The following is a 72,089-nucleotide window of genomic DNA, read 5'->3' on the forward strand; positions in this document are numbered from 1 at the left end:
AAATTATAAAACAACATAACTATTTGGAAGTGTTTAAACATTGTTTTAGGGGCACCTGGGGGGCTCAGTGTGTTAAAGCCTCTGCCTTCAGCTCAGATCATGATCTCAGGGTCCTGGGATCGAGCCTGCATCGGGCACTCTGCTCAGCGGGGAGGCTGCTTCCTCCTCTCTCTATCTCTCTCTGACTGCCTCTCTGCCTACTTGTGATCTGTCTTTCAAATAAATAAATAAAAATTCTTAAAAAAAAACCCACGTTGTTTTACATATAAGGACTAATGAGGAGATAGATATGAAATTACATATGCCTTGGAAAGAAAAGATCACTTGAAAATTACCTGTGAACATATTTCAAATTTTCTCTGAAATTTTAATAGTGGCAAATGTATAGCTTTGAAACATACTACTAGTGTTTCCATATCTACCTCTACATGCACACAAATATACACATGACATTGAATAAATGAATAAAACATACAACTCAAAAAGTTTGGGAGAAACTGAAATAAAATTAAGAAAGTAGTTTGAAGAGCATAAATATAATTGTGAGCATAGTTAAAATTTTTGAAGATTTAGTGGAGATGGGGGTAGAGGGAAATTCTACAAATCTAATCAGGTAAAAGATAAAGTAGTTTAAAAACAACAAATGAGATATGACTACATATATACAAACAGAAAATGTATGAGACGAAAGTCGGTTGCACAAATTGAAATATATCAATGAAATGGAAAAGTTTATGAGTTAACATCTAATTAATCTAAGAAAGAGGAACTATATACACACAAATAAATATGTAACAAAAAATAAGTGTTATTAAAGAAATGCTTCCACAAAAGCCATTGCATGCCAATGAATTTAAAGTCTTTTTTTTTTTTAAATTCCCCAATAATAGATAATTCCTCTTCCAGGGAAATATTCTAAGGAAAGGAGACATATCTGAGAAATGCAGATGAATATTCAAAAGACATCCATTGAGGTACTATTTATTATAGATAATTTGGAAATCTTAGCATATATTATATATATATATATTATATACATATATTGTAAATCTAATTCAAACAAAAGCTGTAGATCAGCCTTAATTCTTTCTCTTATACTTAACATGCAATCTGTCAGAAAGTCATATTGGCTCTACCTTCAAAATAAATCCCAAATAACCAAACCATTTATATTTATCACTTAAACCACTACCATTCTGCCCTGAGCCACCATCTTCTCCTGCCTGAATTCTGAAGTAGCCTCTACCTGTTTTCCCGGATTGCAGTTTTGACCCTCTACCCCAGAAGGTGCTTTCCACAGGGCAACTAGAGAAATCCTGTCAAAATATGTATCTAAGCATTTCATTTTTATGATCAAAATAATTCAATTACTTTCCTATAAACTAAAATAAAATTCAAGAACCACCATGGGTTATAAGATCTTGGTCCCCCCTGGTTCTTTATTTAATCACTATCAGACCTCCTTATCCATTGGGTTTCTCCAGCACTCTTAACTCCTTGATGCTTCCTGAGCCAGCCAAACAAGTGCCTCAGGACTTTACTTTGCATTTGCTTTCCCATCTGCCTGGAACTACTTGCCGTCAAAAGCCAAGTGATGGAGGAGGAGTCAAGATGGCGGAGAAGTAGCAGCCTGAGACTACATCAGGTAGCAGGAGATCAGCTCGATAGCTTATCTAAACATTGCAAACACCTACAAATCCAACGGGAGAGCGAAGAGAAGAAGAACAGCAACTCTAGAAACAGAAAATCAACCACTTTCTGAAAGGTAGGACTGGCGGAGAAGTGAATCTAAACCGACGGGAAGATAGACCGCGGGGGGAGGGGCCGGCTCCCGGCAAGCGGCGGAGGAACGGAGCACAAAATCAGGACTTTTAAAAGTCTGTTCCACTGAGGGACATTGCTCCAGGGGCTAAACCGGGGTGAAGCCCACGCGGGGCCAGCGTGGCTCCAGGCCCCGCAGGGTCACAGAAGGATCGGGGGTGTCGGAGTGTCGGAGAGCTCGCAGCTATTAGAACGGAGAAGCCGGCTGCCAAGACAGAGCCGAGGACTGAACTCTCAGCTCGGGGTTACCTTGAACTGGTCGCGGGCTGGGTGAGCTCCGAGCGCGGCTAGAGGCTGGGGATACGGGAGTGATTGGGTGCTGTCCTCTGGGGGCGCACTGAGGAGTGGGGCCCCAGGCTCTCGGCTCCTCCGGGCCGGAGACTGGGAGGCCGCCATTTTCATTCCCGTCCTCCGGAACTCTACGGAAAGCGTTCAGGGAACAGAAGCTCCCAAAAGCGAACCCGAGCCGATTACTTAGTCCGGCCGCCGGTAAGGGCGGTGCAATCCGGCCTCGGGCAAAGACACTTGAGAGTCACTACAACAGGCCCCTCCCCCAGAAGATCAACAAAATATCCAGCCAGGACTAAGTTCATCTATCAAGGAGAAAGCAGATTCAATTCCTAAGACAGCAGAGCAATTCCAGAGGAGGAGAAAGCAAAGCACGGAACTCATGGATTTCTCCCCATGATTCTTCAGTCTTGCGGCTACTTCAATTTTTTTTTCTTTTTTCAATTTTTTATTTTTTTTTCTTTTTTCAAGTTTTTTTTCTTTTTTCTTTTTTCTTCTTTGCTAAATTTTTTAAAAGTTTTACCCTTTTCTTTTTTAACGTTTTTTGACTAGTTCATCTAAATATATATATTTTTTCATTCTTTTTTATATTTTTTTATTTGTTTTATTTTTTAAATTTTTTTCTTTTTCTTTTTTTTTTTCTTTTTTTTCAGAACCTGTTTTTTATCCCCTCCCCCCCCCCCACAATTTGGGGTCTCTTCTGATTTGGTTACAGCGCATTTTTCTGGGGTCTTTGCCACCCTATTAGTAGTTTATTTGCTCCTTCATATCCTCTTATCTGGACAAAATGACAAGGCGGAAAAAATCACCACAAACAAAAGAACAAGAGACAGTACCGAAGGCTAGGGACCTAATCAACACAGACATTGGTACTATGTCAGATCAAGAGTTCAGAATGACGATTCTGAACATTCTAGCCGGGCTCGAAAAAGGCATGGAAGATATTAGAGAAACCCTCTCTGGAGATATTAAAGCCCTTTCTGGAGAAATTAAAGAACTAAAGTCTAACCAAGTTGAAATCAAAAAAGCTATTAATGAGGTGCAATCAAAAATGGAGGCTCTCACTGCTAGGATCAATGAGGCAGAAGAAAGAATTAGTGATATAGAAGACCAAATGACAGAGAATAAAGAAGCCGAGCAAAAGAGGGACAAACAGCTACTGGACCATGAGGGGAGAATTCGAGAGATAAGTGACACCATAAGACGAAACAACATTAGAATAATTGGGATTCCAGAAGAAGAAGAAACAGAGAGGGGAGCAGAGGGTCTATTGGAGAGAATCATTGGAGAGAATTTCCCTAATATGGCAAAGGGAACAAGCATTAAAATCCAGGAGATGCAGAGAACCCCCCTCAAAGTCAACAAGAATAGGTCCACACCCCGTCACCTAATAGTAAAATTTACAAGTCTTAGTGACAAAGAGAAAATCCTGAAAGCAGCCCGAGAAAAGAAATCAGTAACATACAATGGTAAAAATATTAGATTGGCGGCAGACTTATCCACAGAGACCTGGCAGGCCAGAAAGAGCTGGCATGATATATTCAGAGCTCTCAACGAGAAAAACATGCAGCCAAGAATACTCTATCCAGCTAGGCTATCATTGAAAATAGAAGGAGAGATCAAAAGCTTCCAGGACAAACAAAAACTGAAAGAATTTGCAAACACCAAACCAGCTCTCCAGGAAATATTGAAAGGGGTCCTCTAAGCAAAGAGAGAGCCTAAAAGTAGTAGATCAGAAAGGTACAGAGACAATATACAGTAACAGTCACCTTACAGGCTACTAATGGCACTAAATTCATATCTCTCAATAGTTACCCTGAATGTTAATGGGCTAAATGCCCCAATCAAAAGAAACAGGGTATCAGAATGGATAAAAAACCAAAACCCGTATGTTGCCTACAAGAAACTCATTTTAGACGCGAAGACACCTCCAGATTTAAAGTGAGGGGGTGGAAAACAATTTACCATGCTAATGGGCATCAGAAGAAAGCTGGGGTGGCAATCCTTATATCAGATCAATTAGATTTTAAGCCAAAGACTATAATAAGAGATGAGGAAGGACACTATATCCTACTCAAAGGGTCTGTCCAACAAGAAGATCTAACAATTTTAAATATCTATGCCCCTAACGTGGGAGCAGCCAACTATATCAACCAATTAATAACAAAATCAAAGAAACACATCAATAATAATACAATAATAGTAGGGGACTTTAACACGCCCCTCACTGAAATGGACAGATCATCCAAGCAAAAGATCAACAAGGAAATAAAGGCCTTAAATGACACACTGGACCAGATGGACATCACAGATATATTCAGAACATTTCATCCCAAAGCAACAGAATACACATTCTTCTCTAGTGCACATGGAACCTTCTCCAGAATAGATCACATCCTGGGTCACAAATCAGGTCTCAACCGGTATCAAAAGATTAGGATTATTCCCTGCATATTTTCAGACCACAATGCTCTGAAGCTAGAACTCAATCACAAGAGGAAAGCTGGAAAGAACCCAAATACATGGAGACTAAACAGCATCCTTCTAAAGAATGAATGGGTCAACCAGGAAATTAAAGAAGAATTGAAAAAATTCATGGAAACAAATGATAATGAAAACACAACAGTTCAAAATCTGTGGGACACAGCAAAGGCAGTCCTGAGAGGAAAATATATAGCGGTACAAGCCTTTCTCAAGAAACAAGAAAGGTCTCAAGTACACAACCTAACCCTACGTGTAAAGGAGCTGGAGAAAGAACAAGAAAGAAACCCTAAACCCAGCAGGAGAAGAGAAATCATAAAGATCAGAGCAGAAATCAATGAAATAGAAACCAAAAAAACAATAGAAAAAATCAATGAAACTAGGAGCTGGTTCTTTGAAAGAATCAATAGGATTGATAAACCCCTGGCCAGACTCATCAAAAAGAAAAGAGAAAGGACCCAAATCAATAAAATCATGAATGAAAGAGGAGAGATCACAACTAACACCAAAGAAATACAGACAATTATAAGAACATACTATGAGCAACTCTACGCCAACAAATTGGCCAATCTGGAAGAAATGGATGCATTCCTAGAGACATATAAACTACCACAACTGAACCAGGAAGAAATAGAAAACCTGAACAGGCCCATAACCAGTAAGGAGATTGAAACAGTCATCAAAAATCTCCAAACAAACAAAAGCCCAGGGCCAGACGGCTTCCCAGGGGAATTCTACCAAACATTTAAAGAAGAACTCATTCCTATTCTCCTGAAACTGTTCCAAAAAATAGAAATGGAAGGAAAACTTCCAAACTCATTCTATGAGGCCAGCATCACCTTGATCCCAAAACCAGACAAGGATCCCACCAAAAAAGAGAACTACAGACCAATATCCTTGATGAACACAGACGCAAAAATTCTCGCCAAAATACTAGCCAATAGGATTCAACAGTACATTAAAAGGATTATTCACCACGATCAAGTGGGATTTATTCCAGGGCTGCAGGGTTGGTTCAACATCCGCAAATCAATCAATGTGATAGAACACATTAATAAAAGAAAGAACAAGAACCATATGATACTCTCAATAGATGCTGAAAAAGCATTTGACAAAGTACAGCATCCCTTCCTGATCAAAACTCTTCAAAGTGTAGGGATAGAGGGCACATACCTCAATATTATCAAAGCCATCTATGAAAAACCCACCGCAAATATCATTCTCAATGGAGAAAAACTGAAAGCTTTTCCATTAAGGTCAGGAACACGGCAGGGATGTCCATTATCACCACTGCTATTCAACATAGTACTAGAAGTCCTAGCCTCAGCAATCAGACAACAAAAAGAAATTAAAGGCATCCAAATTGGTAAAGAAGAAGTCAAACTATCACTCTTCGCAGATGATACGATACTATATGTGGAAAACCCAAAAGATTCCACTCCAAAACTGCTAGAACTTGTACAGGAATTCAGTAAAGTGTCAGGATATAAAATCAATGCACAGAAATCAGTTGCATTTCTGTACACCAACAACAAGACTGAAGAAAGAGAAATTAAGGAGTCAATCCCATTCACAATTGTACCCAAAACTATAAGATACCTAGGAATAAACCTAACCAAAGAGACTAAGAATCTATACACAGAAAATTATAAAGTACTCATGAAAGAAATTGAGGAAGACACAAAAAAATGGAAAAATGTTCCATGCTCCTGGATTGGAAGAATAAATATTGTGAAAATGTCTATGCTACCTAAAGCAATCTACACATTTAATGCAATCCCTATCAAAATACCATCCATTTTTTTTCAAAGAAATGGAACAAATAATCCTAAAATTTATATGGAACCAGAAAAGACCTCGAATAGCCAAAGGAATATTGAAGAACAAAGTCAAAGTTGGTGGCATCACAATTCCGGACTTCAAGCTCTATTACAAAGCTGTCATCATCAAGACAGCATGGTACTGGCACAAAAACAGACACATAGACCAGTGGAACAGAATAGAGAGCCCAGAAATCGACCCTCAACTCTATGGTCAACTAATCTTCGACAAAGCAGGAAAGAATGTCCAATGGAAAAAAGACAGCCTCTTCAATAAATGGTGCTGGGAAAATTGGACAGCCACATGCAGAAAAATGAAATTGGACTACTTCCTTACACCACACACGAAAATAGACTCCAAATGGATGAAGGACCTCAATGTGAGAAAGGAATCCATCAAAATCCTTGAGGAGAATGCAGGCAGCAACCTCTTCGACCTCAGCCGCAGCAACATCTTCCTAGGAACAACGGCAAAGGCAAGGGAAGCAAGGGCGAAAATGAACTATTGGGATTTCATCAAGATCAAAAGCTTTTGCACAGCAAAGGAAACAGTTAACAAAACCAAAAGACAGCTGACAGAATGGGAGAAGATATTTGCAAACGACATATCAGATAAAGGGCTAGTATCCAAAATCTATAAGGAACTTAGCAAACTCAACACCCAAAGAACAAACAATCCAATCAAGAAATGGGCAGAGGACATGAACAGACATTTCTGCAAAGAAGACATCCAGATGGCCAACAGACACATGAAAAAGTGCTCCACGTCACTCGGCATCAGGGAAATACAAATCAAAACCACAATGAGATATCACCTCACACCAGTCAGAATGGCTAAAATTAACAAGTCAGGAAATGACAGATGCTGGAGAGGATGTGGAGAAAGGGGAACCCTCCTCCACTGTTGGTGGGAATGCAAGCTGGTGCAACCACTCTGGAAAACAGCATGGAGGTTCCTCAAAATGTTGAAAATAGAACTACCCTATGACCCAGCAATTGCACTACTGGGTATTTACCCTAAAGATACAAACATAGTGATCCGAAGGGGCACGTGTACCCGAATGTTTATAGCAGCAATGTCTACAATAGCCAGACTATGGAAAGAACCTAGATGTCCATCAACAGATGAATGGATCAAGAAGATGTGGTATATATACACAATGGAATACTATGCAGCCATCAAAAGAAATGAAATCTTGCCATTTGCGACGACGTGGATGGAACTAGAGCGTATCATGCTTAGTGAAATAAGTCAATCGGAGAAAGACAACTATCATATGATCTCCCTGATATGAGGACATGGAGAAGCAACATGGGGGGGTAGGGGGATAGGAGAAGAATAAATGAAACAAGATGGGATTGGGAGGGAGACAAACCATAAATGACTCTTAATCTCACAAAACAAACTGGGGGTTGCTGGGGGGAGGTGGGATTGGGAGAGGGGGTGCGGGCTATGGACATTGGGGAGGGGAGGCGAACCATAAGAGACTATGGACTCTGAAAAACAACCTGAGGGTTTTGAAGGGTCAGGGGTGGGAGGTTGGGGGAACAGGTGGTGGGTGATGGGGAGGGCACGTTTTGCATGGAGCACTGGGTGTTGTGCAAAAAGAATGAATACTGTTACGATGAAAAAAAAATAAATAAATAAAAAGGAAAAAAAAAAAAAAAAAAAAAAAAAAAAAAAGCCAAGTGATTTTACTTCTCACTTCATTCAACCCTTTCCTCAAACATTATCACCCCAACAAAAAATCATCCTTGGCAAACCTGTTGAAAATACCAAAAAAAAAAAAAAAAAAAAAAAGCCATTATTTTCTATCACTTTATCTGACTTTACCTCTTCATAATGCTTACATTAAATTATACATTTATTAACTTAATTATCTCTCCCCTCCCACTAGAAAATAAATTCTATTAGAGCAGGTGTTTGTTTGTTTGTTTGCTTTGCCCTTGTATCCACTATTTAGAAGAATCCATGGGAATATAAGAAGAGCTCAATAAATACTTCTAAAGGAAAGAATGGATAAAATTAATAACATTCAGGAAATGTAAATGTGAAATGTGAAAATTATGGTTTTACCCATATGATTGCATTTTATTTATTTATAAAATAGATGCTAAGATAATGAATACTTGCTTTCCCTGGTGTGATTCTGTTCTGCTTGGCTCTTCTCTGGCATAGTAGTAGTTTATCTATATTTGCCTTCTTCAACTTCCTATGCGTGTGCCACCACCCCATGGAAGATTTGATGGACATGAACATGAGCCCTCTGAGGACCGAGATCTAACTTTTCAGTTGTGAACTAAAGGCTGACAAAGATTACCATTTTAAAGTGGATAATGATGAAAATGAGCACCAGTTATCTTAAAGAACAGTCATTTCAGGGGTTGGGGCAAAGGATGAATTACACATTGTTGAAACAAAGGCAATGAAGTACAAAGGCAGTCCGATGCAAGTCACAACAGAAAATTTGAAAATGTCTGTATAGCCAAGGTTTCCCTTGGGGACTCGGAAATAACACCACCTGTGGTCTTACCATTGACATGTTGTTCAGGGTCTGTGCATAGCGGTGGAAAGCACTTAGTAGCTGTGGGGGAAGATGCTGAGTCAGAAGATGAAGGGGAAGAGGATGTGAAATTCCTTAGTCATCCGTAAAGTGCTCTAACTTTGGAACTTTAAGAACATTTCCAGAGAAAAGCAAAACTTGGTGCTGTGGAAATGATGATAAAGATGATGGGGAAGAAGAAGAAGGAAGGAGAAGAAGAAGGAAGAAGAAGAAGAAGAAGAAGAAGAAGAAGAAGAAGAAGAAGAAGAAGAAGAAGAAGAAGAAGAAGAAGAAGAAGAAGAAGAAGAAGAAGAAGAAGAAGAAGAAGAAGAAGAAGAAGAAGAAGAAGAAGAAGAAGAAGAAGAAGAAGAAGAAAGAAGAAGAAGAAGAAGAAGAAGAAGAAGAAGAAGAAGAAGAAGAAGAAGAAGAAGATGATGATGATGAAGATGAAGAAATAGGAGGAGGAGGAAGGGGCAGTGGCGGCAGCGAGGGGGAGGGTTGAGGAGGGAGGAGGGGGAGTAGATGATGATGAACATAATGATGAGGAAGAAGCTGAAGAAAAAGCTCCAGTAAAAAACCTATATGAGATACTCTAGCCAAAATTGCAAACCAGAATGAAAGAAACTCAAAACTATCCACATGAAGATCAAAAGGTACAGGATCAATAGAACAGGAAAAAACTCTTCTTAAGACACCCAAAGGACCTAGTTCTGTAGGCAAAAATGCAAGTAAGTGTAGAAAAAGGTGGTTTTCTTTCCAGAGTGGAAGCCAAGTTCATCATTTATGTGAAGAATTGCTTCCAGATGACTGACCAGGAGTTTATTCAAGATCTCCAGCTTTGGAGCAATCTCTTTAAGAAAATAATTCAAAAGTTTGTTAAAATTTTCCATCATTTCATTTCTGTAACAGTTAATATCTGGATATCCTTTTTATAACACAGAGTGAGACTTTTCCCTACCATGTCTGATAAATGTTGTCTAGGTTCCAGTGCCAAGAATGTGTTGTCCCAAATGCCTGTCTACTTTTTATTTTTTTTTCTCATTTTATTTATTTTTTCAGCGTAACAGTATTCATTCTTTTTGCACAACACCCAGTGCTCCATGCAAAACGTGCCCTCTCCATTACCCACCACCTGTTCCCCCAACCTCCCACCCCTGACCCTTCAAAACCCTCAGGTTGCTCCAACCTCCCACCCCTGACCCTTCAAAACCCTCAGGGGAACCCTCCTCCACTGTTGGTGGGAATGCAAGCTGGTGCAACCACTCTGGAAAACAGCATGGAGGTTCCTCAAAATGTTGAAAATAGAACTACCCTATGACCCAGCAATTGCACTACTGGGTATTTACCCTAAAGATACAAACATAGTGATCCGAAGGGGCACGTGTACCCGAATGTTTATAGCAGCAATGTCTACAATAGCCAGACTATGGAAAGAACCTAGATGTCCATCAACAGATGAATGGATCAAGAAGATGTGGTATATATACACAATGGAATACTATGCAGCCATCAAAAGAAATGAAATCTTGCCATTTGCGACGACGTGGATGGAACTAGAGCGTATCATGCTTAGTGAAATAAGTCAATCGGAGAAAGACAACTATCATATGATCTCCCTGATATGAGGACATGGAGAAGCAACATGGGGGGGGTAGGGGGATAGGAGAAGAATAAATGAAACAAGATGGGATTGGGAGGGAGACAAACCATAAATGACTCTTAATCTCACAAAACAAACTGGGGGTTGCTGGGGGGAGGTGGGATTGGGAGAGGGGGGTGCGGGCTATGGACATTGGGGAGGGGAGGCGAACCATAAGAGACTATGGACTCTGAAAAACAACCTGAGGGTTTTGAAGGGTCAGGGGTGGGAGGTTGGGGGAACAGGTGGTGGGTGATGGGGAGGGCACGTTTTGCATGGAGCACTGGGTGTTGTGCAAAAAGAATGAATACTGTTACGATGAAAAAAAAATAAATAAATAAAAAGGGAAAAAAAAAAAAAAAAAAAAAAAAAAAAAGCCAAGTGATTTTACTTCTCACTTCATTCAACCCTTTCCTCAAACATTATCACCCCAACAAAAAATCATCCTTGGCAAACCTGTTGAAAATACCAAAAAAAAAAAAAAAAAAAAAAAAAGCCATTATTTTCTATCACTTTATCTGACTTTACCTCTTCATAATGCTTACATTAAATTATACATTTATTAACTTAATTATCTCTCCCCTCCCACTAGAAAATAAATTCTATTAGAGCAGGTGTTTGTTTGTTTGTTTGCTTTGCCCTTGTATCCACTATTTAGAAGAATCCATGGGAATATAAGAAGAGCTCAATAAATACTTCTAAAGGAAAGAATGGATAAAATTAATAACATTCAGGAAATGTAAATGTGAAATGTGAAAATTATGGTTTTACCCATATGATTGCATTTTATTTATTTATAAAATAGATGCTAAGATAATGAATACTTGCTTTCCCTGGTGTGATTCTGTTCTGCTTGGCTCTTCTCTGGCATAGTAGTAGTTTATCTATATTTGCCTTCTTCAACTTCCTATGCGTGTGCCACCACCCCATGGAAGATTTGATGGACATGAACATGAGCCCTCTGAGGACCGAGATCTAACTTTTCAGTTGTGAACTAAAGGCTGACAAAGATTACCATTTTAAAGTGGATAATGATGAAAATGAGCACCAGTTATCTTAAAGAACAGTCATTTCAGGGGTTGGGGCAAAGGATGAATTACACATTGTTGAAACAAAGGCAATGAAGTACAAAGGCAGTCCGATGCAAGTCACAACAGAAAATTTGAAAATGTCTGTATAGCCAAGGTTTCCCTTGGGGACTCGGAAATAACACCACCTGTGGTCTTACCATTGACATGTTGTTCAGGGTCTGTGCATAGCGGTGGAAAGCACTTAGTAGCTGTGGGGGAAGATGCTGAGTCAGAAGATGAAGGGGAAGAGGATGTGAAATTCCTTAGTCATCCGTAAAGTGCTCTAACTTTGGAACTTTAAGAACATTTCCAGAGAAAAGCAAAACTTGGTGCTGTGGAAATGATGATAAAGATGATGGGGAAGAAGAAGAAGGAAGAAGAAGAAGAAGAAGAAGAAGAAGAAGAAGAAGAAGAAGAAGAAGAAGAAGAAGAAGAAGAAGAAGAAGAAGAAGAAGAAGAAGAAGAAGAAGAAGAAGAAGAAGAAGAAGAAGAAGAAGAAGAAGAAGAAGAAGAAGAAGAAGAAGAAGAAGAAGAAGAAAGAAGAAGAAGAAGAAGAAGAAGAAGAAGAAGAAGAAGAAGAAGAAGAAGAAGATGATGATGATGAAGATGAAGAAATAGGAGGAGGAGGAAGGGGCAGTGGCGGCAGCGAGGGGGAGGGTTGAGGAGGGAGGAGGGGGAGTAGATGATGATGAACATAATGATGAGGAAGAAGCTGAAGAAAAAGCTCCAGTAAAAAACCTATATGAGATACTCTAGCCAAAATTGCAAACCAGAATGAAAGAAACTCAAAACTATCCACATGAAGATCAAAAGGTACAGGATCAATAGAACAGGAAAAAACTCTTCTTAAGACACCCAAAGGACCTAGTTCTGTAGGCAAAAATGCAAGTAAGTGTAGAAAAAGGTGGTTTTCTTTCCAGAGTGGAAGCCAAGTTCATCATTTATGTGAAGAATTGCTTCCAGATGACTGACCAGGAGTTTATTCAAGATCTCCAGCTTTGGAGCAATCTCTTTAAGAAAATAATTCAAAAGTTTGTTAAAATTTTCCATCATTTCATTTCTGTAACAGTTAATATCTGGATATCCTTTTTATAACACAGAGTGAGACTTTTCCCTACCATGTCTGATAAATGTTGTCTAGGTTCCAGTGCCAAGAATGTGTTGTCCCAAATGCCTGTCTACTTTTTATTTTTTTTTTTCTCATTTTATTTATTTTTTCAGCGTAACAGTATTCATTCTTTTTGCACAACACCCAGTGCTCCATGCAAAACGTGCCCTCTCCATTACCCACCACCTGTTCCCCCAACCTCCCACCCCTGACCCTTCAAAACCCTCAGGTTGCTCCAACCTCCCACCCCTGACCCTTCAAAACCCTCAGGGGAACCCTCCTCCACTGTTGGTGGGAATGCAAGCTGGTGCAACCACTCTGGAAAACAGCATGGAGGTTCCTCAAAATGTTGAAAATAGAACTACCCTATGACCCAGCAATTGCACTACTGGGTATTTACCCTAAAGATACAAACATAGTGATCCGAAGGGGCACGTGTACCCGAATGTTTATAGCAGCAATGTCTACAATAGCCAGACTATGGAAAGAACCTAGATGTCCATCAACAGATGAATGGATCAAGAAGATGTGGTATATATACACAATGGAATACTATGCAGCCATCAAAAGAAATGAAATCTTGCCATTTGCGACGACGTGGATGGAACTAGAGCGTATCATGCTTAGTGAAATAAGTCAATCGGAGAAAGACAACTATCATATGATCTCCCTGATATGAGGACATGGAGAAGCAACATGGGGGGGTAGGAGATAGGAGAAGAATAAATGAAACAAGATGGGATTGGGAGGGAGACAAACCATAAATGACTCTTAATCTCACAAAACAAACTGGGGGTTGCTGGGGGGAGGTGGGATTGGGGGAGGGGGAGCGGGCTATGGACATTGGGGAGGGGAAGCGAACCATAAGAGACTATGGACTCTGAAAAACAGCCTGTCTACTTTTTAAAGATAGAACTCCACTGTTCGCTCGGGTTTGAGTATGTATGGAATGAGATGATAGGACATGGTAGCAGTGATAATCAGACAATGGAAATGGTGGAGAGAAAAAAATAAACATGTGAAATAAACTCAGTATTTTAGTAAAGTTACTGAAAAGAGTATGTGGTGCTTAATATTTGAATTTAAGTATAAAATTCAATCTACAAATTTGCACACAGGATATTGTGTCAGTGGTGTGCAAGTTACACATGCACAGAAAAAGTAGAAGGAAATAAACTAAAGATTTCTATTAAAACTTTCTTAGAGTGGTAAAACACAAAAGTATTTGTTGTTTTATCATTTACATTTCTTTCATCTTTAAATTTTCAATGTACTTTTTTAAATTAGAAAAAGATATGTTTTAATAATTGAGCACCTACTGTGTGCCAGCCATTGGCTGGGACTTGTAGACATGAAGCTAAATAGGTGTTCTAATTTTAACTGGGATAGTATGAAATCAACCAGTAATTATAAATTTCAGTCAAATATGACAAATATCATATGAGCAATATGTGTGAGACTTAATGTTAAAGCCTATGTTCCTCACTTGTAAAATAAAAATTATAATACATCTTCTTCATAGTCTTGTGGTAATATTACATGAGCTAATGTGAATAAAACACTTATTACAACAGCTCACTAATAGTAAACTCAATCAGCCATTTTTATTGTTATTCTTTTTTTAATTAACATATAATGTATTATTTGTTTCAGGGGTAAGGTCTGTGACTCATGAGTCTTACACAATTCACAGCACTCACCATAGCACATGTTATTCTTATCCGTGTAGTATAGAGGAAGAGTGATTACTTTCTGAACAATATCAGAGAACACCTCATGAAGTAGTGGGCATTGGAGTGAGCTTAAAAAGTGACAGTATTTGACAAAATAGCAAGTAGTATGGGCTAAGAAATGCTAGGGTAACAAAAATTCCCCCAAATCTCAGGGGCTCAGGATAACAAAAACTTAATTATTTATACAGCCATGAGAAGGGGCTGTCTCTGGTCATCATCATCCCTCAGAGGGATCTAGATGAACAAATCATTATAGTGACCTTTGCTTAAGCTGTGCAGCAGTGGGAGTCGTGTACATTTAGTCACTCACCATCTCCAAAATTTTCTGGGCAGAGGGGATGCATCACTTTCACACACATTTCAATAGCCAAACAAAGCTACATGGTTAAGTCTAACTTCATATTGATGGCAAACAATCCTACCCTGTGCAAGAAAGTTAGAAAGCTGGAAATATTGGGTGAAAGCACTAATGATCAGTACAGATACATTGAAAGGGAAGTTGGTAGATTTGTTTCATCATTAGGATAATCCGGACAATGATACACTATTAGGACCTGACTTTTTCCTTTATCTCTGGAAAAAAAAAAAAAGAAAAGTTGACGGTGTATCATCTCTGGCAATATGGCAGAAATGGATACCTCCAAATCATCCTATTCCAAAAATGTCAGAGAAAGTTGAATAATTTTTAAAAGAATAGTTTAAAGTGCATGTCTGAGCTGGCAATAAAGTCAGAGTAATCCTTAGAGGCAGAAAGCAAATAGAAAGCATAAATCCACAGTAATAAGTGAAATAAAGTCTGTGGCTTCCCTGGGAAAAGTTGTACATTCCTTAATATAAAGCTTTGATTTTAATAACCTGTGTGTGCCTAGAGCCCACACAAAGTGAAAGATCAAATCAGAGATCACACATAAATCTGGGATTCAAGTGTAACAATTTCAGTGAAAGAATGAACCTGGAAAAATAAATAAAACAGAAAATTAATCATTTGAAAAGATAGAAGCTTGTCTATTTTAGCCTTGGGTTTCAGAATTCTTAACTACAAGCTGGTGCTCATGCAGTTTTGGGGTCCAAGCTCATCCTGCTTATGTGGTCTGACAACCCAGGGGAAGGAGTAAGTTGAAAGCATCTCATGAAGTTATGTGTTCTGACTGTTCAAGGGGATAAGAATGTAAACCCTAAGAAGCAAATGCAAATAATCACTGAGAGAACAAAACTTCACAGTCTAGGTCACAAGGGTTCTCCACAAAGAAATATAGTTGATTTCAAACATAAATGTTCCATAAATATAATGATAAAGCAAATAAGGCAGTAAGACAGCATAAATGATATGTGCAACCAGAACAGATAAAAAAGATTTTAGACATTGGAATTATCATGTACAGAATGAAAATAAATTATCATCTATAGGATGAAAAATCTGTGTCATGTATTTAAAAAGTAGATAATCTAAAATATGGACAGGAAAAAGAGGGTGCAAAATTTTATCCATGGCTGAAAAAAGTTCAAATATAAATTTTAGAAATAAAATACTATGATCATTAGAATTTAAAGATCTAAGATGATTTTAAAATTGTAGTAAAATGAGCTTAACATAAAACTTACCACTTTGGCGTGCCTGGGTGCCTCAGTGGGTTAAGCCTCTGCCTTCCACTCAGGTCATGATCTCAGGGTCCTGGGATCAAGTCCCACCTCAGGCTCTCTGCCCGGCGGGGAGTCTGCCTTCCCTCTCAATCTCCCTCTGTGCACATATTTTTTCTCTCTCTCTCTTTCTCGCTCAAGCAAATAAATAAATAAATATCATTTTTTAAAAAACAGCTTTTTAACCAACTTAGTGTGCACCATCCATTGACGTTTACAGTGCTGTGCAACCATCATCACTGACTAGTCCTGATGTCTTATTTATTCAACATCCCAAAAAGCAACCCTCTACCCATTAAGCTTAGAAGTGTTTCTTTCTCTTCTATTTTTACTTCTCACAGGAATTTGAAAAGGATTGGTGTTAATTTTTCTTTAGATATTTGGTAGAATTGATAGTGAGTCATCTGATCATGGATTTTCCTTTGTGAAAAGGTGTTTGATAAGTGATTCAGTGTCCTGTTATAGTTCTATTCAGATTTTTTAATTTCTTCTTGAGTCAACTTAGTGAATTTGTAGGCTTTAAAAATTTGTGCATTTGTCTGTCTTACAGTATTCTCTTATAATCCTTGGTATTTTTTTTTAAAGATTTTATTTATTTATTTGACAGAGAGAGATCACAAGTAGATAGAGAGGCAGGCAGAGAGAGAGAGAGGGAAGCAGGCTCCCTGCTGAGCAGAGAGCCCGATGCAGGACTCGATCCCAGGACCCTGAGATCATGACCTGAGCTGAAGGCAGCGGCTTAACCCACTGAGCCACCCAGGCGCCCCAATCCTTGGTATTTTGTAAGATTTATAATAATGTCTTAACTTTCATTTCTGATGAAGTAATTTTAGTCTTCTCTTTTATTCTTCATCAATCTGGGAAAAGATTTGTCAGTTTTGGTAATCTTTTAAAGAACAAATATTTGTTTCCAGTGATTTTTTGCTATTTTTCTAATCTCTACTTCATTTTTCATCACTCTAGTCTTTGTCATTTCTTTCCTTTTTCTGGCTTTGCATTTTGCTTGCATTCCTTCTTCATTTGCTTCAAATTATTTTCTAATTTTACTTGAGATTTATTTTTGACCTATTGCTTGTTAAAGAGCATATTATTTAATTTCCACATATTTGTGGATTTTCCAGTTTTCCTCTGCTAATTTCATTCCACTGTCATTCGAAAAAAAACATTGTCTATGATTTCAGCTTTCTTAACTTTGTTGAGACTTATTTTATGGTCTTACATGGCCAAGTCTGGAGAATGTTCCATGTGCACTTAGGAAAGTGTGTATTCTGCTGTTATTGGGTAAAATATTTTGTATATGTCTCTTAGGCCCAATTGGTCTATAGTGTGCTCAAGTTCTCTGTTTCATTATTGATTTTCTTTCTGGTTGTTTTATCTATTATTGGAAATAGGGAACTGAAATCTCTTATTATTATTGTGCTGTTGCTTATTTCTCCCATCAATTCTATAAATATTTGCTTCGTATATTTGGGAGCTCCGATAATATACACATCTTATATTTTTCTATTCAGTTGATGTTATTATCATTATGTAATGTGTTTCTTTGATTCTTGTGATGATTTTTGTCTTAAAAATCTGTTTTTGTTTTGTTTTGTTTTGTTTTTCCCTGATGTAAGTATGGTTGCCCTTGCTTTCTTTCAGTTGCTATTTACATGCAGTATCTTTTGTCTTTCTTTCACTTTCTGCCTTGGCGTATCTTTGGATCTAAAGTGAGTCTGTTAAAAATAGCAGAGTATAGTTGAATAACTTTTTAAAAAATACATTCTGCTAATATCTGCCCTTCAGTTGAAGAGACTAATTTACCTTCAAAATAATTACTGATAGAAAACTTATTTCTGTTATTCTTTTACATTTTCTCTATGTCTTAAATCTTTTTTGGTCCTCAATTCTCCCATTACTGCTTTATTATTTATTTAATTGATGTTTTGTAATGAACCGCTCTGATTTTCTTCTCATTTCCTTTTATGGATGTTTTCTAGGTATTTTATGAGTGGTTATTCCGGGGATTCCATTTAAACCCTTAGGTTCATAACAATAGTTTGAATTAATACCAGCTAAATTTGAATAGTGTACAAAAACTATTCCTCTATTCAGGTTTTCCTCTACCCCTTTATGTTGTCATTTTTGTTGTATGTTGTATTTGTTATATGCTGTATTCTTCTCTCTTTTTTCTTCATTAATCTGGAAAAAGATTTGTTAGTTTTGGTAATCTTTTACAAGAATAAATTTTTGTTTTCAGTGATTTTTTGCTATATTCTTTTTTTTCCATTTTATTTATTTTTTCAGTGTAACAGTATTCATTGTTTTTGCACAACACCCAGTGCTCCATGCAAAACGTGCCCTCCCCATTACCCACCACCTGTTCCCCCAGCCTCGCACCCCTGACCTTTCAAAACCCTCAGGTTGTTTTTCAGAGTCCATAGTCTCTTATGGTTCGCCTCCCCTTCCAAATTTTTTTTTTTTTTAATAAACATATAATGTATTTTTATCCCCAGGGGTACAGGTCTGTGAATCGCCAGGTTTACACACTTCACAGCACTCAACGATAGCACATACCCTCCCCAATGTCCATAGCCCCCTCCCCCTCTCCCAATCCCACCTCTCCCCAGCAACCCCCAGTTTGTTTTGTGAGATTAAGAGTCATTTATGGTTTGTCTCCCTCCCAATCCCATCTTGTTTCATTTATACTTCTCCTATCCCCCTAACACCCCATGTTGCTTCTCCATGTCCTCATATCAGGGAGATCATATGATAGTTGTCTTTCTCCAATTGACTTATTTCACTAAGCATGATACGCTCTAGTTCCATCCACGTCGTCGCGATAAAGAAGATGTGGTATATATACACAATGGAATACTATGCAGCCATCAAAAGAAATGAAATCTTGCCATTTTTTGCTATATTCTAATCTTTACTTCATATATATATGAACCCATTAATTTAGACTTATAATTATAGTTTATAGCTGCATATCCATCAATATAGACTTATAATTAAAGTTTTATGCATTTGTCTTCTAAGACACACAGAAAAAAACAACCCAAAACACAAAGATGCCAGCTTTTATATTTATCTTTATGGTCAATTTTACTAGAATTTTTATTTCATCAGATCTTTTCTTTTTTTTTTTTAAGATTTTGTTTATTTGACAGATCACAAGTAGGCAGAGAGGTAGGCAGAGAGAAGGGAGGAAGCAGTCTCCCTGCTGAGCAGAGAGCCCAATGTGGGGCTCAATCCCAGGACCCTGGGATCATGACCTGAGCCGAAGGCAGAGGCTTTAATCCACTGAGCCACCGAGTCTCCCTTCATCAGATATTTTCAAGTTACTCTCTGATATCCTCTTATTTCAGCCTGTAGAGTTCCCCTTAACATTTGTTGTAGGGCAGGTTTACTAATGACAGAATCGCTTAGCTTTTGCTTATTTGGGAATATCTTAATTTCTCCTCATTCTTATGGATGGTTTTCCTGAGTATAGAATTCTTCGTTGACAGCTTTTGTTTCTTTCACCATTTTAAATGTCAACCCACTTCCTTCTGGTCTCCATGGTTTCTGAAAACAAGTCAGTTTTGAGGTGTACAATATGTTGATTTGATACTTTTATATATTATGACTTGATCATCATTGTATCATTAGTTAATACCTCTATCACCTTATGTAATTATTATTTCTTTCTTGTGTTGGGAATAATGAAATATAGCCTCTTAGCAAGTTTAATGTATATAATATAATATTGTTGCCTATAGTCACTATGTTTCATTAGATTTCCAGGACTTATTTATCTACTAGTTGTAAGTTTGTACACTTAAACAACATCTGTCCCATTTTTCCATTTTTTAAAAAATTTTTTGAGAGACGTCCTAACTGTTCCATAGTAGCTGAACCAATCTACATTCTTACCAATAGCATACAAGGGCTCCTTTCTCCACATCCTTGCCAATACTTGCTATCTGCTACATTCTTGATTATAGCTATTCTAGCAGGTGTCAGATAATATCTCATTGTGGTTTTGATTTGGATTTCCCTGATGATTAGTGATTTTGAGCATTCTCTCATGTACCTGTTGGCCATTTGGGCAATGTGATCTTACAGACAGAAAAATCTAAAGATGTCAAAAATAGGTTGTTAGAAGTAAAATGTCTATACTATCTAAAGCGATCTACACATTTAATGCAATTCTTATCAAAATATCACCAGCATTTTTCACAGAGTTAGAACAAACAATCTTAAAATTTGTATAGAACCACAAAAGACCCCAAATAGACACAGCAGTTCTGAAAAAGAAAAGCAAAACTGGAGACATCACAATTCTAGACTTCTAGCTGTATTACAAAGCTATAATCATCAAGGCAGTACAGTACTGGCACAAAAACACACACACAGATCAATGGATCAGAATAGAGAACCCAAAAATGGACCCACAACTACATGGTAAACTAATCTTCGACAAAATTAATTTTCCCAATGGCAAAACACAGTCTCTTCAAACATGGTTTTGAAAAAACTGGACAGCAACATGCAGAAGAATGAAACTGGACCACTTTCTTACACCATACACCAAAAATAAATTCAAATGCATAAAAGATCTTATTGTGAGACAGGAAACAATCAAAACCCAAGAGGAGAACATGGGAAGAAACCTCTTTGACTTTCGGCCACAGCAACCTCTTAGAAGACTTTATATTTTTAAGATGTTAATACTAGGGGCATCTGGGTGGCTCAGTCCTTAAGCATCTGCCTTCAGCTCAGGTCATGATCCCAGGGTTCTGGGATTGAGTCCTGCATCTGGCTTCCTGCTCGGTCAGAAGACTGCTTCTCCCTCTTACACTCCCCCTGCTTTTATTCCCTCTTTTGCTATGTTTCTCTCTGTCAAATAAATAAATAAAAAATCTTTAAAAAAATAAATGTTTAAAAAAATAAGATGTTAATACTACTCAAAGCAATCTACAGATTCAGTGCAATATCTATAAAAATCCTAATGGCATTTTTTTCCAGAAATGGAAAGATCCATCCTAAAATTTATATAGGAGGGAAACCTACTAATATAATATACAATAAAGAACAATTTTAAAATTATTTATTTTTATTTCAGAACATTAAATACATGTATATTGGAAATATCTTGACTGTGCTCCATGTGTATTTTTCTTATCCAATTTTCAAATTTCTTCTTAATTTTTGTTTATTTCCGTTAACTTTCTCATATTTTTATTGTCTATTTTTCTTATTTTGCTTTATCATCTCATAATTAAGCCTTCATTTATTAAATAATTTTTGTCTTCCCCCCCCATTTACTTTCTGCTTTTTCATTTCATATCTTCCTATTGTTTTATGATATCTTCTGAGTTTTTGAATTTCTGTTTCATGGTGCTTGTATCTGGTATTTATTGCAACAATAATACAGTATAACAAATCATTCCAAAACTTAGTGGTTAAAACAGATCTATGAGCCTGCAAGCATCTCAGGTCTGCTATTTGGGCCAGATTGAGACCATCTTTTTTTTTTCTTTTTTTTTAAAGATTTTTATTTATTTGATAGACAGAGATTGCAACTAGTCAGAGAGGCAGACAGGGAGAGAGAGGAGGAAGCAGGCTCCCTGCTGAGCAGAGAGCCCGATGTGGGGCTTGATCCCAGGACCTTGGGGTCATGATCTGAGCCGAAGGCAGAGGCTTTAACCCACTGAGCCACCCAGGCGCCCCCAGACTGAGACCATCTTAACTGAGCTCACTTTTGTGTCTTTGTTGGGTTGGCAGGTAGACTGTAGGCTAGCAGGTCTAACTCAGCTGAGATGTCTTAACATCCACCCATGCAGTCTCTCATTGTTCAGTAGGCTATCAAAAGATTGTTATCAGAACATAGGTGAAAGAATAACAGAAAAATCAGAAATGTATACAAGAGTTTAATCAAGCCTCTGTGGATATCATTCTAACATCTCATTGGTTAAACCAAGTCACATAGCAAGACTAACAGTCAGAATGGGATGGGACCATAAGATTATAGGGCAAAGGTCATGGAAAGAGGCAGACTATTATTTAAGTCCATTAAGGCAATAAATATGGCACACTGAATTACGTTGTTTTGTTATATTCCTTCGGCTTTGAGTTAGTATTTTTCTGAAGTTATTTTTTCTGCCATATATCTCATTTCTCATTTTCTATTTTTAAGCTTTTAAGTTTTTTCCTTATATTATTATGTTTAAAAAGCTGTAGTTTTATTTCTCTTATTCATTTGTGATTATTCTAAAATTTTCCTCACCAACTACTAAAAAAAAAAACACCATAAAAATCCTATGGGGGTGATCATTTGGGTGGCTTTTTCAGTTTCTTTATTTCTTCTATTATTGACATGATGAAAAAAAAGCACTTTTTGAAATATAAACCCCTCATATGTAGACTATAAAAAGTGTCTTCCATTTTCCTTAACAAATTTGAATAAGAGACAGCTTTGAAAATATTTTGCATTGTTCAATAAGATGTATGTCATCTTCTATGATGTTGTAATTGTATTCTTATGCATATAGCCCACATAAATTCTTGCTTATTTGATCAGGATACATTTTCAAGAATGCCCATAGCAGGAATATTTATAACGGCCGAAATATGAAAATATCCTGAAAGTTTATTACAATATAACAGGTAAATGAATTATGATATCATCTTGCTATAAAATACATTCAACAATGAATAAAATGCAATGAAAATCAACAGTATGAACAAAATTTTTATAAAAGATTTATTTATTTATTTGAGAGAGAGAGCACACAAGTGGAGCATAGGGGAAGGAGCAGAGGGAGAGGGAAAGAGGGAATCTCAAACGGACTCTCTGCAGATGGTGGAGTCCAGTGAGGGCTAGGTCTCCGGACCCTGAGATCATGAGCAGAAATCAAGAGTTAAATGCTTAACCACCCGACTGAATCACCCAAGAGCCCACGTGAACAAATCTTAAAGATATAGTCTTGAAAAAAAGAAACAAGATATAGCTGAATGCATCATGTATAACTTCAATGATATATCATTCAAAAATGGTAATATGAGACAATATTATTTAGATTTGAGTAGTTAAAAGACAAAGGTGTGAATGCTATCAAAGTCAGGATATTAGTACTGTTGAAGGAAGGGAGTAATGACTGGATATGTTGGAGGTATGGGGTTCTTGTTATGCTCTATGTTATCATCCTGGTTTGGGATTATATGAGAGTTCATTTTATAAGACAGCTATGTTTGCAAGGTCTGTTATATATCAAAGTAGAAATATTGAAAATACATTTGGATATATGAGTCCGGAATTTAGAGAAGTCTAGCCTGGAATATAAATTTAAGGAGTCTTTGGTGTGCAGACATAATATAAGGCATAAATCTAAATGAGATATATAACAATGTGTTTAGGAAGTGGTTTCTCTTGGATTGAGTTATGTTTCCTCAAAACTAACATGTTCAAGTCCTCCCAGTACCTGAGAATGTGACCTTATTTGGAAATAGGGTCAGTGGAGGTACAATTAATTAGAATGAGGTCATGCTAGAGTAGAGTGGGCCTTTAATCCAGTATGACCTGTCCTTGTACAAATGGGACATTTGGACATGGCTAGGACAGAGAAAGAATGTTATCTGAATATGAAGGCAGAGATGAGGTGATATGTCTACAAACTAAAGAACACCAGATTGCCAGCACACCACCAGAAGCTAGGGGAGGCATGTGACACATTCTCCTTCATAGCTCTCAGAAGGAACCAACCCTGCCAATAACTTGATCTTGGACTTCTAGCTTCCAGACTGTTAGAAAATAAACTTTGGAGGGGTACCTGTGTAGCTCAGTAAGTTAAGCATTTGCTTTCTGCTTAGGTCATGATCTCAAGGTCCTGTCTCTGTTCAGCAGGGAATCTGCTTCTCCTTCTTCCTCTGCCCCTTGTCCCCTACCCCTACTCATGTGCATGTTCTCTCTCTCAAATACAAATTAAAATCTCAAAAAAAAAAAAAAAGAAAAGAAAAAAGAAAAAGAAAAGAAATTTTGGTTATTTAAACCACTCAGTTTCTGGTAGTTTGTTATAGCCACCCTAGTAAACTAATACACATTCCAAGGCTAAGACCCAACATTAAGAGGCTGAAAAAATGGGAAAGAACTAAAAAAGGAGGTCAGTGTGATAGGATGAAAACCTTTAGAAGATGAGGCCCTGGAATCCAAGTGATGAGTTACAAAAGGAAGGACTGGTCAAGTGTATCGAAGTTGTATGAGAACTAAGAATTAATCCTTGGGTTTCACAAAGTTAAGGGGTCAGTGACATGACTGAGTAAATTTTGATGGAAAAGCTGAAGGCAAACACCACTGAAGGATGTTTAAGACAGAATAGAATAAGAAGAGAGTACTTGAAGATGCCTAGCAGTGTCACAGTTCTCATGTGGAGTTGATAGAGCAGCGGAAAAATGGTGCAGTAACTGCAGATTTAATTGGATTGGAAATGTTTTAAGATGGATGGAAAAAGTAATACATTTGTATACTCGTGTGAGTGATCTAACAGGGTAGGATAAGTTGATTTTTTAGAGAGTTACTGGACTGCAGGCATCAAACAGACCAAAGGAGATAGTATTTGGTAAGGAAACTGGGCACGCTGTCCTTAGAAATAGGAAAAAGGAGAGGTGCCTGGGTGGCTCAGGCACTGAAGCATCCGATTCTTGAGTTGGGGTCAGGTCATGATCTCAGGGCTGTGGGATTGAGCTCCGCACTGGACTTTGCACTGGGCCTGGAGCCTGCTTAAGATTCTCCTCTCTTCCTCTCCCTCTGCCCCTCTACCTCACTAACAGAAAGAAAGAAAGAAAGAAAGAAAGAAAGAAAGAAAGAAAGAAAGAAAGAGAAAGATTCATTCATAAACTAATTCCTTTATGAATTCATTCATAAAAGGAAAAGGGATAGTGGGAAAGTAGTAATTTAAAGCATGTAGACATGTATATATAGTGGGAGGTGGTGGAAATTCTCTACACACCTAAAAATAAAAACTAAGCTAAATAGGACCCAAGCTTTCTAGAATAAACAGGTGTCAAGGTTTCAAGAAAATGGGAAAGGTTTGAAAAGCCCAGTGAAGTGAGTGAACAGATTGGAGGAATGTAAAATAAGTGTTTAGCAACAGCAAGGGACTGTTTGAGATTAGTGGTCTTGAATGCGTTGGGAGGACATTTAATATAGTTATTAGTTTTCTCCCCAGCCACATTCAGCTGGTTGGTTCAGCTGGCCTTTCCTTGAGGGCCAGGTGGAGAGAATAAGAGCCGGAGCAGCAGTCACTGGCATCTTGCAGGGGCTGTGATGAGTTGGAAACAGCTGGGAGGCCAATTTAGAAGACATTTTCAGAAACCTCTTATTTGCCAACAGTGGTATTAGTAGAATTCCTTTAATAAGTGTCTTCCCAGAAAGAATGCTAAATAAATCTTCATTTTTCTTTTAATTATGGCAGATTTATCGTGAAGAAATCGCCACATAATAAGGCACATCTGTTTAAATAATGATTAAAATGTTAGAAAGATATTATAAATCCACATTATAGTAGTAACAAAAACAGTAACTATCAATCGTACTGCAAATTACTGTTAACAACGTACTTTGCACATATAGTCTTTTATTTATGTTTCATACCTTCATTAAGAGGTATTATTATCTTCATGTTACTTAAAAGGAAACTGAGTTTCAGAAAGATTATTTTGAGTGATTTGTGACAATCACTGCATATCTCTTAATTGTTGCCTAACCATTAAAATTTTAGAGAGTTTACAGCAGTTGCTCAAAAATAGTGTTTCTTGCTTGATTACTTGCTGTAATAGCATTTCATTTAATCCTAGGAAAATGTGAAGTTAGCAAATTACAGAGATTCAAAAAAGAGTAAAAAGTTATTTGGAGACATTTCCCATAAGGGAATGACCATGAATGATTAAAAAAAGGGGGGGAGTGTGAGTACATGATGCACTTGGGAGGGAGGATTCACCAATCAGGTCACAATCAAATATCACAATTTCCAGGTTGAACTTTATTTTGTTCTTTCTTGGTTAAAATTAGTTAGTATTCATTTTTTTTCTTCCATATTGCTATAGATTATATAAGTCAAAGTTTAGTCAGGAATCTAGATATTTTGGTAGACAAGATTTAATACATATTAATGTAGGAATTAGAGTCCTACAGAACCATTGGTAAGGCTGGGTGAATGAAGGTCAGAAAAACCACTGCTGACTTTGGGGAAATCAGATAGTGCAAACTGTCTATGAGCTTCGCTCCCTGCTGCATGGAGAAAAGTGGTTTGAACATTGCCAGGGTGCCTCTGAGAGATACCTCTACTGCCTGGTTACATATATATCAGCCTAACTATTAGAAGAGGAAAATGACTTTTGCTTTCTACCTACCTAATTTCAAACAAATGCCTATAATAAAAATCTAAGCTGGAATATTGCTGTCAAGAACCTGGAAAGCATAATTTTTAGGTTCCAAAGCTTGTGTTACAAAGGAGAGTTTAGAATAATCAGATGCTAATAAATATCAATAAATGATATGTGATTTATTCAGTCCTCCTCCATGGATTCCTGGTATCCAGGAAACACTTCTATTTACATTTAAGCTCTTAAAAATAATTCAAGGCAACAGTATGTATCCACCTAATATGAATGACAATTAGTTTGTATATTCTTCCTTTCCTGGTCAGAATATGAGAGAACCAGTGAGAGAGCAAGAGAGAAAGTCCCACAGATTGCTGTTTCCATCTCTGTGTAATAATTGTTGCAGCTCCTGCCCACTAACAAATTACTTTACATTCTCCAACTTAAAAGAAAAAAAATAGAAAACTAAATAAAAATACACTAGATGCACAGCTTGTATAAAATATGTGGGAAGAAGAGAAGGATAAAATGTAAATTTAGTTGATATGTACACATATAATAGCAATCTAGGAGTTATTTCTTAAAGTGAAATAATTATTTGTGGAAGAAGGCATTGCTTTGCTCCATATAAATAGTGACTGCATATTGCATCCCCATTGGTGACAGATACATTGAGCCTCTTGGCATCTTCTGCTTCACAACTGGCTGAGCATCTTGTCCTCAAGTCTTCACTACCTGCAGACCATTCGCCTACTCTGATCCTCACTCAAATGCATGCCTTTGGGCAACTTGCTAAACGGCTGGGAGCAACATGCTCAAATAATGTAACTGTTTGCAGAATCTCAAGAAATCTAACATGTCTCTTTTTTAGTAAAGTACAGTAACTTTTCTTTTATTTTGGTAGGACGTTTTGACAAGCCTTAAACTAAAAACGCCATCAAGGTGGCATGCATCTGAATTCTGAATTTTAATGAATACAGGCACATTTCTTGCCAAGCCAATTAGGATATTTGCTACTTCTTCTCTGATCCAAACACCATGATAAACTTTAACATGGTGGACCAGAGGCAGATCCTGTTTACCAACATCTTTGCGTTTTATTATATTTCTTCTTCTCTGGTATACAATCTCAAAGCACATCCTTACACACATTCTCCAATTTTCTTTTCATATAAATTGACAAAATGATTACAATTATTTTGGTTAATATGTTCTCTCATTTGAGAGTAAGATGAAAGGAAACTTATTTTTTTAGAATCAACTAGGATTTGACCTTCATGACAAATACGCGGGCTCACAATTTGGTGGGGAATAGATCTTGAGGAGAAATAGTATGCTCTGCAAGAATTTAATTGCCTTATTCTGGAGTCTTCCAATAAGAGGACACTCATTTCAGATGGATGAGAAGGAATGGAGTCTGTTGGCCTGGAAGACATAGTGAAATTTTGAGGTCTAAAGTATTCATAACTGCCAGAATTCACCACTATTCCACTATTCCAAATTTATGTCTTATTTTTCCCCCATTCAATGCTTTGAGTTTCATATAAGAGTCCTATAGAGTCTGTGAATGACTCAATTAACTGTAATTTTGGACAATGAATGTTAACTTTGGTTTTATTTTTAACATGGGCCTGAGGTTCCAGGGGATTAAAGATTCTTTAAAAGCAGTAATAGAATATTGTTGGGTTTTTGGCATGCCAGAGTCTACTAGCATTTCATTTATCTTAGCAATGGTATCATTGTTTTCACATAAAACTTGGTCTGATAATCAATTACAGTTTCCCACCTTGGAGCCATATTTGTTAAAAAAAATTCTGCATTGGTCAAGGTTTTTGTTAGGAAAAACAACAACAACACAACACACTTGCTCTAGGTATTTCAGAGGGAACAGATTTAATACAGGGAATTCAATGCTTACTTCCGAAGAGCTAGCTAAACATTGGCCAAGGAGAAGCCCTGCTGGATTTAATGTGTCTAGGAAACATTGCAGGAAATCAGTGATAATGATCTAGACCCTTGGAGCACCAAAGCTCAAGAATCAAAGGAGTTTTCCATGAAACTAATGAGAGCTGTCTGTTCACTCACTTCCTTGGAGTCTACAAAGGAAGAGAAATATATATTCTCTTCTCCTTATTGAATCTCAAAACATTAGTTTAACTGTTGCAATATAAAGTAGGACCCTGATGGCAAGAGATTCTGGGAAATACCATTTTCCAGACTCTGTGACACAGGGGGATAGTTTAAGTGGCCAAAAATAGCAATGCATATGTAAAACCTTATATAACTATTTTTAACAATTTTGCATCAGTGTCATTTACATCTGTATTTTTCATATATCATCTGACAACTATTCAGTGAATTTGACATGACAATCCTGTCAAGTAATCATCCTGAAGTATCTCTTATATTGACCCACTTTTCTCCATCCCACTCAGTGATTCTAAATCTGTCCATCACAATCTTTCCATTGGTTGGCTACGAGAGCCTCCTAATAGTTCTCCTTGTTTCAAGTATCATTTGCCCCCAATCTGCTCTCACTGAAGTCAGAACAGTATTTTAACTCACAAATCTGATTATGACACTTTGTTGCTCAAAATGTTAAATTTCTCCTCGATATTCTTAGGTTAAGGAAAAATTGTAAATGTAGTCCAGTAAATGTAATTATTTGGACTTCGCTACCTTTTCCAAGCCCTCTCATTGGCTCTAAGTCAAATATCATGAATTGCTATTCATAGTTACAAGAAAAATTCAGCTTCTTTGATCAACTTTCTTCTTCTCCAATATCATCCCTAATTTACTCCGTATTTCCTCTCCCACTGATCACTTTCTCATGGTCTGACCAAAGCTTTAACTGCATGCTTACTCATCCAAAGAATTTTTTTCAACATTTAGACTCAGCTACAATCCGACTGCTCTGTGTTTGCCAGTTTCTCCTGCAGAGGAGATCCTTCACTAATTCCCACTGCATTTACCGTGTTGTCATACATGGAATCTGTACTTCCTTAATTCTCACTGCTACTTCCCAAGCATCGCTTTTTAGTGCATGTAAACATTTTCCTGTCTTTCAAGTTTTCCCTCTATTTATCATCCTTTGATACTGTCATTTGCTGAAGTCGTTGGTATTTCTTTTTATTTCAAAATAAATAGCCTCCATAATGACTTCAAAGAATACATGGCTAGCTTGCCGTGCCCCTTATTTTCATAGACATTTGACTTCCTGTATTTCAGTTCTCTCAATGTCTACCTTACTTTAGACAAACGTTGTCATGGTCACAGCTGGATTTTATCATCACTTATCATTTCATTACCTTCACTATAATAAACTCCAAAATACTAATATCTAATCACAGCCTCCATTCATTTCAGCTTCTCACTTCATTACTTTCACTATATAGCATTTTATCTTTATCATGTCATTGGCTTTTTAATTCCTCCTTCATTTGTCTCCCATTCCCATTGCTTCATTTATTTCTTATGGATCCCAGTCTCAGGAGTGGATCATATCAGCATTTTATTTGTAACCTGCTTATTTGATTTGGTTGTTTGGATTGTTTTACTGGCTTGTTGATGCAATTTTTGTCACAAGCTTCATAAAAATTCTTTAAAATTAGCTCAATCAAGTGATCTACCTCTTCTCAGGATGCTGAGAGTTGCTGGAGAAAATCATATATCTTTGCAGATGGATGCTTCTATACTTTTTTATACTCACTGGACACTCAGTTCTATTAGCAATCATTTTCCTTATTCTTGTGTCCTACATTCTGTGGCCACAAACATACACATTTCGGTATATATCTACAGTCACTAACTGTGTGAGGACACATGGCCCTCCCCTCTGTGAAGATTATGTGGTAAGTTTGGGTATTAAGGTTGTGCGTGATGCACCTGCATCCTGGCATTCTGGAATGGGGCACAGTGACTCCGAAGAAGCAAGCAAGTCTCATAGCTTGAGTCTGGGAAGGTCCAGTGAACATTGTTTGAAGAGCTCAAGCCCTATCACATTCCTGGACAAAGACCCTTGTGTAGGAATAGCAGCCCTTCTGGGTGGGCTCTGCCTCCTCCCAGCATCCCTTGAGTCCTTAGTCCCTTCATTCTGTGCCCACTTTTAGGGTATCCTAAAAGTTCTCTGCAGGAAAAAGAGGCAAGATATACTGATAATTGAGAAACGGGAAGAGATTAGGGAAGATGTTTGAGGATGATAATAACTATTTGGAAGAGGCATTAGGAGAAATGACAAGAAGGTATAGTCAATAATACTGTATTACAGATTTGAAAGTTGCTAAGAAAGGAAATCGTAACAGTTTTCATTACAAAAAAAGTATAACTTTGGTAAAGATGGTAATTAGAGTTACTGCAGCTATCATTTCACAATGTATACAAATGTCAGATCATTAAGTTGTACACCTGAAACTAATGTAATATTACATACTGATTATATCTCAATTTTTTAAAGAAAAGGAGAAAAAGGTGAACATGAATAAAAGTACCCCCACATTCTGTGCCCACAAACATACATGTTTCAGTGTATATCTATAGTTACTTTTTAACCACTTTCTGAGTAAAAAAGATGTTTCTTTTGTCTTTAAAGTTTCTCAGCCATGGTTCTAAATATCATTTTCCTTAGTAATTGCTCTAAAAACTATCTGTTTCTTTTATAAATCAGATCTCTGAAATTCTTCCTTAAAACCCACGCTACTCTCTGGTTCCTAAACTTTTTATTTTTTTTCCCTTCCATAGGTAGGATATTGAACAAAACTTTGACTAACTTTCATAATGTCTTTGCTTCCTATTCTTGAAGTAGATGAATTTGGATTTCATCATCACCATTAGACTTTTATACTCCAATTTAATAAGAATTATTTAAAGTTGTTAAATAAAATGGCCATTTTTCTATCCTAATTTAAGCTCTTATAAGCATTGGGTTGGTGACAATGTACTGTATGAAATACTTTTTTTCTGCTTGACTTTATGGCTAACACTAGTTACCTCTTTTCCTTATTTTAGTTCTTTCTTAAACTTCTCTGTGGATTCTTCTTTTTCCAGCCCCCAAGACATCAGAGTTCTCCAACATTTTGCCATCAAACTGCTTTCTACATCCTGTTCTGTACACTCTTTGTCAGTGATCTTATCTTTTCCCATGGTTTCAATTGGTATCTATATGTTGACGACTGTCAAATATGTTTCTTTAGTCCAGAATTCTCTTCTGCTCTTCAGGTTTATATGTTCAACTATGTACTGAGTATCTACATTGAATGACTCACATATACTTTAAATCAATTTGTCCTTGGATGAACTTATTATTTCATCTTATCCAAACCTGTAGTTTTTCTTACGTTCTCATCTTTTTCAATAGCACAATTATCCATAAAACTGCCAAGCCCTGAGTCCTGCACATCATTCCTGATTCTTTTATTTCTCTTATTAATAATTCTACTTTTATATTTCTTGATTATCTGCAAAAGGCTATCTTTCTTATATTTCCCACTCCAACATTGTGTTACTTCTTCATTTGAGATCTTATTTTCTGTGAATTTCTGAAATAATCATCTTCCTGCTATCCATTTCTTTAAACTTGTCTAATCCCTAGCCATTTCTACAGTTACTGGAATTTATTTTCTAAGATATAACATTCATGATGTCATTCCCCTCTTTAAGTTCTTTATTGGCTCTTGAGACCTACAGATCAACAGCTATGCTTCCTAGCATGCAGGAAACAGTTCTCCACTAACTGGACCCTGTCTATTTTCCTTGTCTTACCTCTTGCTGCATCTCCTACACTCTCTTTGCCAGGACTTCCTTTGGAATTGTGTGTTCTTTTGTGACTCGGGGTTTTTGCACATATGGAATCATATGTCTGAAACAACTTATCTTAACTGCTCCAAGAGTACTTCATATTTCTATCTCTCATAGCACATTTTTTTTTTGTTTTTGTTTTTGTTTTTATTTGTTTATTTACAGCATAACAGTGTTCATTGTTTTGGCATCACACCCAGTGCTCCATGCAGTACCTGCCCTCCCTATTACCCACCACCTGGTTCCTCAACCTCCCCCCCCCCCGCCCCTTCAAAACCCTCTGGTTGTTTTTCAGAGTCCATAGTCTCTCATGGTTCGTCTCCCCTTCCAGTTTCCCTCAACTCCCTCTCCTCTCCATCTCCCCATGTCCTCCATGTTATTTGTTATGCTCAACAAATAAGTGAGACCATATGATACTTGACTCTCTCTGCTTGACTTATTTCGCTCAGCATAATCTCTTCCAGTCCTGTCCATGTTGCTACAAAAGTTGGGTATTCATCCTTTCTGATGGAGGCATAATACTCCATTGTGTATGTGTACCACATCTTCCTTATCCATTCATCCGTTGAAGGGCATCTTGGTTCTTTTCACAGTTTGGCGACCGTGGCCATTGCTGCAATAAACATTGGGGTACAGATGGCCCTTCTTTTCACTACATCTGTATCTTTGGGGTAAATACCCAGCAGTGCATTTGCAGGGTCATAGGGAAGCTCTATTCTTAATTTCTTCAGGAATCTCCACACTGTTTCCAAAGTGGCTGCACTAACTTGCATTCCCACCAACAGTGTAAGAGGGTTCCCCTTTCTCCACATCCTCTCCCACACACGTTGTTTCCTGTCTTGCTAATTTTGGCCATTCTAACTGGTGTCAGGTGGTATCTCAATGGGGTTTTAATTTGAATCTCCCTGATGGCTAGTGATGATGAACATTTTTTCATGTGTCTGATAGCCATTTGTATGTCTTCGTTGGAGAAATGTCTGTTCATATCTTCTGCCCATTTTTTGATATGATTATCTGTTTTGTGTGTGTTGAGTTTGAGAAGTTCTTTATAGATCCTGGATATCAACCTTTTGTCTGTACTGTCATTTGCAAATATCTTCTCCCATTCCGTGGGTTGCCTTTTTGTTTTGTTGACTGTTTCCTTTGCTGTGCAGAAACTTTTGATCTTGATGAGGTCCCAAAAGTTCATTTTTGCTTTTGTTTCCTTGGCCTTTGGAGACATATCTTGAAAGAAGTTGCTGTGGCTGATATCGAAGAGGTTACTGCCTATGTTCTCCTCTAGGATTCTGATAGATTCCTGTCTCATGTTGAGGTCTTTTATCCATTTCTTTTTTTTTTTTTTTTTTTTTTTTTTTTTTTTTTTTTAGACAATTTACTTCCCCCTTTTATTAATTTTTTCAGCGTAACAGTATTCATTCTTTTTGCACAACACCCAGTGCTCCATGCAAAACGTGCCCTCCCCATCACCCACCACCTGTTCCCCCAACCTCCCACCCCTGACCCTTCAAAACCCTCAGGTTGTTTTTCAGAGTCCATAGTCTCTTATGGTTCGCCTCCCCTCCCCAATGTCCATAGCCCGCTCCCCCTCTCCCAATCCCACCTCCCCCCAGCAACCCCCAGTTTGTTTTGTGAGATTAAGAGTCATTTATGGTTTGTCTCCCTCCCAATCCCATCTTGTTTCATTTATTCTTCTCCTATCCCCCTCCCCCCCCCATGTTGCTTCTCCATGTCCTCATATCAGGGAGATCATATGATAGTTGTCTTTCTCCGATTGACTTATATAGCAGCAATGTCTACAATAGCCAGACTATGGAAAGAACCTAGATGTCCATCAACAGATGAATGGATCAAGAAGATGTGGTATATATACACAATGGAATACTATGCAGCCATCAAAAGAAATGAAATCTTGCCATTTGCGACGACGTGGATGGAACTAGAGCGTATCATGCTTAGAGGTCTTTTATCCATTTCAAGTTTATCTTTGTGTACGGTGTAAGAGAATGGTCGAGTTTCATTCTTCTACATATCGCTGTCCAGTTTTCCCAGCACCATTTATTGAAGAGACTGTCTTTTTTCCATTGAATATTTTTTCCTCTTTTGTCGAAGATTGTTTCACCATAGAGTTGAGGGTCCATATCTGGGGTCTCCACTCTGTTCCACTGGTCTATGTGTCTGTTTTTATGCCAGTACCACGCTGTCTTGGTGATCACAGCTTTGTAGTAAAGCTTGAAATCGGGTAACGTGATGCCGCCAGTTTTGTTTTTGTTTTTCAACATTTCCTTAGCAATTCGGGGTCTCTTCTGATTCCATACAAATTTTAGGATTATTTGCTCCAGCTCTTTGAAAAATATCAGTGGAATTTCGATCGGAATGGCATTAAAAGTATAGATTGCTCTAGGCAGTATAGACATTTTAACAATGTTTATTCTTCCAATCCAAGAGCATGGAACAGTCTTCCATCTTTTTGTGTCTTCTTCAATTTCTTTCATGAGTGTTCTGTAGCTCCTTGAGTACAGGTCCTTTACCTCTTTGGTTAGGTTTATTCCCAGGTATCTTATGGTTCTTGGTGCTATAGTAAATGGAATCGATTCTCTAATTTGCCTTTCTGTATTTTCATTGTTAGTGTATAAGAAAGCCACTGATTTATGTACATTGACTTTGTATCCTGCCACGTTACTGAATTGCTGTATGAGTTCTAGTAGTTTGGGGGTGGATTCTTTGGGGTTTTCCATATAAAGAATCATGTCATCTGTGAAGAGAGAGAGTTTGACTTCTTCCTTGCCAATTTGGATACCTTTTATTCCTCTTTGTTGTCTGATTGCCGTTGCTAGAACTTCTAATACTATGTTGAACAAGAGTGGTGAGAGTGGGCATCCTTGTCGTGTTCCTGATCTCAACAAGAAGGCTCCAAGCTTTTTCCCATTGAGGATGATATTTGCTGTGGGTCTTTCTCATAGCACATTTTATTGTAAAATAAATGTAGAATCCCTGCAGATTCTAAATCTTTTGAAGGAAATAAAAATGTAAACACTTCAAAATTTATTTAGAATAGAACAAATTTAATGAAAAATTAATGAACAAACCCAAAATATAAGATAAGGTTTAGTCCAGTCTAAACAAGAGCCCCTTCATTCTGTTTTTTTGTAAACATGTTAATAGCTCCTTTGAAATAAGTCTATTATAGTGGCATTGCTTCGTACAGAGCCATGTTTTATTTTTGACATATATTTATTTATGCCAAAATATATGTTGAATGTTCAATAACATAAATGAGTACCACTGTATTACTTAACATATTACATAATGTTGGTATGGTTGGGTGGTAGTGAGTTTTTTCAAGAAAGCAGGAATTTAACAGTTTATGTAATGTTGTCTACTCATAGTAAGATTAAAAGTGATTATACATGAAAATATCATTGAACTCCCTGATATTAAGAGTGAAAAATAAGCTATATTAGAAACATGAAGTGTTTCCCATGCTTCCCATCCTCTCTTGTCTGGTGATTAATAGATGTCCAGGAGTCATGATGTATTTCCTCCCAACAGCTCTGGAACAGTATCCTACAGGATTTATTATGATTTATCATGCTGATGACTTAACATTTCTATTGCACTATAGCACCAAATTAATTATATTGACTTAATTAGCATTTTGAGAATCAGGCACCCTGCCTCTGTGACATAAAAAATATCATGCACCCACCTACTTTCGTGGGGGCTATCAATATTTGCTTTTCCAAATATTAATGCACATGAATGGCTCTGTGTCAGTTTTTATTTCATAAGTCAAATGTATGTGTATTTGTTTATAAGATTTCATATTCGATTACACTTTATTAAGCATTTTAGAGAAAACTGTCCTAAAAAGAGAGGGAAGGCTGAAGAACACTGCAAAAGCTCAGCTGTTCCATTTTATCCTTCCAAGAATTTCAGATGAAGTTTAATCTTGGAAACTCTAAATACACTCACTGATAGCATGCCATTTATCACACCTAAACAAAGTCCGGGGTCCCACAGTTTAACTGAATCCCATTTTAATAACACAACGGAGAGATGTTTTCTCCCTTAGTACATACACCAAATATGTTATTGATTTTTTTTCTGCTGATCCTGCAGGCAATGTTCCCACTTCATGTCTCCCTTTGTTTCTCCAGCCTTCTGCAAACCACATGGGTGATGCATGAACAATAGATATTAGGTCATTCTCTTGTTCAGTTGCTCTTTCTTTTGACTACTAGGATATTTTTGCACTTTACATATTCAGCAGCTTTTATGTTTAGCTCAAATGGCCAGAAACACCATCTTCCTTACTTGCTTCTATGTCAATACACTGACAAAAACTACATTTCCCATTCCAGGTGCGTCTGCTCTGGTAGCGAATTTTTACTAAGGGTGTTTCCATTGTTTTTACCTTATGCATTTTGATCAATTTAATAATTCTCATTGACATTGTCTTACCTTCATTAAATAGATAGGAAAATTGTCCTAATAACGAGGACTCAAAAGACATTTCATTCATGAAGTTCTTAAGGATGACTTTTTATATCAACTTGTTTGTGTTGTTGTCCAGTTCATAATTAAAACACTGTCATGATAGGCAGTCTTTTATTTTCCACCTTTCAACAGCAACAACTGTGTGATAACCCCTTTTTATAGTCAGCTGAATTCTTTCCCTTTTACGGCTGGGAAGTATGTAGTTCTAAAAGTTGGCAATAGTTTCGGCCCATTTTCAGCACTAAGATTATGTTTACGTCAAAGCTTTATACAATTTTGACAGTTGGGTTCTCAAATCTGTGTGGTATTATTGAATGTATGTGAATAAGAGTTTGCATTTATCTCCTCATAAAAATGGACAAGCTCTAGCAGTACCAGCAGTAAAAGAAAACACAATTGCAGGGCTAGGAGAATTGGAAATCCCATATCTAGCAGAGCTCCATTTCTGAGATAACTTGATTTCACATTACAAGCAGGAAGGTCAGGATTTATAGTCAACACTTTGAAGAAAAATATGTTTTAGGTGGAGAAGGGAGAAGGCACTGTAGAAAACATTTCACTTGCATGATCTCTTTGCTTTCTGTAGAATGTCTTAGACAGGATGAGCTATAATCCAGAAAGTACTACCATAGTCACATTCCTTCCTTGAGTGATGATTATCAATTCTGTTCACTTAACAGAGACCCAAAAATTTGCTTCTAGATGAGTGTGGAAGCTCCTCTTCCATCATCTCATCCCTTGTCTCCCATTTCTGCATTTAGACAATCAACACCAACACCGAAGTTGTCTAGAATAGAGAGGACCTGGTAGAAATGTCCTGAATATCATAGAGATAGAGTCTGTGGTCTTTATATTATTACATGCTGTTGCCACTATCAGCATGAAAATGAATAAAATATAACATCAATTCAAGATGTATTCAAATACCTCAAGCTGTGCCACCTGGGGAGAGGACACCCCAGGTCAGGTTTGAGTGCATTTTGAGTAAAAGACAGTGCAGACAAATGATGAAGTTATTGTCACTTTTAATAGCTTTTTGTGCCAAATAGCTATTCAGATATGTACATTCCCAGCTTGTTCTCTGCTGTCTTGTATTTATGTTTCTGTCAATCACTCTTTTTCATTTTCCTTGCGTTCATTTTCTGAGAAAGACTGTCACATGCATTATGCCCATTAAATCTTAATACTAGCAAGTTTAAGGTAAGAATAATTTTCTTAGGAAATTGAAGAAAGTGGAGACATAATAGACTAAATTCCATGAAAAAATTCTCCTGAGTTTTTCTGAGTTATATTTTATACTCTGAAACAGTTGTTGTTTCTAAGACCCTAACTTAAAGTTTTAGCTAAAAAATAGAAATTCTTCCTAAGAAATATTTTAAAATGAAAGAAAACCTAGGATACATAACATATATGAAAGAAAAATATCTATCAAAACATTCAAAGATAAAAATCTTCAACTTATTTTTTCACTCATTTATATACCAATTATTTATTGAACATCTACTATATGCTATTCAGATGCTAAGTGATAGAGATACAAAATTTTTTAAAAATTTTAGCTAACTTCAAGGAGTTATTTCGGGCTAGAGAGACACACATATTAATAATAGTCATAAATAGAAATGTATCAGAGGAACTCATCAGGATTATTAAAAAATATATGTTTTCTAAAGGATGTAAAGCAGATCTAAGTTACTATGAAGGGTCAAGTATGGTTTCCCTAATGAAGTAAAGCCCACTTTGTTGTTTGACATTAAAATAGAGTTGTGAGGGATGCCTGGGTGGCTCAGTTGGTTAAGCTGCTGCCTTCGGATCAGGTCATGATCCCAGGGTCCTGGAATCAAGTCCCGCATTGGGCTCCTTGCTCAGCAGGGAGCCTGCTTCCCTCTCTGCCTCTTCCTGCTGCTCTGCCTGCTTTTGTTCTCTCTCTCTGTCTCTCTCTCTGTCTCTCTCTCTGTCTCTGACAAATAAATAAATAAAATCATAAAATAAAATAGAGGTGTGATATGGGAAAATACTACAAAGAGAGAGTGGTATGCACTCTCATGTGAAGGAACATGAAAGGGAATAGAAGGAACGGTAGGTGAAGTGCAAGATGGACAGAGAAGGGCAGGAAGGGCTATACAATGGGGTCAGAGCGACAGGCGCCAAAGCAGATGAGGCATTGATGGCTATGCTACGAATTTCTATTACAGGAGATATTTGAAGCCACTGAAAGGAGTTTTACGGGAGAAATGTCTTCCTTATATTTATGTGTTGAATTTATGTTATGTTATCATCCTGGTTAGAGAGGATGGAATAAATTGGAGTATGACAAAAGGCAAAAGTGAAAGAAGAGAAATCCACTTTGATGCTATTTCTATCCAGGCGGGGGATGGGGGGGGATCATAGCTTGATGTAGGATCACGTGATTTGAGATGGAGATAAGTGAATACATTTCAGTATTAGAAGGTAAAAGTACAGGACATTGTGTTAGTGAAGGAAAACCTTCAAAGGTAGGGTGATATCTAGATTCCCAGCTTGCAAAATAGAAGAATAAAATGCTGTTCACTAAAGTCGGAGACAGTGGAAATCAATGATGCCGTGGTACCAAGAGTTAAGAATAGAAGATGCAAGTTTGGACTTATTTTCATATCAATGATAGTGGAAGGCCTGAGAGAGGGTAACATTTCCTAGGAAAAGGTTATATAGAAAAAACGTCCCAGTATAAGACCTTACTAAACTCCTATATTTAGTATTGTTTGTTGTAAGGTAGAGACTTGAGCATATTTATGTTAATGTGAAGGATGCAGTCAAGAGAGATTTTATATAAATAAATAAAAGATGATTGATACAGTCTCTTAGAAGGTGGATGGAGTTAGGATATAAAGCAGAGATAAAAGAAACAATGCCAATATACAAACACATTAACTAGTGATATGTTTGAAGTATGAAAAAGGTTGTGTTTTTCCTACTTTTTAGTTTGGGGACATTTGGCAAATTACTTACATTTTCCATGTTGCTTTTTTCCACAATGACGCTATACAGAATTAAATCAGTACATGAAGAACCCTTGGAATAGTTCCGGGCACAGAGTGAGAACCCAATACATATCAGCTGTTCTACAGCAATTTTAACATTGTATAGAAATGTTCTGCATAATTGTTTTGTCTAGGGTACAGATGGCTCTAGGAGAAAAGACAAATTTACTCATGCACCTGTGGAGCCCAGCTCAGTGCTTGAAACAGAGTCCTTGATTTATGTCTGGTGATCAGAATTTAAATGAATTTTGCAATCTGCAGGTAAGAAGTTTGGTGTTTGGAGACTAGTGGGGTGATGTATACAACAAATGTGTACCCAGTTCTAGGCAGTGAGTTATAATACTCTAAAATAAAGGAGGAAATTTTGCCTGATTTAGAGCTGTGGAGGATATAATCAAACATCTTTTTTACACCGGTTTCCAGTGCTGAAAGTAGAAAGCATACCATCATGCATTCAACAGATTTACATGCATTATTTCCCAATGATGTATGCAAAACTCTCCTAAACCAACAAGGAGGAGTTTTTCTGGAATCTTTTTTAATCAAGTGTTGTGATTGAATCACACTGGAAACAGGGCTTCAATTGACTAACTGATAAGAGGCCAAGAAAAGTGCAAACAATCTGTAGCTAGAGGAAGGTTTTATTTGGCACAGTAGAGATATGAATATGATTAAATTAGATTAAATTAGATAAAATAAAATTAAATTAAATTGTCACCTTGTTCTTCTAAGCTTCTTTGTCTCATATGGACTTGCTTGTTTGTGGCAAAGTCTTATTTATTAAATTCTCTATCTGATCTCTGGATTCAAGATATTCTGAGGAAGCTATTCAGAGAAAGCAGTCAACCATACTATCAGAAAGTAGACAAGTTTCCACATGGGACAATCTTACGTGGATATTACTTATTTCTATTATGGTTAATTAACCTGAATGTTATGGTCAATGAGATTTTCTGTTCAATCCCCTTTTGTTTTAGGAATCAAGCTTGCAGAGATTCTGATCTGTTCTCAAATATACCCATTTTCCCAGAAGTATCAAAGGTGTTCGAAGAAGTAGAAAAGTATGCGGATGCAGTAATCTCCTAGGAGTCTTATTGTATATTATAGGTGGTAAAAGCCTTGCTGGATAAAAATCATAAATATATGTAATACATAACACAGATAATATATGATATTTATATTATGTATAATATAAATATGTACATTATATACATATGTGTATATATATATAGAATCAGTAGCAGATCTATTGATTCAGAATAGATCAAAGCAGTGATATTAGGATAAGGGCAGTATTTCTAAGCTTTTTTCTACAAATGGAAGTTAAATCTACCAGAGACTATAGTTTAGTAATACAGTGGATGATTCTACCTATAATTATACTGATATAAAACAAGATTTTTATAAGAGTTTAGAGATAATAGAATTAATTGGTCAAATTAGGGTGCTATCCTTGAAGTCTTCCTACAGTTTCTGTCCAGCTGCATCTGTATACCAAAAATGCAAACGTGAGCTTATTTTGCCTACTCACAGGACAAACACCTGTTTCTCTTTGGGGGATATTAGGTTATACTATAAAGGTGAATAAATGAAAGGAGTATAATTAACATGCTTCTCATCAAATTAAAATCACTGATTTTATACTGCAGTTTGTTCAGAAAATATAGTGGAGAGGTAGATAAATTCTCTTAGTTAATTCTTAGTCATCTTTTAATTTCAATTTAAATATTACTTCCTCAAGGAATCCAACTGGCAAGACTGGGTCAGGCCCACCAGATATATAAACTTGATAAGTGTTCATAGTACTTGTTCTTTTGCCTTTTTCCACATACCACATGTAACTAAATTTTTTTTTTGTAATTACTTATTATTCGCTTGGATTCTTTACTAGATTGTTTGAGTAAAAGATAATCCATGAATTTAGAACTTCATACATATCTTTCACATATAGTAATAGACATGCAGAATAAATAAATAAATAAATAAATAGACATCTTTTACTTAAAGACAAACTCTGTATTATGTATGCCTCAGAAATGTAATAAACTATGTTAAATTAACAAGTGAATGTATACTGCTGCATTTTCAACAGGGAATCTTTGCTATGTCCAGTAATGTTGCAAATTATAAATTGCATGAGTTAAATAAAGTCTCCTCCCCTCAAAATTTATGTCCCCCTAGAACCTCAGAATGTGACATTTTTAGAAAAAGAGTCTTTGCAGATGTATTATTTAGGAGCTAACGTTGACATGATCTACTGCATTTAGAGCAAATTATAAGTCTAATGACTAGCATCTGCGTGAGAAGAGGAGAGCACACAGAGATAGAGAAGACATGTGAAAATGAGGGCAGGGATTGAGGTAAGCTGCCCCAAGCCAAAGAATGCTTAGAGCCACCAGAAGCTAGAAGAAGCAAGTAAAGATTCTTCTGTAGAAACTTCAGAGGGAGTGTGGTCCTGCTGACACCTTGATTTCAGACTTCTAGCACCCAGAGCTGGGAGAGAATAAATGTCTGTTGTTTAAAAAACAAACAAACAAAAAAAAACCAAAACCAACAAAAACCAAACAAACCAGAAAACAAAAAGGAAGAAACAAACAAACAAAAAAAAAACCTTAACGAAATAAAACCCAGGTATTTTTCTCTCCTGAAATCACTATGAAATTGAAGAACAAATGGCAAAAAAGTGGATTTTTTTTTCATTAAACAAATCAATTATTGCTCTTTTCTCCCTGTATCAAATTGTGTTTCTTTTTCCATAGTAGTATATTCTGTCAATTGAGAACTTGGGCTTAAGGTATAACAGAAGTTCAAATCCTGACTTTGAGAACAGTCTTCATTAAATAACTCTGTGTTTTGAAAGTGTTTAACACATGTCTTTCCATATGATGTGCTCTTTCAGTAAATGGGAACTATTATGGTTCTAATAACACTATGAATGTCTGAGTCAAAGATTTTGTTTTCTTTATGTCTGTATCTCAATATAGACATGACACCTAATAAGTATTCAGAGCATGTTAAATGACTGAATGATTAAAAAACAAAAGAATCTGTCAAAGGGGTATGATAATCTAATTACTTAACATATTTGAACACTGTAAACAAGTGATCTAAGTGATTTAAATACTTCCATGTAGGACAGATATGCAAAATATAGCACTATTTATTGTACAATTTTTATATGCTAAGGACTGTTAGATACTTTGGGCACATTTAAACTTATCTGATCAGGGGTGCCTGGGTGGCTCAGGGGTTAAAACCTCTCTGCCTTTGGCTCAGGTCATGATCCTGGGGTCCTGGGATTGAGCCCTGCATGGGGCTCTCTGCTCAGCAGGCAGCCTGCTTCCTCCCCTCTCTCTGCCTGCCTCTCTGCCTACTTGTGACCTCTGTCTGTCAAATAAATAAATAAAATCTTTAAAAACACACACACACTAACATATCTGGTCATCTTAAGAAATCTGAGATATGTGAAGTATGTATTTTTATATTCTTTATTTTAAGGAAGGATAAACTAAGCTTAAGAGAGTTTCAATAGTTTGTTTACAACTAAACAACTAAGTGTGATAGAATTGGTATCTGAAGTCAAGTCAAAGTGATGAAAACACCAGGCCTTTCCTTGTATACTACATCAATGAAAACTATTTAAATGTTATAATGTAAGGGCCTATTTAGCCAGAGCGATTCCATCTGGTTAAACAGTGATTTTGTTGTTTATACAACAAAAGTAAAATTTAAACTGTTCCTGTCCCCCTTCCCCCCAGGGGACTTACTTAAAAACAAGTCCTGGAAACCAGTCCCAGGTAACAAAGCCCAAATACAAGGGCTGGTCAGGCCAGGTGGAGGTATCCAATCAGTTGGGGTGCATACTGTCTCCCTAGCTACCAAGGAGTATGGGCCCCACCCTTTGTGCACCTTTTGGGCACCAATTCTGACCAAGGTCATAGGCTAGTTCAAATATCTACTATAGGGTAAATTGTAATTCAATTGGTCATTTATGTGTGACCTAGCATGACTGTGCAGCTTTCTCTGTGTGTTACAATCTCATTGGCCACCTGTGCATGGCCAGGCCCAACCACATGGCCTTTGCCCTTAAATGCTAGTCTATAAGGCAGAGAGGGGTCACCTCTTTGCAAGAGATGGCCCTGAATGATTGGTTGGATTCTCAATGCTTGGTGTGAAATAAAGGTTCGCTTGAACTTTGCTTTGTATCAGTCTCATTCCTTTGACCATGGACCCAACAATAAGTGTTCTGCTCAATTATAACTAAATTTTGCAAGGCCAAGGGATAACTGGCCTAATAAGCCATAGTTACATAGATAAACCATGCTTATACAATTCCTCTGCACATATTAGCCCTTCTGTTTGGCCTTGTGCTAATCTTACTTGAGATATTTAATTGTTGTTCAAATTAATAATGGTTATCATTTGAAATTCCTCTTGGAATAAGTTCATGATTATTTTAAATTGAAGATGAGTTTGCTCTTAGACACTGTTGATCATCTGGAATAATCTTCCAGTCAATAATACTTGAAATACTATGTCAAAATAGAATTTCTTAAATGCTATTTAAACTAATTAGCTTTGTATTTGGTTAAGGATTAAAAGTCCCATAGTGGCAAAACATTAATGTTACCCTGGAGAGGCTCTACCTCTCAGAAAAGCTGGGAACATTTATGCTTCATGTTTATATTACTGTCAAATCAATAATTTTATGGATATTTTATTTTTAGATGGCATTAATGATTCACAGACACACTTAATTACATAGAGAAACATTGCAGAAATCATCGTTGGTTAAATGATGAAGAAAAGCATAACAATCATTTTGTGATCCAGCAATTTCATTAAAACAGCATTCTGATGTATCAGGTATACGTGTTGACTTAGTAAGCCATGGTAAGGGACTTACAAGTGAATAATATTAACATGACCTTATTTTTGGATTTCAAGAAGTTTCATTAAAAGTTTTAATAAAAGAGTTGGTTCAAGAGCTTTTATTTCAGGTCTAGGGTAAACAAAGAAGAAAAATAAGTGATAGAATTTTAAAGTTCTTTCCTTTGGCAGTATTAATATAACTATCACCTACACAGAAATAAAATATAAATGTCTATATAGAATATTTGGCCATAGGTGATAACGCTTAATAAAAAAATAAATCTGTAAACTTAGATTCAAGTTATTTTGAAAAATAACACAAAATGTGGTGGAAGACTTCAGTCTTCTCAGGATTGCTTAGCTTTTGTAGCCTCCAACTCATCTGGGTCTTTTGAGGGGTCATGGTACTATAAGGAGGTAGGAAAGTTTTTGTAGTACGTGTAATTACAGAGAAAATGTTACGGTGTCTAATGCAGGGGTGTCTTGAATTGGGTTCTGGAACTAACACCAATTTACTCCATAAGTGTCAGCTAAGTGGTATCTTTGCACTTCAGAGTTTCCAAAGACAAATAAAGATAATGGGTGGGGGGGGGCACCTGGCGGGCTGTGTCCATAGAGCAAGCGACTCTTGATCTCGGGGTTGCGAGTTTGAACCCCTCATTGGTGTAGAGATTACTTAAAATAGATAAATAAATAAAAATAAAAATAAAAATGAGTTAACAGTAGGGTATTGGAGTAGTGGGAATGGCAATTGAGAACATAGATAACAGAAACTTTCAGTAAACTGTAAAGGCCATACAAATATTGAGGGTTTGTGGGATTAGAACTGAATGTCTGTTGCTGAGTTTTGTTTTCTTTTTTGATTGTTTCATTTATAACAGAATGTGATGACAGGAAACAAAGACAGAAGACTTATCCAATGACCTGAAATATGGCCACTGATTAAACAACTGAATATGAGAAAAAAACTGCGAGATAAAACACTGTTTCCTAGTAAGCAAGAAGAGAGTAATGATGAAGCTATGCTCTTCCTAGTTGTACCCAGTCACTGACCTTCCAGAGCAAGATGGGAAATGTCGGAGACACAAACTGGAGGAGACTACGCTAACATTTGTGCAGCCCAGGGTTCCTCCCCCAGACCATCATGCATATTGCAAATATTGTTGCTGTGTCCTGTGGGTTAAAAATCCAATTTAAATTCATTTATCTCAATCTTTCTGTAGAAAAAGCACTTTCATTAAGCTTTATGGATATTAAAATATATGCTTTACTTTGAATGAAAGATGCCAAGGTGTTTTATGTGCTTAAATATAAAGGAGACAGAAAAAAAAAACTCACTTTTTTTAATCTCCAAGCACACTGGCCACATGGCGTTTTCTGGGATCTCACAGTTCTACGTGATATCATTTGGTCCATTACTTTAATAAAAAGATTCCTTAGAAGAGCTACAATTGTGCTTTTCAGATCTAACGCTTTCTCTTAGCACATTTCGCTTATGAGGCTATTCTGACCTTGACAGCTTCTATCCCATTACTGAAATATTACAGCAATAATTCAGAAACACCATGGTTAATATAAGGTATATAAAGTAACATTTAGGTGTCTGGAGATTTGAATGTTGGGATTCTCTACATTATCTTCCTTTATGATTTTTAATAAACCTCTGTTCTGAGGATCACTGGCATCAAAATTTAAAACAAACAAATTAACAAACAAACAAAACCAGATAGTCAAAACCAGTATCTGATTTTTCCTGGAAGAGAGAAAACTCTTTGTTTCTGCGAGGGCAGTGTGTGTAAGCGTGGAGAATACACAGCAGAAAACCATACCTGACTTCAATTTAAAGTGACCCCATAAAATTTTAAAAAATAAGGTTGTATCTATACTAAACATACCTGGCATTTATTGAGATATTTTTCAGCCAGAGTTCTTTTTTTTTTTTTCTTTATTCCTATAATAAGGAAGTGAGAAAAACCCTCAGGATTATGTATAGATTCCAGTTGGGATTAAGGACACATACTGAGAGGCTGGGTTCCTACATCTCCTGATCATCCTCCTTTTGGTAGAGGGTGTGGCTGTTTTTACAACATCAACCAATAAACTACTTTTAATTTTCATATCATGTTTTTAGAATGCAAGCATTTAGCTGTTACTCAACTAACAATAATCTCTCTCTTTTGGAATGTCTAATTTGATCTTATTTCAAGTATGGGTCTCATACTTTTCATGACCATGTTATGCTTGAAAATTAAATCATTCCTTAAGTACTCCTCAGAACTATTTAATGATACCTAATAGAAGCTTAATGTAACTCAAACTCACATTTATGATAATTCAATTATACTCTTACTTCTGTTTCTCCTGTCCATTCTATTCTTCTTTCTTTGTCACAGTCTTTTATTGTAAAAGATTGTCTTCCTCCAACCCACCACCATTAAAATTTAGAACATAGAAAGTAGCGAATTTCATCTGTTTTTCTCATTGCAGTATTCCCTGTGCCTGTCTGCCACCTAAAGTAAGCGCATAATAAATATTTGTTGAATGCAAGAATAAGTCCTTCTGCATGTCAATAGAAGGAACCATTTGGCAATCTCTTACTTTTTCCTCAACGGTGTCTGGCACATAACAGACATTAAATATTGTTTACTGAATAATTTACATGTTTACTGAATAATATACAAGTGAGTAAAAGCAGTAGCTCTTATACCCTCTCTTAGTCCTGAACACTGTGGATGTTCTAGAACTCTCCATCTAACTATTCTATTGTTCATATTGGTTTATTGACTCATGAATATTTCTTTACCTAAATCCAACTCTCTACAGGTTCCTAAGTTCAAAGTATGCCTAGGTCTTAACCACTTTCTCTTCTTACCAATCAAAATTCCTGGTATGCTTTTTTCCTCATGTGATTCTTAATTATGTCAATATTATGAGATTATTTTGTATTTCTCTCCTAATTACATGCATCAAGCAATCATTTATTTATTTAATCCAACTCTATTCAAAAAAGCAACAATCTCTTTTTACATTTATCTATTTATTCTTCCATTTTAACAATCATTTATTTAAGTGCTAAATATCATTCATTAGCAATTTACTTGATTTAAAATGTTTATTATTTATAGCCATCATGAAACAGTTTTCAAAATGCATTATTTCTGGCATCTTTAGATATCTTGTCAGTACTTTTATCCTTCTGGATGGCTATTTTTTAAAATTCTGCCGAATTTGGAAAAAACGCACTTTCCTTTTCATTCTAGCCCGAGTTATCAGTTCTTTGTAATCCTGAAAGAAACAAGTTGGCCATCATTCTCAAATATATTACCAGAATTATTTCAGATAGCATTGTAAACTTTAAAATCTTACATACTCTCTAAAAAATAAAATAAAATATTATATGCCCTCAATTCACATCACTCTAGGTTTGTCCATTAACGACACAGAAGTTAAGAAATTTAACTTAAACAAAACAAAACAAAATAAACTGCCTGTGTGACTGAGTCAGGTCAGGGCATCTTTCCTACTCATTTTGTAATCCCTAGCATATAACAAGTTGCTGGCACATGGTAGATACTCAGTAATTATTGGTTTAATGGATCAATGTATGAACATATTGGTTAAATAGACCAGAATTATTTTTATTTTATATAATCACATCTACTTAATCCTTTATTTGAAAGATATAAGCTTATCATTCTATAAAGTGATGAAGGAAACATCTATCATCCTATATAATCTCTGAAATATGTAAATCACATATATGAAACTATTCTATTATATTCCATGTTATTATATTGCATATCATTATATTAAACATAATATATAATGATGTATAATAATAACAATAATAAATACACATATCATACAGATAGATATAACATATTGCTCTATAAAATCCTATATAGCCAAATTAAAGAAAGAAACAATTTCCCCACTGTGGTTATTACAGATAAGTATTCTTCATGAAAACTCATAAACCAAAAGGATTTTGTGATAGTGAGTATAATACAGAAACTAACAAACCAAATCAACACATAAACCCTTTATTAAGAAGAGTTCATGAACACTGTGATAGAGAAATTGCAAGGTACTTAGACACAGTTAAGTGGAAGCAGTACTGGGTCCCAGTAATTTTTATATAACTTGAGTGCCCTTTGGAAAAGAATTGCTTATGCTATTATATTTTTTCCATATACATATATGGGTACAGATAGAGAGAGGTGTTTCCCCTTTTTCAACAGGGGAGAAGTTTGGAGAATTAGTCGTCATGAATGTCAGGGAACTCCTCATATTATTTAGTATTTTTGGTCCTGATACTTTTAATGGGTTGAATAACTTCCAACTATTGTCTATCTCTTCTTCCTAAGTTTGGGAGTATGAATCTGACTGGTGTAACTTAGGTCTCTTACCTTACCTTAGGTCTGCAAGGCAAGGAACGTAACTAATAATCCTAACATTTATTCTTCTCCTACAAGATGGGATTGGGAGGGAGACAAACCATAAATGACTCTTAATCTCACAAAACAAACTGGGGGTTGCTGGGGGGAGGTGGGATTGGGAGAGGGGGAGCGGGCTATGGACATTGGGGAGGGGAGGCGAACCATAAGAGACTATGGACTCTGAAAAACAACCTGAGGGTTTTGAAGGGTCAGGGGTGGGAGGTTGGGGGAACAGGTGGTGGGTAATGGGGAGGGCACGTTTTGCATGGAGCACTGGGTGTTGTGCAAAAAGAATGAATACTGTTACGCTGAAAAAATAAATAAAATGGAAAAAAAAAATAATCCTAACAGACTATGTCTAAAGGCAAATGGGAAATCCCCACACAAACACCAAAATTGAAATGTTAGGAAAGTTTATGGGTTCCTTATGGTCAAAACCCAACAAATGTCCCTTATATTGGCTAAATGCAAAGGTAAAGAAATTAGAGTTCTCTTATCATATCATCTTCATAACCCACTTCCTTTTTTTTCTTTTTGCAGAGAGTACAGATTTATTGTTGACATTCATGATTCTGTGGATGGCACAGGTTTTATTTCTAATTTATGCCACTGTCACAAGAAAGCCTGGGTGATAGAGCATATATAAATGAATATAAATCCATGTTCTTAAAAAAAAAAAAAAAACCCTGATTGCCTGTCTTAATGAAGAAGTTATCACTGTTATCTTTACATACCAAGAACAATGTCAAAATTCATAGTATAGTAAAACTCATTTATGAACATGAATTCAGGTGACATACGATTCATTTCTGTCTTCTTATTGTCTCCCATTTTCTGTGTAGTTCAGCCACTTGATGCAAGGAGGGGAAAGCCAGGTAGAGAAAAGGCAGTCACATGTATGACAAAGCAGAGAATCCACTCAACTCTAGAATTATTCTAACTCAGAATTTCTCTACTCTTAAAAAAAAAAAAAAGCCTAGAATTGCTGTATGTAATCTGACAATTCCACTCTGGGCATATACCCAAAATAATTAAAAGCAGTATCTTTAAGAGCTATCTGTAGACCCACACTCATAATAGCATTACTTACAATAGCCAAATGGTAGAAGAAGCCCAAATGTCCGTGGACCACAGTTAAACAAAATGTGGTATATCCATGCATGGGAATATTTCTCAGCCTTAACCAAGAAAGGAAATTCTGACATATGCTGTAATATGGATGAACTTGGACACATTATGTTAACTGAAATAAGCATGTCATAAAAGGACAAATACTCTATGATTCCACTTATGTTAAGCACCTGGAATAGTCAAATTCATAGAAACAGAAAGTAGAATGGCAACTGGCTGGAGCTGGGGGAAGAGGAATGAGGATTTTTTTTCTTTAATCGGTATAGAATTTCAGTTTTGCAAGATGAAAGTTCTTGAGTTTGGTTGCACAATGATGTGAATATACTTGACACGACTGAACTGTACACTTAATAATCATTTACGTGATAACACAAACAGATTGTCTTCAACACGTATGATGAAGGAATACCACCTATTTCCATATTTCTTCATTCACAAAGCTATGGCAGTTTACTGGAGTCTTAACATTACCTAAATTCTGTTTTAATTACTTCAAACAGAAAATGTTTTTCTTTATATTGGAAATATTAATTTAATATTGCGTTTCATTCAACAAAGCTTGTATAAATACGGTGTTTCCTAGAAGTACTGGGACATGCAGATTCTTCTGGCAATACTCTCTTCAGATAAAGGCAGATATTTCTAGGAGGGGGTGTTAAATTACGCATAAAATTATGCTCTATTATCCGATATTTTTCCCCTTAAGTATTGTCTACTTGTTAAATGCTTTAGCTCTTGGTAAACAGAATGAGCAGCCTCCAAATTGCCTCAACTGTCCTTCAAAAGGGCCTGGGGGAAATGTCTATTGTCTTCAAATCCTGGACGCTCTAGTTATTATTTTGGCAAATTCTACATGCTTGTATGTTTTTAGATGAAAGAGTATCTCTGATCTTAGAAAAAAAATAAGCTGATCTTATGTTTGCTGGCTACATAGTGTCTTTTATTTTTTAAAAGATTTTTATTTATTTATTTGAGAGAGAGAGAAAGAAAGCACAGAGAGAGAAGCAGACTTCCCATTGAGCAGAGAGCCCGATGTGGGGCTCAATCTCAGAATCCTGAAATCATGACCTGAGCCAAAGGCAGAGGCTTAACTGACTGAGTCATCCAAGTACCCCATAGTGTCTTTTAGAATCATTTGTTATAAAACAGGTAAGAGAGAAGACAGAATTTTGGAAATATATTTTACCTGAAATTTTCCGTATTAAGAAACTAGTATACACAAAAATACACATACACACACAATCCATTACAGTCCATCCTTAGCATCAGTGATTAAACTAGTGAAATAGGGAAAATGCTGGTGGCAAGAAGTAGAACTTGACAACAGAAAGGATTTTAAAATTCCATCATGGAAAAGGCATAGCATATGCCTATAAACATACGGGTAACACTGAATTTATTCACATAGCAGAGTATATATATATTCATATGTCAAGAAAAATGTAAGATTTTTGTTTTGTAAAGGCACCGCTAAGTAATACACTAGTGTCTTCAGAGTGCTTCAGTGTTTAAAGCTCAATATGGTACGGTGGACCATATAAAGCTGATAAATGTGTTTCAGAAGGGCAGTGAATCAAGGTCATGCTTCCTTAGTTCCATATAGTCCTACCTTCTTCCCTCTTCATTGCCTCCAAAGTAAGAATGAAATAGTGAAAAATTATATTACTGCAATACCTATAAAAACCGTGAATGCAATGAGATTTTGCTGGAAGAATATAAAGTATGTCACAAGCAAACAGCATAGCCAGGCATGGGATTTCCAGCCATATGGATGGGTGTTGCTGCTTTGAGTTTTTATTCCATACTATTTTAGAGGCATTTCTGAGGTATCATAAACTTCTTTGAATGAGCAAATACATATAGGGCAGGCTCACTGAAATTTGAAGTCTCTCTGTCTACCTGTGTGTAAAGTAATAAAATCAGGCATTCTAAGGAATACAGCTATAGTGGGGATACAGCTTATCTTTTAAATGGTAAAAATCCTGAATAGGAATTTCCCCTCTGCTGTACTTCTCATGTTAATATGTTAAGGATATTTCACACTTGTTATGCTCATTACTGTCTCCAAAGTTTCATGGTGATAACAGGGAAGATTATCTCTTCTAGTCATTTCCTTTTCAATTTAAGTGCTTTAAAAAATAATAATTTCACCGACCATACTGTTATCTTTCTTTACTGCAGCTATACAGTAGATTAAGTGAAGGCTTTAAGGGATTCTTTTTAAGGAAGTTCCAAATCTCTTTTCATGATTAATATGCTGCTACACTCGCCTTAGGTAGAAATATTCTGTCAATCCATTTCTGAAAAACATGATGGCCCTGCTTTATTGGTATTAAATTGCATTCAGTTGAAAGTATCCCAGAAGAATGTTAATACTTTTATTTTCAGTCTGGTTGTAGAGGAACACAACACATTAATTCAAATCACAAATGATACTAAATTGAGTGATGATATGAACACCTAGAGAACACGAATAGATACTACAAAGAGATCCAGAATGAAATAACCAAATAGTGTTCATACTTCTTAATGTCATTTTGGATATATAGAGAGAAACATCCAAACACTGATTACTAATAGCTGGGAAATATTTTCTGCCTGACGACGTTACAAAAAAACATGTGGCTGGCAGAAACAGAAACAAAATAGGTGCAAATTCATATTTTAAAGAACAGTATAAAGGAAATTTTAACAAATGCGATTGGCTGTGCCAAAGTGCCCCATCAGGGTCTTAGGAAGTGAGCATTCCTTTTAAAATAATAATATTCTCTAAACATGGCCCATCTCTTTAATTAAGGTATTGTATTGATGCATGAAGATCACCAATATGAGAAAATAGAGTCATCTGATAAAACAGAAATGGAAGGAGTACAAGAATGACAAGAAATTAATGTGCCAAAATTTAAGTTCATGAATGTACTTAATTTAAGCATAATGGCATAATGGCAATTCAAGTTAAAGGAGAGATGGCTTCTTCACAAAACTATTATAAAATATATGTGGAAACCAGTATGTTATAAAGAGAACCTAATTAAATGTGATATATAGAATATTATCACTGGGAGGAGAGAATCTCTATAATTTAATAGCTAGTTTAAGTGGTAATTTCCATATCTGCTATTAATTTCTCTTATCTATATATCAGTTTGGATATTTTTTATTAGCCTGTTACATTGCCAGTTTGTTATTTTGAAATAAAATTATTATATATATTATATATAACCTATTATATATAGGTTAGAATTTGTTTATTAATACTACTGTAAAATACAAAAGGACACCACATGATTTTTGTATTGACCATTTCCTCTTGCTTCCAATGTCTTTATACAGTGCAAAAATAAAAAAAAATACAAAAGCTTTTGATCTTGATGAAATCCCAATAGTTCATTTTCGCCCTTGCTTCCCTTGCCTTTGCCGTTGTTCCTAGGAAGATGTTGCTGCGGCTGAGGTCGAAGAGGTTGCTGCCTGCGTTCTCCTCAAGGATTTTGATGGATTCCTTTCTCACATTGAGGTCCTTCATCCATTTGGAGTCTATTTTCGTGTGTGGTGTAAGGAAGTAGTCCAATTTCATTTTTCTGCATGTGGCTGTCCAATTTTCCCAGCACCATTTATTGAAGAGGCTGTCTTTTTTCCATTGGACATTCTTTCCTGCTTTGTCGAAGATTAGTTGGCCATAGAGTTGAGGGTCGATTTCTGGGCTCTCTATTCTGTTCCACTGGTCTATGTGTCTGTTTTTGTGCCAGTACCATGCTGTCTTGTTAACAAAACCAAAAGACAGCTGACAGAATGGGAGAAGATATTTGCAAACGACATATCAGATAAAGGGCTAGTATCCAAAATCTATAAGGAACTTAGCAAACTCAACACCCAAAGAACAAACAATCCAATCAAGAAATGGGCAGAGGACATGAACAGACATTTCTGCAAAGAAGACATCCAGATGGCCAACAGACACATGAAAAAGTGCTCCACGTCACTCGGCATCAGGGAAATACAAATCAAAACCACAATGAGATATCACCTCACACCAGTCAGAATGGCTAAAATTAACAAGTCAGGAAATGACAGATGCTGGAGAGGATGTGGAGAAAGGGGAACCCTCCTCCACTGTTGGTGGGAATGCAAGCTGGTGCAACCACTCTGGAAAACAGCATGGAGGTTCCTCAAAATGTTGAAAATAGAACTACCCTATGACCCAGCAATTGCACTACTGGGTATTTACCCTAAAGATACAAACATAGTGATCCGAAGGGGCACGTGTACCCGAATGTTTATAGCAGCAATGTCTACAATAGCCAGACTATGGAAAGAACCTAGATGTCCATCAACAGATGAATGGATCAAGAAGATGTGGTATATATACACAATGGAATACTATGCAGCCATCAAAAGAAATGAAATCTTGCCATTTGCGACGACGTGGATGGAACTAGAGCGTATCATGCTTAGTGAAATAAGTCAATCGGAGAAAGACAACTATCATATGATCTCCCTGATATGAGGACATGGAGAAGCAACATGGGGGGGTAGGGGGATAGGAGAAGAATAAATGAAACAAGATGGGATTGGGAGGGAGACAAACCATAAATGACTCTTAATCTCACAAAACAAACTGGGGGTTGCTGGGGGGAGGTGGGATTGGGAGAGGGGGTGCGGGCTATGGACATTGGGGAGGGGAGGCGAACCATAAGAGACTATGGACTCTGAAAAACAACCTGAGGGTTTTGAAGGGTCAGGGGTGGGAGGTTGGGGGAACAGGTGGTGGGTGATGGGGAGGGCACGTTTTGCATGGAGCACTGGGTGTTGTGCAAAAAGAATGAATACTGTTACGCTGAAAAAAAAATAAATAAATAAAAAGGGAAAAAAAAAAAAAAAAAAAAAAAAAAGAATGAAGTAAGGCAGCTCATATGGAGGTCAGAAATTTACACATCTCCCTAGGAGGTCAAAAAGCACATTGTATAACAACACCTATAGCATGTTTATAAAATAAATATATGTGTATGCAAAAAAAAAAAAAAAAAAAAAATAAATGTGCATCATGATACTTGGTGTCAGATTCTGAGAATTAGACAAAAAACCTCTTGGAGTGCATAAGAAAGTGAAATAAACCATTAAAACCAGGAGCTCAGATGAGTCATTCAAATTATTTTCTAGTTTAATGCTCTCCAGACTCACTGAATGTCCAGAAATGTAACCATGATTATGAAATGCAAACTTTTCTTCCAAATTCCAAACAATGCATCAACAAAGAAACAATAAGATATATCTTTAAAGTTAATGAGCCATTTAGCATGCTTCATGATAAAGGCACAAAAAAGGGACTGTCCATTTTTCCTTATTTTGGGAGGCAGGACTGAACCTAAAATGTGTTTCCTTGTACTATATTCACACACGTTCATACAATATCAATCAATCAACCAACCAAACAATAATTAAACACAAAAAACAATATACTTAAAAACATTAGGCCCTTTCTCACCTCAAATTTTATTTAGTGTCCTAAGATGTGTGTATTTGTGATTTGTATTGATTTTTCCTTGTTGCGTGATCTCTCTCTCATTATCTATTTATCTACCTACTAAAATGTACATACATATATGTATGCATACGTATGTATATATTTTTTTCCTTTTAGAAATAAAGTGTTAATGGTGCTCAGGGGAATTACAGGGGATGCTCACTCAGAACTGCGGAAACGATATTGAATTTCCCAGTTAAGCAAAGACATGGAGGAAGGGCTTGGAGTCATATTTTTTTTACCCATTGTTCTCTAGAATTAACTCAATTACAGATTCACCATTATGAAATTCCTTTATTTAGGCCCAGCTGGTTCTAATCAAAGTTCCTTGAATTCTTAGAATATATTACCTCCCTCTTTCTTCTTACAGATATAGAAAAACAATGTAATTTTTGGTATTCAGATCTATTTCTGCCTATGTATTGTAACCTGAGTCACATTTGTGAAATCAAGTCTTTGAAAGTACTGATTAAGCAAATTTTTATTTTTCAACTTTTAAGAATTATGAGATACCAATGGGTTTTAAAAAGTGAATGGAAAGGGAAAGAAAAAAATAAAGAAAATATAATTGCTGTATAAAACTCTTTAGTACAGTTTCAAATTGAGAACCTAGATGTTTGGGCAGGTTAGCTCAGCCAATCCTTCCTGATAATGAATTTAGTACATGTGATGGGTTAGGAGTTCATCTGTGGAAGGGAGTATGGGAAAGGAATTCACCAGGAAGGATCTGTGAAAATATTAAAATAAATATTTGTATTTATTACTTCTGTTATATTGGAATCATTACATTATCCCAATCACATAATCATTACATTATCCCAATCCTATTCATTCAATTTCCAACATGTATCTTGGATTCATTCATTTCTCTCCATTGTAAAAGTTTCTTAAATAATTTTCCAACTTCCACTCTTTCCCATCTATCAGTGCTCTAAGCTTCCAGATTTTCTTAAAATATAAATTAAATCCTTTCACTCTTGTGCTCAATATTTTTCAAGGTCCTTCCATCATCTAAGAATAAACTTGGTGTCTTAACAAGTTAAGACTTGCCTTTCTTCTTGATCTTTTACAGCCCCTAGCCCATGTCATGGGTCTATCCCATCCTCAGTTGGTTCAACCACACTGGCCTTTAATCAATATGTCAAGCATCTCAGGGATAGTGTACATACATCTTCTGGTAGAAGATTATTAGAAGGTTATTTTTTTCTCCTACTGTTTGAGTTTTATAAGGGCACCACCCACCCTCCCCCATAGTATCACCTTTCCAGTGTCTGAAAAATAGTACTTGATAAAGTTATGTGTTCATGATTTTGTGGGGCATCATGAGTTCAAAACAATTTTCTAAGTTTTGGAATGGGAAGGTAGCAGATTGAGATTTGTCTCATGTAACTTGTCCAGAAATAACAGAAATCCAAAGCAGTGAAGTAATGCTGTTCTGGTAGTAATTAAAAATAATAGATTTTCCTTTTAATGGAAAATAAATCATTCAGAAATTACTTTAAATATTTATCTCATCTTTTCTTAATCCAATTTTGGCTTCTATTGAATATGACTTCCTTAACTTTAAGTAGATCTCTATTCATTTAAAAGCCATTCATTCCCTAATATATGATATTAAATACACAGAAGTTAGATACACAAAGAAAAGGATATAGTTCCTACCTCAAAGAATAGTCTTTGTAATTATAATAATTACAATCTTTGTAATAATCTGTGGTGAGACACACACACATAACAAGAATATTATAGTCCAGCATGATACATGCCATGATAGATATGAGCCCTGGGTGTTAACACAGTACAAAATAAGAGAATCCTACCCAGAATAGTGGGGTAAAGTAGACTTGTAAGTGATGCCACTTACTCTGAATTTTGAAGTGCGTTTACCAAGTCTAAAGACTGCTGGGAACAGATTATGAATGATATTTTGCATGGGGCTAGATAGTATTCTATTCAGGGGGAATTCTTAAAGTACAATAGCATGTAAGTTACATAAATACACAGATAGATATAGACGGACACATAATATGTAGATACACAGATAGATGATGGATAGACAGACAGATACAGGTTTTTATTAAGAAAAAATTCAAAATGAAATTATAATAATTAATACAGTAAATAATCATCCATGTATCTATCATTTAGTTTTTTTAAATTATAAAATTTTACATTATTTGCTGTAGATTTATTTTTCATAAAGTGACATAGATATTTTTGAGAGTGCTTGGTTATCATCTCCAATCTCATTATCTTCTTTCCCTCGTGGTAACTCATAATCATGAATTTGATAGACAGATTTTTAAAATTACTATGTATATTATGTTTGTGAATTTATAACACATGTAGTCTCAAACATGTGTGATTTTATAAAGCATGTAAAGTGTTAAAGATATTTTTGTTTCTTCCTTTCTCCATGTGCCTTTTATTTATTCCTTTTGCCATACTTGCTTCCTGAGGATCTTTACCATTACAGTAAGTAGAAGTGATCTTAATACTCATTCATGTAACCGTTGTAATTAATAAAATGTTTCCAATGTACCACCCTAAGAACATTATTGACTGCAAGTTTTTGATCTTATATGTGGTTAAGAAAAAGTTCCTACTAGTGTGCTGAATGCATTTTAAACAAATCATGAACTATTTTTGGGTCTCTGTGAGATGATCAAATAGTTTTTTCCCTTTAATCTATTAATGTGTTGATGTTATCCTTCCTGCTGTGGCTTCTTGCTACCAAGATAATGATAATGATGATACTCATTAGCAGGAATGAACAGGGGGTGCACGGAGCACCACATGAGCCTGGCAACATGCCCCTCCTCTCACCTTGATGCCATCCCTGCCAAGAAAATTTCAGGTGCTCCTGGCAAGCTTCTGCCACACACATATTCCCCTTCTTATAACCAAAATTTGCCAAGAAGTCCAGCTCCCAAAGGGAAGCTGCAATTAAAACTAATTCTCTATTCTCCCACTGGTAAGTGGCCATCCAGGTGAATTTATTGATATCTTATATTTTATTTATTTCAGTGACCACTACACCCAAGATCACATTTCTCTTGAACTCTTATTCATACAGTCTTGTGCATCTCTTTTATCTGATGTACATTTTCCCAGCACTTTTGCATCTTTAAACACCTCCACTCTGGAACTCAAGATCAATAAAAATATCTTATTCTAGCCTTTTCTCTGGAGAATCTTTTTATCTACTGTCCCAGCATGAAATGTGGCCCTCCCCTGAAGACACTTACTTTCCTTGGGAAAGCATTTCCCTCAAGCATGAGGTCTCACAGTCACTGATCTTGGAGGTTGGTTCAGGATCCTCTTACTCTCCTGTGTTGCTTCTGGTGTACCATCTCTAACCCACCCCCTAAATCCTCACTCCCATTCTCTGAAACTTGTGACATCAAACTTTACCATTCACACCTCTCCTAGTTTTGGTTATATACCAATTTAATACCCAAGTCATGCACTCTCATCTTTTTTTTTTTTTTAATTTTTTTTCCATTTTATTTATTTTTTCAGCGTAACAGTATTCATTCTTTTTGCACAACACCCAGTGCTCCATGCAAAACGTGCCCTCCCCATTACCCACCACCTGTTCCCCCAACCTCCCACCCCTGACCCTTCAAAACCCTCAGGTTGCCCCAACCTCCCACCCCTGACCCTTCAAAACTCTCAGGTTGTTTTTCAGAGTCCATAGTCTCTTATGGTTCGCCTCGCCTCCCCAATGTCCATAGCCTGCTCCCCCTCTCCCAATCCCACCTCCCCCCAGCAACCCCCAGTTTGTTTTGTGAGATTAAGAGTCATTTATGGTTTGTCTCCCTCCCAATCCCATCTTGTTTCATTTATTCTTCTCATCTTGAAGAAGTTAGTGTTCCTCTCAATAGCATTACTTCTTTCATGATTTATGGCGATTTCATAACTGCACTTTAAGCATCTTGACCCCCAGTTCCTTAACTTCCTCATTTCTTTGATGCCATACTTCATCATGTTATGGCCACAGCACTTGCCCATTTACTATCAAGGTCAGATAGAAATTTACCCCCAGACACTCAGGGCATTACCTGATTACCATATACAGTCTTCCCTGCTTCCTATTAATAGTATCCTACCTTCTAATGGTGAACAGGGCCAATTACCTCTGCCAGAGTGTAGCTCCTTTCTTCGCCCAGTGGTTTCAATGCATAAGGAACCTGAAGTGATCAGGTGGCATTTGAGGCATTTCTTCTTGGGAAACAAGACCTTTGAGTCTCCATTGTTTTCTACCTATTGCAGACACATACAAAGATCACTGACTTAGAGTGTATGCTATTATGGATAATAGCTCCCATTATATAGGTGTCTGCTCTAAGCAGTCAATATGTTTTTAATGTTATCCTATTCTTTATCAGGATAGAATATAACTGAGCTACTGGACTACTGGATCCGATGGTCATGTAAATCCTCTTTGGCTTTACTGTGAGTCCCTTGTCACAACACAATGTTTTGTGGGATCCTATGTCAGTCAGTTAAATACTCTGTAGGCCTTTGGATAGGGGTGCTGCCAGAGTCCCCATTGGAGGGAAGAAAAACCACATGTTCCAGTCAAGATCAGTTGATGTCCCTTCCATGGTAAAAGTAATTAAAGTATCACCAAGTGGTTATTGGGTATCCTTGAAAGATGGTTCCATATATATGGCTCAACACTGAGCAGTAGTTCGGGTATTTGACAGCAGCAGTGTAGTAGGCTCATAACCTCTGTCGTTCTCACATGAGTACTCCATTCAATGCTCCCATCATGCTAGCTTTGGCTGATGGAGAGCAGGGAACGGTGGTAATGGTTGAGACTGGCCGATGTCAACTGGAAGAGCCATTATCTCTAATTGGTTGTTTAGTGCCTCTTCATAGTGACTATTTTGGTCTTCCTTAACCTGTCGTACAAAAATCTTCATATTTCATAGCCTCTACCATCAGTCCATCCACATACTTCTTCTTCTGATCCGTTGCCCTTAATCTTCCAATCTTTCTTTGTACAGATTGTGACTGACCAGCCACGCCATTGGGTCCAGCTCATGAGGTTTAGACCTGCTTCTCTTTCCACACAAACTAGGTGACTTAGTGTGAGATTTTCCTTCCTGATGCCTATTCAGATCACCCCTGAAGGTATTACAGCAATAGTTTACTTCTGACTTGCACTCATACATTTATTCATGAATTAGGCTTGCCATTTCTACCTCTAAAGGTGGCCACAAAGGGTCTCTGCATATGGACATAGGTATGACCTGAGGAAGAGGCAACAGTGCAGATATGGTAGATATCATGGGAATCTAGACCAGCTGCTTTGAGGCTTGATTATGTCCTTTGATCCCGATCATGCCCAATTTGGAATATACCACCACCAATTCAGGCCTGGATTGTTCCTGGGCCTGCCTGAATTTCTGAGCTGGTGGGTTCTGACCACACTGTCAGTACCTGTGTCCTGGACAAACACTCTGTATCTACCAGGTCCTAATATTATTGTGGCTAATTTTCTGTTGCAGATGGCATGGTCTGGCTTTCCATTACCAAGGATCGAATTTGGGAATCTCCTATTGGAGCTTATCACAGACTCCACATAGTGTGTGTGTGTGTGTGTGTGTGTGTGTGTGTGTGCATATATATATAACCACAGATATCTCTAATGATATGGGAAACAAAGGCAGAAAGAAATGTAGATGAAATTAAATATCCATGTAACCTGCAGTCCACTGACAAATACTTGAGGCAGGCAGAGTATTATATTCCTCCAGGAAGCTCCCAACTGTCTTAATGCCTTGCTAGAGGGACAAATAACCTTAGCTTGATAATAGCAAGGCCTCCAGTAACCTGTGAGTCTTCTACAGCATATGAAAATCCTTTTGAGACTTTCTTTATCTTTACTTTCCCTAACCCCAAAATATATCCTCAGTTGTCCCTCACAATCCCAGGACAGAACTCTTTCTGCAAAGGGGTCCTGTCCCTGCACTTTAATTAAAACACCATTTTGCACCAAAGACGTCTCTTTCTTGGCCGTCAGTTCCAGACCCGACCACACCAAACCAACATTCCAAAACTCCTCACTGATACTATGGGATCTGCCATGTTGTGTGACCAAACTAGCAGAGTTTCTTGTACCACAGACTAGATCCACTAGATGTTACTCAATATAGCAAATTTCCATGTTGCTCAGAAAAGTAATGGCAAATAGGAAATTTGCTGCTTCCAGAACCCAAAGAAGTTTACTCAACTTTGGACTTTCCTTCTTTTTAAAGCACAGGAAAATATTTCAATAATTTGTTCTTTACTTTGGAGTAGATGTCCTTCCATACCCCCTGGATCTTAAAGAACTTCACTGAATATTAGGCCTTTGAATATTCATAGAATTTGTTTTCCACCTTTTAGAATTCATGTGTCTTACCATAGCTTTCAATGTATTTGCAACTTCTTGCTCTTCTGACCTGTTTAATATAATGTCATCAAAAGAGAGAACTAATGTGATGTTCTCCAGAATATCCAAAGAGTCAGGGTCCAAGTCCCTTTGGACTACATTATGATAGTGAGTGGGAATGTTAACATAGGCCATGAATGTATATTTTAGTTATTCATCCCATCGCAAGTGAATATGAACTATTTTTGTTCCTTCTTCCAGACAGGGATAGAACTAAATAAGATCAAGCTTATTAACCTGCTCTAGCAAATACATCACAGTTGGCACAGCAGCTACCCACAATCTGAGCTACTAATTAGTTATATTCGTAGTAATACAATGCTCTCCTCTAGAATTCATCCAGTATTTCCAGGGATCAGAATGAAAGAGAGACATGATATCACCAGCTAGGCATTGTCTAGACTTTGAGAGAGATACTAATTCCTGCCATTGCCCCTGGAAAGAAATGTTTTTTAATTCCTTTTCTTAAAGTGAGGACAGATTCTGATATTTCTACTTGGCCTTAGTTTTCACTCCATAGTTTTCACTCCAAGGCCAAGGAATAAATATAGTAGGAGTTCCCTGGATAATTCTCATGTTTACCTATGATGAGGACAAAGAGAGACACTCCAAATTCCCATGCATTGTCTCATAAATGATTGATGGACTGTTTGCTCTTTTTTTTTTTCCATTTTATTTATTTTTTCAGCGTAACAGTATTCATTCTTTTTGCACAACACCCAGTGCTCCATGCAAAACGTGCCCTCCCCATTACCCACCACCTGTTCCCCCAACCTCCCACTCCTGACCCTTCAAAACCCTCAGGTTGTTTTTCAGAGTCCATAGTCTCTTATGGTTCGCCTCCCCTTCCAAATTTTTTTTTTTTAATAAACATATAATGTATTTTTATCCCCAGGGGTACAGGTCTGTGAATCGCCAGGTTTACACACTTCACAGCACTCAACGATAACACTTACCCTCCCCAATGTCCATAGCCCCCTCCCCCTCTCCCAATCCCACCTCCCCCCAGCAACCCCCAGTTTGTTTTGTGAGATTAAGAGTCATTTATGGTACTGATCAATCAGAACAAAATGTTTTTTGATAAATTCTCTCAGCCTCACAGGATCTTCACCCATAAGCGTATATGAGCACTGGAAAATGGAAAATCTCTCCTTAACGCCCTCCTCCATTTGTTCTGTCAATGGACCTCAGGGGAGATCAACGATCTGATCAAGCCTTCCTCTCATCCCAGTCCTCCACGCTCAGTTCCATCTAGCTTTGTTTACTAGTCCCTATAAAAAGAAAGCTCTTTTCTGCATGAACTCTGGGATGCTTGTAGATCTTATATTTGGAACATTCTCCCTATTGGAAATTCCTGTCCCCTTAATGTAATAGAAACCCACCTCTTATGGCAATAAACTTGTTCAATACAGAGTCTTTTTATCTACATTTAGATAACATTTATTTTTTTTTTATTTGACACCCTTGTTTTCCACATGGTTCCAGGTCAGAAAACTGGGTCCATAAATGGATGAAAGATCATGTCACTTCAGTTGCCCTCAGTTTCATGATCACCTATGATTGATTTATTTTTATTGTATACATTGATCAATATACTGGTTGATAGCCCATCTGTTTTTTTCCTCCAAGAAACTTTGTTCTGTTAACATCTCCATAGCTCTCTATGGACCATAGCTCTCTAGGGCCATCTGGTTAGAATTGCGGACTTGTCACTTATTATGTGATTGCATCCACCTGACTTGTGATGATTAAATGTCGCCCCCTGGCCTCTCCAGTTTTGAGATCCTGTCATTCCCACTGAAATCAGAAAGGCAAATTTTCAGTGGTTTCTCTCATCAGTACCCCTGGATTAAGATGAGAGATACTGCTGAGCTTCTCACTGATTCTGATGCCCCTTTCATGAGAGCACTCCTTATCACTTTGGTCAACAAAATGTTCTACAGGCCTTCACATGAGATATTCATTATCCACTCTACCATGTCCATTTCTCTGAGATTTTTTAAAATATCTTCTTCTATCTTATTTTGAATAGTTCTGGGATTTTGAGCCATAGTAGTAGGGTCATTGCAAAGGTATAAAATTCTATCAGAGCACAATGTTGACATACTGATAGGGTTTCCACCTCCAGCTTTAGATTTCAATGCCCTTGATCCAGCAGCCTTAGGATTCAGTCCTGTATATTCTTTTCTTACTTCTGCTGGTATTTATTGGCTAGGTTCTGCAGCTCCTTTCAGTTATAAATCCTTTCTTTCTATAGCAGGCCCATCCCCAACATTTCCCTGGATGGACTGTGTTCTTGGTTGTGTGGACAAGAAGAGGAAGAAAGCAGGAAGGAGACATGTATTATCTTTCAAGGTAGTCTCTACATCACCTTCAAGCAAGGGAGACATCATCCTTTATCAGAGAAGAGTGGGCCAATTAAGTAGGCAGAAAGTTCAGGGAAATCTGAGCATTCAGGAATTCCTAGTGAGTCAATCCAGATGTTTCTATTCCAAATGCTAGCACCCCACTCTTTTCCTATTCTGACCTTAGTGGAGCTGCTTTGCCTAGGCTAAGAGTTTAAGCTTCTCGGAACTCTGCTACGCTTTCAGTTAAGTGCCAGACCCTTGGCTTTCTATTTTCTGCCCTTCAGCTGCAAGAAGTGAAAGTTTTGTTTTATGCTTCCAATGAGGCATTTTGATGTTCACAATTTGCTTCAAATTCAAAATTAATTACTCTCAGCCTTTCTTTGTCTTTCTCCTATAAATGAACAATAGCCGTCTAATTCCATAGTTCTTATAATTACACATCCCCCATATCTCTCAAGTGCCTGAGATATTGGGTCTGCCAGTGCATTCCCTACAAAAGACCTACAAAAATATGGCATTAAAATCAGTAAAAGTTTTAATAACTGCACAGAAACATCATGGCTACTAGCTGGATGATGAGTTTTCAGTTCTGAACTCTTAAAGTACATTTTTTTTTTTATTACAAAATACTATAGGTTTGAATTTTGGGGAAGCAGTTACACAGAATGCTGTGTAAAGATGAATTGCATAGTTTACTGACAAAACACATACTTTGACAAATTTAAAAGTATAGAACTTATACCAAGTATATGTTTTCAAAACAGAAAGGAATTAAATGGAAACTATTAACAGAAGGATATCAGTGAAATCCCCAAACAATACATTTCTAAATATCCCATGGTGGGGCACCTGGGTGGCTCAGTGGGTTAAGCCTTTGCCCTTGGCTCAGGTCATGGTCTCAGTGTCCTGGGATGGAGCCCCTCATTGGGCTCTCTGCTCAACAGGGAGACTGCTTCCCTCCTCTCTCTGCCTGTCTCTCTGCTTACTTGTAATTTCTTTCTCTGTCAAATAAATAAATAAAGTCTTTTAAAAAATTAAAAAAATAAGTAAAAAATAAATAACCCATAGATCAATGTCTCAAGAGATATTGAATATATTTGAACTAAATGTGTTGAAGGCAGCAAAAGCAGGGGTTAAAAGAAAATTTATATCAAGTACCTATGTTTAGAAAAGAAAAGAAAAAAAGCTATAATCAATAACCTCAGCTTCCACTTTAGGATGTTAGAGAAAGAAGAAAAAATTAAGCTAAAGGAAGCAGAAGGAAAGACATAACAAAAATTAAACTAAAAATCAGTGAAATTGAAACAGAAAAACAGTAGAAAAATGTAATGAATCAAATCTTGTTCTTTTAAAAGATTAACCTTGAAAAACCTATAGCCAAGCCAATCAAGAAAAAAAAGAGGGCATAAATTATCAATATAAGCTATGAAAGAAGGGTCATCACTATTGATCCAATGGACAATAAGAGATGATAAAGACATATTCTCAACAATTGTGTCCTCAAACTTAATGTAGGGGAAACTGACTAATTTCTTGAAAGACACAAGCACAAAAATTCACAGTACAAACAGATAAGCTGAGTAAGATTTTATCATTAAATAAGCTGAATTGATCATTAATAACCCTCCAAAAAAGAAAGCACTAAGCTCAGTTAGTTTCACTGTTGATTTCTACCAAACATTTAAGAAAGAAATAATACCAGTTCTCCACAATCTCTCACAGCAAATAGAAGCAGAGGGAATACTTTTCTAATTCATTTTATGAGGCCAGCATTATTGTAATACCAAAACCACATAACAGCATTTATAAGGAAATATGGACCAATACCTCTCATGAACAGAGATGCACAAATCACCAGCAAAATATTAGAAAACTGAGGACAGTAATGCATTAAATTAATTATAGAACACATCAACAACAGAAGGATTTATTCCAGGTACATAAGGCTGGTTTGACATTCAAAAATAAACCAATCTAATCCACCATACTGACAGAATAATAAAGAAAAATCATAAGTTCATATCAATTGATTAAAAAAATAAAAAAAATATAAAACTCACTCATGATAAAAATTATCAGTAAACTAGGAAGAGAGGAAACTTCTTCAGCTCAATGAAGGATATCCATAAAAGCCTATAACTCATAATTAATATGTGAAATTAGATGTTTTCCCCTTAGGACTTAAAACAAGGTAAGGATGTCCTCTCTTATTATTCCTACTTCATATCATACTAGAAATCCTGCTTAGTGATTAAAACATATATGTTGAATACAATGTAAACAAAATGAGAAGAAAAACAAAATTCTCTTTAATTCCAGATGGTATGATTATCTACATGGAAAATAACAAAGAATATATAGACAGATTTCTGGAACTAACAAATATATTCCTGAATATACCATCTCAGTATGCAATGTCTATATATTCAAGTCTATTACTTTCCTATACACTGGCAATTAGCAGTTGGAATGCTAAGTTTTAAAAAACCAATACATTTAAAATTGGACATAAAAATAAAATATGCATAAGTCTAACAAAATAAGTATACAGAAAATTATAAAACACTGATGAACAAATAAACAAATGAAGAGATATTGTGTGATATGGAAGGGAAGATTCAATACTTTTGAGATGTCACTTCTCCCTAGCTTGATCAATTAAATGCAACCCCATCAGAATCCCAACAATCGATTATGTAGATATTGACCAGTGCATAACAGCAATCTAGTAGAGAAAGAATAGATTGCAATGAATGGTGCAAGAGCAATTGAATATCCATATGCAAGAAAAAGAAATAAAGAAAGAAGGAAGGAAGGAGAAAGGGAGGGAAGGAGGGGGTTGGAGGGAGGAAGGAAGGAAGGAAAGAAGAAAGAAAGAAAGAAACCTCAACATAGTTCACAACTCATACAAAAATTAAGTTAAAATTGATAAAAGATCTAAATGTAAAATACAAAAATATAAAATTTCTAGAAGAGAACATATAAGAAAATCTGTCCAACCTTCAGTTTGGATATGTGTTCTGAGATACAACACAAAATGTATGATCTGAGAAAGAAGCAACTGACAATTTGAACTTTAGTAGAAATTATTAAATTATTGAATTTAATTTATTAAAATTAAAATCTTAATGCTTCATGAAAGAATTAAGAGAAAGGAATGACAAGCCACAGACTGGGAGAACATAGCTGCAAAACATACATCTGTTTTGCTTTGTTTTGTTTTGTTTTTTAAAGATTTTATTTATTTATTTGATGGAGAGAGATCACAAGAAGCCACAGCAGCAGGCAGAGAGAGAGAGGGAAGAAGGCTCCCCACAAGACAGCCAAATGCAGGGCTGGATCCCAGGACCCTGAGATCATGACCTGGGCCGAAGACAGAGGCTTAACACACTGAGCCATCCAGGCACCCCAAAACACAAATATGTTAAAGTATTTGTCCAAAACATGGAAAGAACACTTATGAGTCAAACAACAACAACAACAACAACAAAAACAAAAAAACCCCCAAAAAACAAAAACAAAAAAACTACCCAATTAAATGTATGAGTAGAAGAACTGTATAGACAGCTCTCCAAGGAAGACGTAGATGGCAAATAAAATATGAAAAGATGGTCTACATTACATGTAAAGGCAGATTAAAACAACTATGTAGTATCACTTATAAGAGCAACTAGAATCCTAACAAATTAACAATACCAATTTCTAGAGAAGATGTGGAACAAGAACTCATTCATTGCTGGTGGGAATGTGAAATAGTTCAGCCAATTTGCAAGACAGTTTGGTAATATAAACAATGTTACCATATGACCCAGCAACTTAGTTCTTACATATTTAAGAAAATTACTTACAATAGGAGAAATCAGGGGTAGAGTCAATCAGAGTTCTCTATACTATCTGCAATGTTTTTGTAAGTCTAAAACTACTTTAAAGTGAAAAATTCATTTAGAATTAAAAATTATAGCAGTGTAATAATGTTTGTAAAGTATCTAAAGATATATGTGAGGAAAAGATATATTTTTAGTACATTATAAAATTTTATGTCAATTCATTAATAAAGATATGAATGAATAAATAAATAAATGAAACAAATCTTCCAAACTATGATATATAAATTCAAGTAAGTCCAACTGAAACTGTGTGTGTGTAAAATTTTATGGTTTCATCTTAAAATGTATATGGAAATTTAAATAATGTCTAAGAAAAGCTTCATACCAAAAAAAAGAAATTAAGAAAGTCTGTTAGTCATAGACTAACTGACTAACTCATAGGAACATGAAGAATTGAGAAAGTGACTATTGAATTAATGGTATTGAGACAATTTGTTATGCACAAATTATAAATGAATCAACTAATAAGCTTGATATATTAGAACTCTAAAAACCCCAAAACTTATTGTCATAAAGATACTAAAATAAAATAGAACAAACCACAAAATTGAAGAGAATATATGCAATGAAAACTGATAAAGAGTTAAGGACTAAGATTCAAGCTAGAGAAATAAATCCTATCATTCACAAAAGAAAAAGAGCAACTATAGAGAATGAAGAAAAAAATGTAAACAGAAAATTATAAAAAAAAAGCAAAACCTTATGTCCTTTGTCTAATAAACATGGTCATACATATAATCATATTCATTTAAGTTAAAGCACTAATGTGCTATTATTTTGGCACAATGTTTAAGAACTGAAAATAGGGGTGTCTGAGTGGCTCAGTGGGTTAAGCCTTGGCCTTAGGCTCAGGTCATGATCTCAGGGTCCTGGGATGGAGCCCCACATCAGGCTCTCTGCTCAGCAGGGAGCCTGCTTCCCCCTCTATCTCTACCTGATGTTCTGCCTATTTGTGATCTCTCTCTCTCTCTGCAAATAAATAAATGCAATGTTTAAAAAAAATAAAAAAAACTGGAAATACTAAGTGTTGGTGATAGAAACTTTCATAAACCTTGGATGAGTTTATACAGTGGTATAACAAATTTGAAAAGGTAAGTGTCTATATCCATCTGAACTGAAAATCTACATACCCTACTAGCAGCAATTCCATTTATAAGAATCTAAAGCAGTGATTTCCAATCCTGGACACATATCAAAATCACTCAGTGAATTTATAAAAACAGTAGTCTTCCATAATATCCCATTAACAGAGAATCTCTGGAGAAGAGGCTCAGTCATTAGAATTATTTAATTTTGATGAATAAAAAGAGACAGGTATTATTATAGCATGTTGGTACTGATGAAAAAATGGAAAACAGCTGAATGTCTATAAATATGAGCAATAATAAATACAATTTTGGTTTATTCACTTATTGGAGCATAATATATCAATTAAATTAACTAAATAAAGTTACACGCATCAATGTGGATAGATCTCAAAAATGTAACATTGAGTGAGTAAGCAAGTCACAAAATATATGTATCACTTATTGAACAAACCATTTTTGTGGATACTTACATATATATAAAATAAAAAAAAACTAGTCAGAAAATTTAAACGTGGTCAGAATAATGGTTATGTCAGAATAATTTTTACCTTGGAAATACAAGAATGGTAATAGATACAGTACACAGGTGATACTACTTATTTATAATATTTTACTATTTCTAAAAACTGCAATGAAAATTTGGAAAAATATTAAGATTCAATAAATCTGGATGCTAAACGCAACAGTATTCTTTGTATCTAATATATAGGTGATACTAAACAGAAGGGCATGCTTTACATTTAACACACCGGAATGTTTCTCACACACACACACACACACACACACACACACACACACACTGTGACACAGACACACAGAAACAACCACTCAGATGTGACACAGAGATTCTGAACTAGATAATGAGACAATATATTAAGTGAGGGAACGGCACTGGGTAGAAAAGGGGCTACAGAATGTTAAAGCTATCATTAAGGAAGCATAAAGTGTACAGTAAAGTGAAGGAAAATTAGAGCCTTCCATAGTAATCAGGCATTTGTACTATTTCTACTAACCCAAATATCAATCTGCTCTCAAGCCAGAAGAGGTGATAAAAACATATACAAGGTCAAATCAACGAAAAGGATTATATTATGTAAACAATACTATTCAGTGATTTTCTAGTTGCAGCTCCAAAAAATACTGCATAGAGTGAGATTGCTGGATGTTTCAAACAAAGATGAAATCAATGACTACTGGTTGGAATGAGAAAATAAAGAGTTGAAATCTGAATTTCTTAAGTCGTAGGTATATTTTTGTCTCAGAATAACCCAATAACCTCACGGTAAATGTTAAAATATCACAAAAATTGAATAATGTCAAACAAAAATATTTTTTATTTCCTATCACTGAACTCTGAGTATGATTCATTTCCTGGTTTTTGTTGTAACTAATGACAATATTGCACATATTGATAAATTAAAAAAAAAAAACTCTAGTAATGAAACAAATACATGAGAGAAGCAAAACTTAGGGGGCAGGAAAAATATCTTTCTAATAGACTAACATGAAAAAAGGAGGCTTTTAGATGAAAACATTAGAGGACTTTAAGTAAAATAACACACAGGAATGATTAGTAGGAGAAAAACACAAGCATAAGACAAAAGCCTTAGTGACTTGCCTACCTGAAAAAAACCCAAGCACAGGTTGCAACTTCAGATACTGTACATTAATATATAATTTTAATATGCAGCCCAATGGAAGCTAATTTGCATGCTATAATTACCTTTCCAACTGTCTTTCATGAGATAAATACACAGCCATTAACAAACTTTAATGTATCGCATATTTTTACTAAATAAATTTGCTTTATGATATTGCTTAATCTTTCTAAGGAAATGGCAAAACCCCCTTGTGCTTCATTAAGCACAAAGAATTGGGAATATTTGAAGTTTTGATCCTGGTGTGAAAGAATATTTCATAGCAGTAGCTAAATTAATGACATTGCTTTTTAAATAGTTGCTACACAATAACTCTCATCTTATTAAAATTATTAGTTTTAGTTAAATTAGGTCTTGGTTTATGTGAAGCTAGCTTTGTGATAATCAAGATGAGAAATGACAAGGACACAGGAAGTACAGAGGAAGATTAATGTTTATACTAAATTCATCTTCTGATACTTAGTCCTTATCATTTCTGGGAAAAGTAGGGAATCAATATACTTACATATAAATAGAAATGGAAAATAATTACATTCTTCATCCTTCAGAAGAAATACATAAACTTCCAGATACATGTACATATACATGTACATATGATATATATCATATATCATATATATCTATAAAATGAATGTAAGTTTGAGTGAAAAGTTACTTTCAACAGGCACAAATGAGAGATATTAGGGCTGTTAGATATGAATATAAATGACATTTATATTTATATGTTGCTTATATATAAGCAACGGATACAAAATATAAAAGAAACAGTATTTTGAAAAATTCTTGCCTGCCTGACATGTGATCTCCTATACAATCTGATCTCCTTGCTTTCCCACTTGGATCCGTACTCCTGGGGTCCCAATAGTGTGATCTGTGTGTTAGCTCAGTCAGGAGAGTCCCTAATG

The 72,089-nt window shown here is 36.3% G+C and overlaps 2 pseudogenes; both read left to right on the forward strand.

The window, feature by feature from the left end:
• The first annotated feature begins 8,644 nt into the window (after positions 1-8,644).
• Positions 8,645-9,888, forward strand: LOC123953895 (annotated as a pseudogene).
• A 1,632-nt stretch (positions 9,889-11,520) lies between these two features.
• LOC123953896 lies at positions 11,521-40,881 on the forward strand (annotated as a pseudogene).
• The last annotated feature ends 31,208 nt before the right edge of the window (positions 40,882-72,089 follow it).

This window comes from Meles meles, chromosome 12 (assembly GCF_922984935.1).
Source record: "Meles meles chromosome 12, mMelMel3.1 paternal haplotype, whole genome shotgun sequence".
NCBI lineage: Eukaryota > Metazoa > Chordata > Mammalia > Carnivora > Mustelidae > Meles > Meles meles.